The following is a 68,887-nucleotide window of genomic DNA, read 5'->3' as shown; positions in this document are numbered from 1 at the left end:
TCAAATTAACTTCTGATTTATGTAACTTAGTTATGGTGCCATATTCGGAGCCTTTCTAACCACTTCTAACAAGCTTAGTTTGCGTGCAAGTCAGCTAATTAATTCAAATAAAGGGATGCTAAGAACATGTTTCATATGATCACAAGGAGTATTAATGGATCGGTTTTGGGTTGGACTCTATCTAAATCAAAATTAATTTAAATGGATTAAACAAATCAATAATGCTAATCTAGACTTAATAATCCAAATATTTATTGGATTGGATTGGATTAAAACTGCTCCATTCATAATAGATTTATTTATATATTGGATTGGGTCGGATTGAACCGATAGTACGTAGAAGACAAGACAAGTGTCAATGGACTGAATTTGGGTTATAACCAATCTATTAAATTATATGTTTGGAATCATTGGCGTTTTTTCATTCAATGGTTATACTTTATTTATTTGCAAAACCGAGAAAGATAATAATTGTAACCATTTATGATGGTGCCACTAGGTGCCACTAGGCACTACATTAACATAACAGTGAAAAGACACCTAACTGTTAGGGGAAGCTTTAAAAACTAATTTCCCCAAACGGTAAATGTGCACAAAAACCGAAGCCAGCTTTTACTATTCTTGATGTGTATGAAAGAACAAGGGGAAATACTGAAGTGGCATCTATAGGACATGAGTAGAGAGATATTCACAATGCAAGGCTGTAAAAATTGCTCGAACGAGCGTTGCCCTAATGGAAGCCAAAGGCAGCCCAGTGCACAAGACCCACCAATGCGGGATCTGGGAGGGATATATGTTCGCAGCCTTATCCCTGCATATGCTGTTTTCAAATTTTGAACCCTGGTCACCCAGATCTGAATCAAATCAGGATTTGCTCTTTACATAGTGCTCCTTACATCAACTTCACCGCAATTGGAACTGCATATCTCGAACATCTCTATGCTTGTAAACTGTCATGCATGGGGAGATGTGAGGAACAAATCCATACATGGTTGCAAGGTGCTATGAGGCCCACCTTCATACAAATGAATTCAGACACTCCCCAACTGGCCATTACGACCGCACATTGAGAACATCTCCCCATAATTAACCATAATGACAAGGGAGATGCTCCCAATGTATGGTTGTAATGGATTGTTGAGACGGTATTAGGAGCATTTTGTTGGTAACAGATCCCTACGGCATACAAATACCAGAACTCAACTCATTAAAAGGTTCAAGTACAATTGGGCTTTGTATTTATAGTTGCCAAGAGGCTATTGGGACGGTGTGAGCCCGGGTTTGCCATGACGGAAGCCGATCTCCTATTTCTTTTATTTGTATAATTAATTTATGTTTATATTTTTCTGGTGGATAGGTTGGGATCAAACCCATGATCTCTCTTGGCCATATGCCCACATCGCAACCAACCTACATTTGTAAATCAAAGCTATCCTTTGATTTGATGTCATGGCCCCACCTTGAATTAGATTAGATGAAGTGACTTATTATAGTACCGGAAAAAAAATAATATCAAATTATCAAATATAGAGAAGCAGATTTCATATAATCAGAAAAACAATGCCAATAGGCAAGAGATAGAAATTAATCTGAATTTCTTCTACAAACCATAACTAATAAACTGGTTTTTTCTTTATTGGGTTGTTACTTAAGCATATGTCTACAAAGATGAAAGATAATCTAATTAATCTTCACAAAGACCCATCTGAAGTCTGAAGTCTGAACACTTTACAGTCTCAGAGAACAAAATACGTTTAAGCTAGGGATCAGCAGAGAAGGGGCCAGCTTTTGTACTTGTTCTTTCAATGCCGGCTTTCATTTTTGTTTTCATCATTGGTGGGTGAGAGACCTCTAGTTCTTGGGACAGGAGGTTGGACTCGCAGTCACAGATTCCATAACCTAAACAAAAATGAAATCGAAGGCTAAAAAGTAGTCCTAAAAGTGAAGCACTGATTCTGCTTTTTCTATCGTCTTGTCTGTGTGCTTGAGGGGCGAAGGCAGTCTGTTACGGTGTTACCCTTGTGGACCTGTGGGTGTGCATATTAGAGCTTCTCACCATTCTCTAACGCGTTCATGTCCATGGCTAAGTCGTCAAAATAACCGAAACCAAACTCCTCCACCCCGAAATCCTGGCAATCCAATAACCATGCACAATTATCCTCCCAGGACGGCAGTCCAACGTCGACGTTGTTATATGTTTCTCCGGTCACCGGAGACTTATTCCAAGAGGCTTCCTGAGGCGGTTCGTCATCACCCCACAGGCAACTCATCAATGAGCCATCGACCCAGTTGTTATCCGACAACCGAGATTCATCTCCGGAACAATTCTCAGCTGTTGATGAGCTCGAATTGTCTTCCGATATGACACGGCCACCGGCTTCTGACGACGATGATGATCCATGATTATTAGATTCTGTAAGTTCATGATGATCAGCAGGAGAGGATGGTAGTTCTGTAGTAGTAGCAGCGGCTTGTTTATGAAGTGGTTCATGGGTCACTGGATCAATTCCCATCTTAATGAGCTTTTTCTTGATGTGGGTGTTCCAATGATTCTTAATCTCATTATCAGTTCTTCCGGGCAACCCCGATGCAATCTTCGACCACCTGAGACAACACACGACGCCGATGGCCCCCATAATGTCAAGCTTAGACTAATTAAGATGGATGTTCTCCCACTTTCATCAATATATATATCAAGAGAATATTTGAATTGCTGAAGTTGGATAAAGAACATACAACTTAGAATGGTAAAAAGGAAAAAATAAACAAGTGAGAGATAGACCGACCTGTTTCCCAGACGGGCATGAAGGTCGATGACCAGTTGTTCTTCAGCTTCACTAAGAAGGCCTCTCTTCAGGTCGGGCCGAAGGTAGTTAGTCCAACGAAGGCGGCAGCTCTTGCCGCAGCGGCGGAGTCCGGCGAGCTTGGGGACGGCGCGCCAACAATAGTGGCCATTGGTGAGGATGAAGTTGATGAGTTTCTTGTCCTCCTCGGCCGTCCATGGCCCCTTCTTCACTCCGAGCTTGTCACAGCAAGGCTGTCTACCCATGACTACTACTGAACCCAGAATACATACACTAAAGGGTCTAAACTCAAAAGCCCCACACCCACCTTTAAATAAAGGCTCTACTTTTCTTTGGTGCAATCAGTAATCAGTGCTCATGGAGAAAGATGGTAATTCTCAATTCTGTGAAATAAAGAATTTGGTCCCGCCATCTGTCGTTGAAAGCTGCCCTGTAACTGCAACAAACCTGTTCCCGTGTCTTTTGCTTCATATGATTGCAATGGTGGACGAAGGACGACCCAACGACGACGCTACATCTAAGCATATTCCGAATCAAATTTCCATTTCCCAGCGCAATCCAGAGAATTAATGCATTCCTCCTGGTTGCACTCTTACTCAAACATTCCATCACCCATTTCGTCATCACCACGTTTGGGTGTCCGTGTCTTGAGAGATTCAATGAAATTTAGATCCTTAACCAAGGTAAAAAGTTTGGACTGCCAATGGGTCGGGTGGACGTGGATCTCTCTGTCATGCCCAATCCAATCCTATTCTTTTATCTTATTATGATTTATGATTTATGAACATGCTCTCTCTGGATCTGGATTTTTTAGCCCCCATTAGTTCATTATTAATTGGGTCGGTTCTGCTCCTGCATTTTGAATCCCGACTATGTTATTAGAGTCGGGGATGGACTGGTTTTACTTTTACCGGTCTGACTTTATTTAAGACCCGAACCAATTATGTAAACTAATACCCACATATCATAATTAGAAAATAGAGAGAGAGAAGTAGAAACTAAAGGCCTTCCTTATTATACTACGATCTTACTGGATCAGACCCGAAACCCACTCCCCAGTCGGGGTGTTTTTTTCCAACTGTTGATCGGAGTCGGGTGGGCTTCAGGGAAGCCCAAAATTTAAGTGATCAGTAAGACGGGGGTGGTATTTGTCCATCCCGTCCCGGATGGTATTTGCCCAAATTTTGATTTGATAAACTAAATCACCACTTGCCCTTTTAACACATAAATATAACAAGGCTTTTAGAAGAATTTATAAGAGAAAAAACTTGGTCCTTGGTCAAGTTTCAATATTGCAACTTATTAAAAAAAATAGAAGAAAGCCAACCCAAAATGAATGAATGAAACCATAATCTCTGCAGGGATGGGGCCATCAGGATACATGTGTTCCAAGAATTCACATCTGTGCCCCAAAGAGCGAGACCACAGTACATCCCAATCATGTATTGGGAACATCTCCCAATAACAAGTATAAGTACAGAAAATGTTCCCAAGGCATGCTGAGATGTACATGTGGGGCGTGCTCTGTGGGGTGCAGATGTGAACTCATGTTCGATGTTGGGAATAGGATATGCAAAATTTGGCCCTACCCCACCTTATATATATACTATTAATAAAAGAGAAAATAGCCCCATTTTCTGAACTTTTCATTAGACATTTTTACCCTTTATCTAATCAACATACAATGGGCATAAAAAGGGCATATATGTCCTTTATTCTCACTCCAAAAGCTGCCCACTTATAACTGTTCAAAAACTATCCATTAATTGTAAATAGTTTTTTCTTGGAGATACTGTCACATGCAAATGCACATAGATGTTTAATAGTATATAAATATATATATATATATATATTATCCTTAATTCCAACTTACCCTATCCCCCAGTTTTCATCTATATCTATCTAAAGAAAGTCTCAGTTAAAACATTTAATTATAATTTTATGGATTATTCAATTTAATAAATAAATAATAATTTAAAAATACAAATAAAAAATTATTTACATAACACAATATTAAAGTATCAAAATAATTATATAACAAAATATTTAAAATTACATAATAACTTTAAAAAGTTAAATTTAAATAACAAAAATATTAATTAAATGTTTTACATATTATTTAAATATTTATATAATGAAATAATTAGCGTAACTAAATTTTAAATACTTAAAATAACGAAATTATGTAATAAATTTTAAAAAAATTTCTAAAAGGTAGAATAATAATTATAATAGATTTCATAACTTTTGACTTAATAATAATTTTATATTTTACAAAATCAATAACGAAATTATTTAAATATAGCATAAACTATAATTTCAATAATTAAATAATTAATATTTTAAATAATGGTATTATTCAATAATTAAATAATATTATAAATAAATAACTTTTAAATACTTTAAATATCAAAATATTAATAACTAAATATCAAACTGCTCTCGCTGGGTTTTGGAGTTGGTCACACAAAACCGACCAACCATAAGTAAAAACTTACCATTGGTTAATTAATAGATGTTCAAATTTTTAATGTTTAGCATAATTTACATAAATCATTGTAATTTAATAAATTTTTACAATAATGGTTTATTCATAAAAAATATTACTAATTAGCATACTTTACTAATTTCTATAAAATCAATAATTATAGATAACATTTATCAAATCATTTAGGGAACTCTTTAACTAATAATCCATCATTTTTTAAATAAATAATAATTAAAAATTAGGAAATTAACCTACGAAAAAAATATTCTCCAAAACTATTTAAATAATAGTCCATTATTATTAATCAACTAAATAATTCTTAAAAATTTTAGAAAAAATAAATTAAGAAACTAATCTATTAGAAAGTGTTTCATATTTATTAAGTAACAATCCATTATTATCATTTTAATAAATATTTTTTAATAATTTAATAAAATTATTAAATCTATCCACACTAGTCTAGGCCACTTGATTGACTTCAATAATACTTGGTTTTATATTAATTAACAACAAATGATTTACTTTTAATTAAAATTAATGTAATTTACCATAATTACATTAATTTAATATAATTACATTATTTTGATTAATAGTAAATAATTTAGGCTTAAAAAGAAAATAATTTACATTAATTTATTGTTATTGTAAACAATTATTTTACTATACATTTTTGCTAAGCAACAACGCTTTCAATAATTTTTGGAAATTATCATAAAATATTATAATTTATTAATTTACTATTAGTTAATTAGTTATAAAAAATTGTTAGAATTGTAGAGATGACAATTTTCCATATAAAACTAGGGCCATACCTTGCCCCACCTTGAACGGGGCAAGTTTTCTCGAATTTTAAATAGGGACGGGGAAGAGACATGGTGGGGATGGTGAATATTTTTGCTTCAAATCAAGGATAGGAAAGGGACAAGGATTGCATATAATTCCCCAAACCCGATGGTAAATTAGTAAAATATCAATAGATTTAATATTGGATTTTAAAATATTTTTAAAATTTTCACATATTCTTATAATTCTAAGATCCAACAATTCCATTTATAAAATACCCCTAAATTGTCATAATCTAATTCATAAAATACCCCCAAATTCCCATAATCCTATTTTTAAATATCCATAAATTAGATTACTTTTAGGTGGTTGCATGAGGTGGGGAAAATTTGGGGATTCCTCATCCTTGACAGGGAATGGTTGCCTTGCCTTGAATCCACTCCACCACCAGGGACAGGGTGAGGATGGGGTAGATGTTTTGACTATAGGGGCAAGGGACAAGGAGTGCCCCATCCCATGCACCACACGGGCTCCACGAGTATATACTAAGAAGAATGATGCCATGTCATGGCCTCAGCTTTCTCCAATACCCCAATTGAGAACTCTCAACCCTTCACTTTAGCCTTCCCAGCTCCCTCATGAAGCCACCCCATCACTCCCTTCTCCCTCTCTCATTTTGACATGTCAACATGCCTGACCCATTCCTCTTTCCTTTATGTTTATCCCTTTGGATATCCCTTCCTAAAACTATTCTTAAAATTTCTCCCTCCTAAAATCTAATCTAATCTAGCCAAGTGCACCACTATCCCTCAGTTTCTCCTAAATTATTTATAATTCTCATTTATCTTTTAAATTATATATAACTCATAATTATCACTAATTTAGTAGAGAGTTTATCTCCTAAATTGCCTTTAATTCCTATTTATCCTATCCCCCAATTTTCATCTATATCTAACAAAAGAAAGTTTTGAATTAAAAAAATTTAAATATTATAATGAAATTATTTAATAAATTTAAAATATTTATTAAAAACATAAAAAAGTTATCATAGATTTTACAATTTTATTAATAATTTTATATTCTTATAAAAATACTAACAATAATTTTAATAATTAATCAGTTTAAATATTATTCAAATAACAAAAACTAAAATTAAAAAATATTATTTAAAATTTTAAATAACTAAATATTATAAATAACAAAATATTAAAAATAGATAAATATTATATAACAAAATATTTAATATTAAGTAATCACTTTAAAATTAATAAAATTTAATTAATGAAGATATATAAAAATTTTAAATTGTATTTAAATAATTAATAACTAAATATTTTAAATAACAAAATATTTAACATAACTAAATTTTAAATAGTTAAATAACGAACTATGTAATAAAATTAACTTTTTTAAAGTAGAAAATTTCTACAATAGATTTCATAATATTTGAACTAATATTAATTTTTTATTTTACAAAATTAATATCGAAATTATGTAATAATAGTATAACTTATAATTTTATGGATTAGGAAACACGATAAATAAGTAATAGTGAAATAAATAAATAATGATATTATTTAAATAGATAAATAATATTGTAAATAACTAATTTTAAATATTTTAAATATCAATATAATTATAACTAAATTATATTTTAAATATTATTCAAAAAATAAAATAGATTAAATAAATAAATTATGTAATAACCTTAAAAAATTTATCAAAAATACAAAAATAATTATAATAGATTTAATAATATTTGATAATAAGAATGTAAAATATCAATAATTTAAAATTTTTTAAATATTATTGAAATAATGAAAAATAGATTAAATAATTTAGAGGTATTGAAGCTTTCAAATAACTAAAATTGGTAATAACTTTCAAAAATATTTTTAATAGGTATTAAAAAATACAATAATAATTTCAATAATTAATGTACTAATAATAAAAGAATTATTTCACTTATATCAATTAATAATTCCAGAAAATAACTTTCATAAAATTGATATTTATTAATAATAAATTTAAAATCTTAATCTATATTTACATATACTAAAATTTATATTTATTGTATTTTTGTGATAAACATATTTTCAATAGTTATGTGTATAAATATATTTTTGTTTTGTTATTTAATAGAAAATTTTCAATAATTATTGAAGATTACACTATTGTTATTCATTAGAGATTAAAATATTATTTTAGCTAAAATTATGAATGTTCATGCGTTGGTTCAGTTCAGTTGTATGTTGTATGGCTAACCAAATTGACCTGGCCAGGTTGGGGAGTTGATCACCCAAAACCAACCAACCATTAGTGAAAACCAACTTGTGTTATATTGGTTTGGGTCAATTTTCGATTTGGTTGATTGGTTCAATGGATTTAAACTTAAAAATTAAATTTAAAAACTATAGTCGTATTATTAAAAAATAAATTTACAATATAAAATTTTTCAGACTAAGGAATATAGAAATCTTCCCACTTTTACATATTAAAAATTATATTATATATATGGTCGGGTCAGTTTGTTTTTTATCGATTTACAAATGGCCAAACTAAAATTTACCCGGCCTGGTTAGGTTGGGAAATTGTTGAGCCAAAACCCACCAAAAATACTAGAAAACCAATAAACTTGAGTCGAATTGGGTCATGTTGGTCAATTTCACTAATTTGATTAACAACCTCATTGAAATTAATTATTATTATTTTTGTATTGTAAAAAATTATTAAAAGTAGTATATAAAATATAATTAATGATTAATTATTTAAAAGGTTAAAATATAAAACAATTGCCTACTCTTATGTTCTTTTATTGTTTAGCCTTCGCTTTACAAAGCCTATGCATTGCACAGGTCCCTGCTAGGTGCAACTTGGGTCGAGTTGAGGGTCAATCCAATCCCAAGTCTCAAACCTCAAGTTCAAGTTTGGTCCAATTCAAAGTTAAGCCTAAGTTTACCAATTTAGGCCCAACTCAACCTTAACTAAGCATCTTAGGCTTAGGGATGGCAATTTCTACCCTACCCAATGGGTATCCACCCCTACCCACCTCAATCGAGCAGGTTTTTTTTTTTTTTTTTTGAAGGATGGGTTATGGGATTCTACGACCCATATGTTACGGGTAGGGTAGGGTATTAGGATAAACCTAACCCCCTCAACCTGCATATTACTGAAAATGATATAAATTTTATGTACTAGGTGTTGAATTTAATAATATTTTGAATTAGATGTAAAGGATAATTGATAGTTTATTTGTACTTTTACATCTTAATCAAGTAATTGGAAATTTTGTTGTTTATTTATGTTATTTTACTTATTTATTGCTTTTATATAACAAGAAATAATAGGAAATTAGATGTGGGTTTTAAACCCAACCCACTCCTACCCTTGAATACGGAGAGGGTTTTTCATTTTCATGTGCGGGGAGGATTTGGATTCTCAAAATCCAACCTGCTAGGCGGGTAAAGTCTAGAATTTACAAAAGCCTCCCCGAACCCACTTTGTTGTCATCCCTGCTCGGGCTAGGCTTGGGCATATTGAGCTTTGTAGCTTAATTTCCAAATAGAATAGATTGATAATATATATATATATATATATATATATAATGTTGGGCATTGGGCAAACTTAAATTGCATCGGATTAGTACCTATGGCTTCAATGTAAGCCCAATTAATCTGGGCTTAGTTTAGGTCTGAGCTTTTTTGGCTCAATCTCATCTTAAAGTTCAAAAACTCAAACCTAACCTATTCAAAAGCTTTAATTGAATTGGATACACCCAACTTACACCCCTAGCTCTATTGCTTGGAATTGTTTTAATAAATCACGCACATCGCACAAGTCCTTTCTAATAAAGTGTCTGGGTGTTTTCTTAGTGGCAGGCTCTGCGCTAGTCCAGACTAAACCGGATATATTGACAGCTCTAGGTAAGTGGAAAAAAATCTTGAGTGAGCAGCATTATGTGTGGAGATCTACAACATGTGCATAAATCATGACTGTTCATCTAGCCCACCTCTCAGGTGGGTTCTTTCTCAACCGAGTATAGATATTCGCTTGATCAAGAAATATAAATTGCATATTCACTAAAATGATACCATTGTAGTAGGGTCAGTAGTAAAATTGCATATCTTTATATGTTGCCTAATTTCCTAGTTTTATTTAATTTGCTCTTTCATCTCGTGATATAAAGATATATGTCTAATAGATTGGAAAGAGGAGAACTAGTGAAAGATCATCTAATTTCTTATATTTGATCCACAGATACTGTTATTGTTAAACGTTATCACAAACGTACATACATGTCAACTGTAGTGTTTGATTGATAAATCAGCTTGTGGGAGTGAGAGTAATCAAATGGTTTACCCGTTGATTATTGATCATTAATCATATTTTGTTGGATTTCACACTTTGTAATTAACTTTTGGGAGAATGGGGAGAATGACGGTTTAGCCCTAGAATTCTTAGGCCCAAATTACAATTGGGTAGGTATCAATTCGAATTGATGCTAATCCATTGGCAGGTATTGATGTATAAATTAGGGGGTGTTTGTTTTGTGGTTTTGTTCACGTTTCATTCAGGTCATAAATACAACTAACATTTATGGAACAAGCAACCCGTGGTTCAAGGAAACATGATTCACTGATGTAAGTACGACAGGATGATGAAAAAATACATGTACACAATAGATCATACAATCAATGCTCTCATATTATGGTCCAAAAAGATTGAAATCACAAACAGAGCAGCCTTTTATGTGATTCCCCCCGAGAATGATTGATCAGTCAAGCTCAGAATTTTGTAGCCCATGTACAGGGAGTATGAATCCTGACCGAGAATTGATTTCAAATTCATGCACAGGATGCGGTTTATAGGGGGCTACTAGTATACTATGGCTGTCTGGCATTCAGAATTTTGCATTGGGTTGCAGAGTAATTAACCCTTGTCATTTCCCAAGAAGCATAGATTGTTATGGTCTTGAAACCATACCACCCTTTTCTAAAAGCCCCAAAAAAATTTGTCATTTCCAATGGTCTCGGAATCATACCACCCTTTTCTAAATGTCCCAAAAACAATTGTCATTTCCAAAAAAGCATAGATTGTTATGGTCTTGGAACCATACCACCCTTTTCTAAATGTCTCGTAACTGTTTGATCAATATTGGGTTTATGGCATAGTTTGTACTTTGTAGTCATCTAATGTTTTATCAATATTTTATTTGAACTAGAGTTGTATATAGTATTTACCATGAACCAACCAACCCAGCCACATATCTTGGCGATGTGTGACTACCATGGTTTTGATGAAAACACGATCGGACCGGAAAACTTGGGAACCGGTCAGGTTATTAATTCTATTTCATCCTAAAATTGTTTTTTAGGCAAAAACTGTTGATTTGATTAGCGATCCACTGACCTGGATGGTTAAATTGTTGGCTCAAACAATAATTTTAGCCATTTTTTATTTTTTATCTTTTTAAGTCACAATAAAACACCCATTCAAATCAAACAGTCAGATTGTTCAACTCAAGAATGGGTCAATCCGATTTTAAAAACCTTGGTGACTTCAAGTGAAGCCATGTAAAGTGTGGGTAATGTAAGAGCAGTGGGGTTTGCTTTTTTTTAACACACCCTTTAATAATCCTCCCATAAACGAGTGGATTTGTTACCAACTGGTGTATCTCAACCAGTGATGGATGGTGAGTATTGAACTGAGTGGTCATTTAATGGAGTCCAAAACATAGAAAACAATGAAAAACATCCATATGGTATTCATAACAAATCAACCCATATTCAAAATTTCATCATGCAAGTTCCTGATTTGTCAAGGTTTCTCAGGTACCATACACCTTTCAACACATGGCCAATCATTTTATCTTATGGATGAACGTACGGTCTTCATTGACTACAAAAATCTTCATTTGGTGGCTAAATAAAGTAGGTCATATAGGGATCCCGTAAGACAAACTAATGTTACCATAGACAAGGCCTGCCTAAAAGCCCCTGGAGAGAGTTTCGTGGAAGTCGTTTATTTGAAAAATTCTACTTTAAAAGTTTTATGTTTGTATTGATTGGTTGAGTTTTACTTCAAGACCTTGTTCGCTTTTGGGTATGTTATTTATTCAGGTAATTACAGTTATTTGGGTAAGTTTTTTTTGGAAAACACTTATTCGGGCAAGTGCATTTACCCATATATTTTTATTTCTCATATAAATAAGGCAATGACTATTTTGGCCATTAAAATACATTATTAAAATGAGCATTTTTGTCCCATTCAAGTGTGAGCAAATTTCCCCCTAGGTGGGAAAGTTATTTATCCACCTAAGATATGGGTGGTGATACTAAGAAAATAAACTTTCCCTAGTCCCCACATAAATATGAAAAAAGAATATAGAATTTTTGGTCAATGGGAACCAAAATCCCATTGACCAACTTCCTTCCCCCACTCCCTTTCAAAATCCAAAAAAAGAAACATCCCCTAAGCATTTCGTTTCAAGAAATATTGGGCATTGAGAAAAACTAGAATTTGGCGTTTCCCCAAATTATTTACACATAAATCTAAACATTTATGCTTTTTAGTGTTTATTTGATAAATATTAAAACCAAACAATAATTTTAGGTACAATAAACACCAATTCCTATGTAGCACTGATGTGGGGACATTTTTTCAATAAATGCCCACGAAAACAAACATAACCATTGTTGGATTTTAATCTCATAAGAGATTAAATCCAATGGGTTTGATTGGTCAATTACATGAGAAATTGCACTTGCACACTTGATTGAAAAATCAGTTTTTTTTCTTATAAAACCCAATTTTGAACTTGTCTCACATTGGAAAATTATAAGTTTGTTTTCAGTATTTCAATAGGAGTTGATTTACACTCTTTAGAATTAGTAGAGAGTATGGGGATTCGATATCGCGCAACGCGCGCGCACGCGTGTGTGCAGCGCAATGAGGCGCTTTAGAGGCGCACTTCGCGCGCACCCGCGTGGCTCGCGATGGACGGCTCTGGTTTTGGTGCATTGATTACCGTTGATGAGATCAACGGTCACGATACGATCGAGTGTGATCAATAGGCACAATTCAAAGTTAACAGTCACTAACTGTTAACTATTTTTTAAACAGTCACAATGTTTGAAATTGTGACTGTTCAAGGTGCTTTCTCTAAACCAACACCTACATTTTCCTCATACCTCTTTACAAATTATTTAAGGAGCATGAATCAGACTCCAAAACATACAATTTCAAAATTCACTCTCTCTCTCTCTCTCAGTCCGGTCTATTACAGTCTCACAGAAGGTTTCTTTGGAGACTCTTCAACTTTGCTAGTTGCAGACTCTTGCCCAAGGCTCTATTGTATCCTGGGAACGAATTTGCCTGTAACCCAAGAGCAAACTCAGTAAAACTGAGTGGGGGCAAATAACGTTCTAAAAACAATGTCTTCAAACGCGCCTCAGAGTTTCTCCTCCAAGGTTACAGTGACCCCATCTTATCCAACAATTTTAGAACATTATTATGCAATGGAGGCGGAAGCAAGCATGACTTCGATCAAGATGATGAACCAAGATCTTGATCGACTAGACCAGATCGATGGAGCAAATTTCAGCCGATGGCAAGACAAGATGATCTTCTTTCTGACCACACTGAAGCTATACTATCTATTGGACCCGAATCTGCAATCACTTCCTGAACCCACTGACAAAGACTCAGAGAAACTAAAGAAGGAAAGAGCAAAATGGGAAGAGGACTCATTGATGTGCCGAGGACACATACTGAATGCCTTATCAGACCGGCTGTACAACTTCTACAAGGAACTTACATCTCCAAAAGAAATCTGGAAGGCCCTGGAATTCAAATACAAGGTGCAAGAAGCAGGTACGAATAAGTATCTTATTGCAGAATACTTTGACTTCACCATGAACGACCATAAACCTATACTGGAGCAAGTTCATGAACTACAAGTGATAGTCAACAAAATTCGATCCCTTAACATCATCCTTCCTGAATCTTTCCAAGTGGGAGCAATCATTGCCAAACTTCCACCCTCTTGGAAGGATTACAGGAAGAAGCTTTTGCACAAGGCTGAAGAACTTACCTTGTAGCAAATTCAGCAACACCTTCGTATTGAAGAAGAGTCTCAAATTAGAGACAGTAGGGATAAGACCCTGATCGGTATGTTGAACTCTAAGGTCAATTTTGTGGAAAACGGATCGAAAAAGACTAACCCTGCATTACAAGTAAAGAAGAATGATGGAAATTTCAAGAAGAGCAACAATAAGAAAGGATCCTGCTATGTTTGTGGAGAGAAGGGGCATTATGCCCGAGTCTGCCGACATCGGAAAGGCAGAATCAAGTCTGCAAACATGGTAGAAGACAATCTCGTGGCCATGATTACTGAAGTCAACATGGCAGAATCGTCTTCTGGATGGTGGTTTGATTCAGGCACCACAGTCCATGTTTGCAAGGACAAATCCTTGTTCAAGACATATGAAGAAGTGACTGATGGCCAGGAGGTACAGATGGGAAACCAAACATGTGCCAAAGTTGCTAGAAGAGGCAGCGTAAAGTTGAACTTCACCTCCGGAAAGACACTCACTCTCTTGAATGTTCTCCATGTTCCTGACATTCGAAAAAACTTGGTCTCAGTAATTCTTGTTTGTAAGAGGGGATTCAAAGTTGTATTTGAATCCGACAAACTAATCATATCCAAGAATGGGATGTTTGTTGGAAGGGATATGGTTGTAATGGTATGTTGCACTTGCACTTGCACACTTGATTGAAAATTCAGTTTTTTCTCTTATAAAACCCAGTTTTGAACTTGTCCCACATTGAAAAATTATAAGTTTTGTTTTCAGTATTTCAATAGGAGCTGATTTACACTCCTTAGAATTAGTAGAGGAGAGTATGGGGATTCGATACCGCACAACGCGCGCGCACGCGTGTGTGCGGCGCAATGAGGCGCTTTAGAGGCGCACTTCGCGCGCACCCGCATGGCTCGCGATGGACGGCTCTAGTTTTGGTGCGTTGATTACCGTTGATCACCGTTGATGAGATCAATGGTCACGATACGATCGGGTGTGATCAAGAGGCACAATTCAAAGTTAACAGTCACTAACTGTTAACTAATTTTTAAACAGTCACAATGTTTGAAATTGTGATTGTTCAAGGTGTCTTCTCTAAACCAGCACCTACCTTTTCCTCATACCTCTTCACAAATTATTTAAGGAGCATAAATTAGACTCCAAAACATACAATTTCGAAATTCACTCTCTTTTTCTCTCTAAGTCCGGTCTGCTACAGTCTCACAAAAGGTTTCTTTGGAGATTCTTCAACTTTGTTAGTTGTAGATTCTCGCCCAAGGCTCTGTTGTATTCTGGGAACGAATTTGCCTATAACCCAACAACAAACTCAGTAAAACTAAGTGGGGACAAATAATGTTCTAAAGACAGTGTCTTCAAACACGCCTCAGAGCTTCTCCTTCAAGATTACAATGACCCCATCTTATCCAACAACCATAACTATGTAAATGGCCAAAAAAATGTCAGCTGCAATTTAATAATTATTAATCATATGGAAGTGGAACAAATTAAGGATTGATACATGGAGTGGTGGAAAGATATCGCTGATAGAAGTGAGAATGCATGTTTGAATTAAAAAGAGAATTCTAGAGGCAGGGTCAGTGGTTGAGTTTTGTGGTACCCAACCCTATAGGGTTAGGATTAATCAAAGGTTGATATGGCATTGTACATTGTAAATATATATTTATAGATATAATCGGTTTTGTAAATCCAATTTGATCGGATTTAAAAATTTGATTGAATTTTATAAATATTGATTCGAATTTAAATATCTTAAATCTGATGTGATCAGATTTAATTTTTAAAAATTTTAATAAATTATTAAAAAAACATACATATATAAAATATTAATACAATTTTCAATCGAATTCTGTTAAGATAGAGGATATTCGACTATCCACAAAATAAGATCGGAGTTAGGATCTTCCGTCTTGCCATAAATTGACACGTCTTAGCATATGTGGATTAAGGTGGGGTCCAGTTCTTTATGAATCGTCGTAGTGGCTATATGTGTCAAGTTCAAGTAGTACGTTTTTAAGATGGCCAAGCGGCGTTTTAGCTTTAGCTCGACTTGCTTCTTTGAGACCGAATCAGCCCCTCCCCCCATCCACCACCACCACATCTCAATACACGGCGGAGATGTACTGTGGGACTGATTTGAACTCTTTTTCTAGCTATTCCCAATACACGGTGGGGATATGCTGTGGGTTGATTTGAATTATTTTTCTATAACCCAACAGAGATATATTAAGTGATCAAGGTAATCTCTAATACTTCATCTGGTAAATTGTAATGACTTCACCTTGTCAGTTAATGTCAAAATTCAATGCTACGTGTCAAGGTCTGATAAATGAACTATTCTGACTACATCAAAACCCAATTCCCTTTTCCAGATTGGAATTCTTTCTCCCAAACAAGTGGATATGGATATTATTTAAACTAATGTGTCATGCCATGAACATATGATGTATAGATTTGAGTTAGATAATCTCTATGAGCTTCAGTCGGATATTAGCAATAATTCAATTAAATCTTAGACAAAGACGTGAAAATTGTTAAAGGATAGAAGACATTAATTAATTAAGAGGGTGAAGACTAATGAATCTCACTCAAACACGCCAACCAAGGTTGTAGAACGTGGTGACAAGAGTAATTAGATCATGCAAGTTATTAGTTTCCAAGCTAAGTTTCATTAATTTTGTTTACTTGTAAGAAATTTGTTCAATATCCCTGGATAACTTAGATGTAATGAGCTTTCAGAGTCTTATTATTAAAGATCTAAACCACTTAGTAAGTATATTAATCTATCATAATCTATACAACTATTAAATAAAAGATTTTGGTCATTTTTATGAGCTTTTTAGAGCATAAATCTTTCTAATTTCTTGTTTCGTTGTTAAACAAAAGAAAGACCAAATTTTGATAGAGAACTTTGAAAAGCCCGAAAGAGCACCAAACTTGTTGATTAATTTGGAGCTAGCCTAACCATTTGTGATCTTACATTTCTATCAAAATTGGTTGGGTTAGGTATTCTGCAGCCTGGACTGAGTCAACAAGGACGAAGTGGATCCATGAAGAAGGAAACATGCATGATAACATGACTTCATCAATGGTGACCCAATGATGACCCAGTGACCCGGTTAATTAGGAGCAATATGGACCGACCCAGTGATGGACCATCTTAAATGCAGCGTACGGCAGAGTGGAACAATACCATCAAAAACCCCACTTGAGAAAGCGACTGGCGAGCTACCAAAATCAGAAAATATCAAAATAATATAAACGTTTTCAGCCATGAAACTTGAAGAGTGTGTAGTGCTTTGGCTTTTTTTAATAACAAAAAACCTGCACAAGATATTCCTTAGACTTAAGAGGACCCAATGACGTAACGTCTGAGTAATGGTATCGTCATTCCTCATATGCTAAGTAAGAAAACATATATAACAAGAGAGAAGAGGACGAAGGAGAAGATCAGGGAGATGCTAAGCGGAAACAAAAAGTGACTTGTGGATTTGAAAGTCCAACCTACGCCAGTCTTTCATTTGAGTGTCATGTCAGCAATCAGCGTTGTTTCTCGTTGCGGTTTTAATTTGCCACCTGGCAAAGTACACACCCCATTGCATGGTTCCCATGCGCCCACGAGTCTATTTTTGCCGAGTCGGCGAACCCTTGCAAATACAGAAGTCCAAGAGTCTTTGTACGATAACAAAGACATCTTTCCGAAGATGGATCGGATTTTCTTAATTGGTTTGGTGTGAGAAAGATTGGGTCGTTATGTCTCTCAACTCAAGTCGTAAGCTATCAATAGAAAAATTCAAATCGTAAGCATGGCGCATTGGCCAAAGACGTTGATGATTCATCAGATTATTGGCCATGTAGCTGCAGCGGGGGACAATTACGATGTTTCGTCTCTTTCTCTATTAAAATTAAAAGGTGGTTGTGTTTCATAATTAACCACATCATATCACCCTGAGAACCACAACCACCGTTTTGATCGTAGTTTTTTTTTTTGAAACTTAATACATTATCAGCTTCTTTGAATAATGTGATATTATTAACATTTAATATTAATATAGTCTGAGACACATAGAATCACTTGGATACATCAGCTTTCTTTTTTGAATCATGTGTAGCAACGGAGCATATCCGAGGCAGGAGTAATGGAAACGAATTAAGCTTTCACGAGTTATTTGTGCTTCATTCATTAAAAACTTAATTCGGTTTGGTCTAAAACATGCATATTAATAAATAATTTTGATTATATGTATAATATTTATATACGATAATAAATAATTGGAAAAATTCTAGATTGGTACCCTGTATTTTGCCATGAGAGACAATCTGGTCCTCAAACTTTAAAACGTGACAATACAGAATGCAAACTTTCGAAATGCAACAATCTAGTACTTTTCGTTAACTAGTCATTAAGTGGTATATGAAAAGACAAATGTTTGTTAGATAGTGTATGCCCTTAGCTCCAATCAAATTAATGTATATATACATCTATTGTAAATGAATAAAAGTACATTATTGTTTCATATTGATATTGGTATATTTCTATGAAATTATCCCTTAAACTAGACACTTATGAAACTCATGTTAATTTAGAATGTTCTCAGCCATTGTATAGACTTGAAGAGTTTATCCTACCAAGACTGACACTGATGTGCTATCAAAGAAGTTGGGGAAATTTATCTTAAATACCAGGGTTAGATTCAAAGCACATGCCCTTCCAACAATGCCCTTCAAGTGTCATCTAATTTTCTTTATCAACCATCCGCTAAAATTAGAACCAACCGTCAAAATTTTTTATCCCTGCAACAACACTTTTGTCTTTCTTCTCCTCTAAATATTCTGTCTTCTTCAAACCAAAACCAAAGAAATTTCTAGGAGAAAAATTTTCCTTTAACTACTGTAATTATCTTATATGAAAAATGGAAAAAGAGAAAAGTCTTTGGCCACCATCACTGATCTCTCTCTCTCTCTCTCAAGTATCGAGACAAAGCTTCCAGTTCTTCTCCTCTCTTTTACCTATAGGAATAAAATATTATTGTGTTAAGTTAAAAAAATAAAAATAAGTTATCGAGAACCTGAAATTTTTCATTCTTGGCAAAGACTTGCAACAACTTTGCGAGAAAGGCAAAGTCGTTGCAAGTGTTTGTGAGAGAGAGCTTGGGCTCTATTGCAAGGGTTTTGGTGTTTGTGACAGAGGGCTTGAGCTCTGTTTCATCCTTTTGAGGAAGAAGATGATGAACAATGTGTTTTATTTCCAAGGATAATTTTGATATTTTTAAAAGTTTTGAATCGCACATGAGGTCACATGATATATATAACTGGCAGTCCATTAACGACAGGTACTAGATTGTCGTGTTTCAAAAGTTTGGGTACTGGATTACTCGAGCCAAAATATAGGGTACTGATCGGGAATTTTCCCTAAATAATTTTTAAAATTCTTAAATATTTGTATTTAAAATAAAAAATAATTTTTCATGTGCATATTTTTTTATTTTTTATAAGAAGCTTAACTCACATTTGAGCTCAAGCCAAGCTAAGACAAATTCGAGCTCAAGACTCTAGCTCAAATCGAGCTCAAGCCTCTTGGATTTTTGGTGAGCCAAAATAAATAGCCAAATATTTAGCTCAGGTTGACTCAAATCCACCCCTGGTTCAGGGAGGGTTTTGTAAATTCTAGACCTTACCAACCTCCTTAAACCTAACTCGTACCCTCCCCAGAACCTGAAGTTTGTTGGATTTTCAAAATCCTAACGCTCCTTGCACATGAAAATGCAAAACCCTCTATGACCCTATTCTCCCCACATTTGACGGTGGGGTGGATCAGGTTGGCAAGTTGGTTCTAGAACCTACATTTAATTTTTTATTATTTCTTGTTGCATATAAGCAATAAACAAGTAAAATAACATGAACAAGCATCAAGGTTTCTAATTATTTGATTAAAATATGTAGAAAATGCATAAAGTATCAATTATCCATCACATAAAGTTCAAAATATTATTAATTCAACACCTAATACATAAGTTCACATGCCTCCAACAATATATGGGTTGGGGAGGATCAAGTTTAGTCTATACCACACCTTACCAATAACCATATGGGTTGTAAAATCCCAAAATCTGTTTTTCAAGCAAAAGAATCCACCCCATTGAGGCGGATAGGGGCAAATATTAAGTAGGGTAGAAATTGTCATCCCTAACCATGTGATTGAGTTTAAAAAGCTATCTTCCATGTCGTCTTTAGAAAATTGGAGCATACTATCCAGATGAACTGGTTGAATCATGACTGGGGCACTAGCTAATATATGAATTTCAAAATGACAATGGAAAGATTTAAACTCATGTCCTCTTATTTATGGGTAGTTTAATTAGTATTAATATATTCTTTTATTTATATTAATTAATGACTCTTAATGGTTATTATTTTATTATCCACGTATTATAAGGAAAATGTGAATTAAGAGACTTGAACCCTACTCATTTGGATTGTGCAGTATACATAGTATTTATACAATCCACAATTTATACACATATATGCCACTTCATCACGATTCAACCTCCGATTTGATCCAGGTTAAACCTCTAACTCGTGAATCTCTCCATTTTCAGGTTCTATGCTCGATTCAATTCTCTAGTTTTAGAATCAACAACAAAATAAAGATGCCTTCCGGGAAATTAAACATTGGTTGTGTGACGTAGCGGCTAAGCGGAGGTGAGATTAATTAATCCGATTGTTCTCCGATGATGAACGGATGAAGAAGAGAGAAACTGGAGTAAAAAAAAAGGTTATAGTTGTATTTGATCAAAATTTTTGTGTCGAATACAATTCCTTTGGACCTATTTATAAAGAAAATCTGGAAAGAAAAGAACTATAACTAAATTTGAATTCAGGTTGAATTAGGAATCATGGGATGAGAGTTATTATCAATTTAGTAGAGTTCTGGGTGGACTCGTACTCCTTCACGGGATTCCATGTTATGCCTTTCGTGGGTGATCTCCTCTACATCATTGTGTTTGTGAACGTATGAACCCAATGGGGGAGATCGGCTTCTACCAGGGCAAAGCTGTGCCTATACCGTTCTAACAGTCTTTTTCACCCTTGCATTGGGAATATTTCCCCATGAAATAAAGAACATAAGTACGAAGATATTCTTAATACAAGGCAGTAGAGGATGCTCGAACCAGTTTTGCCTTGACTGAAGCCGAACTCATGAAATACATTCACAATTACGTAAAAGAACAGGTGTTTCAAAAACATGTAATTTTGGTTTTCAAAAGAAAAAAAAAATAACATATCAGCAAAAACAATATAATTTTGTCTATCTAATAGTAATAGTAACTTTTGTTTTCAAAAACAAAACCAACATTGTTGAACACACATACACCCCCAAATTGGTGAGTGTTGAACCTATTGGTAAAAAAGGGTTAGAATGTGTTCGACGTGATATTTGGACTAAATTCTCATTAATAGTGGATGAAAACGACAGGGATTTGGAAAAAAAAGAAAAACAAGGGTTAGAAAGAACGTGTTCAATATGACATTTGGATTAAATTGAAAGCCATAAGTTATTGACCCACCATTCTCTCTCTCTCTGTTTTCTTTTTTTTTTTTGAAAATACCCGGGTTGATTCATTCAACAATAACTCAGTTACATCAGATTCCAAAGAAGAAATCAAAAAAGTAGGTGCTACAGACCAAGTGTACGCTGAATAACAAGATAAATCACGCATAGAGAGTTTATTATGAACAACTCAATTACAAAGCCGGAGAATAAGAATCTCTCTCGATCACTTTTTAATTAAGCAAACCACCATATTCCTCATAGTCACATAACAGAATAACAACGAATTGAATTAAACACTAAAACGTGCCACCATTTTCCTCGTCACTTGTGGGGTGAAATGGTCAAAGAACGGCAAACCTGGCTCCATGGATGTAGGATCAGCTTGTTTATAGTTTTTTTATGTATTGGTCGTGCCTCATCTCTGACTCGCCTGTTTACTTAAATCAATCAAATAATGTGGCGTATTAAACATCAATTGATTTGTTTTTCAAGGCACGACTACTTGATTTCTAATGTTAATTCTTACTTGTTTAACTCATTTTCTAGTTCTGCTTAGATCATGCAGAAATAGACACACACAACCAACCGACCAGCATTTTCTGTCTTCCGACTCTCGATCATGTATAGGCACAACACAATTATACAATGAAGGACTAATAGGTTGGGGTTTTCTGACCTCCCGTTGTCTCAATGACCAGAATATAATGAATTAATCCATTTCACCCCAAATAAGTTTGACCAAATCAAGTAGGGATGTCAGTCTTAATCGGGTTCGGGTTGATGTAAATCCTTATTAAACCTGATCCAATGATTTTACCATACCTGATTCATTGAACATTAAAACATATATACATACATTTACATATATATATATATATATATATATATATAAAATGATATTTTAAAATTTAAATCATATTAGATTGAATCAAAGTGCCAACCTTTGCATCCCAAAAGTCAACATTTATAAGAACTGGGTAACAAAAAAAAGAAAACTAGAGACAAAAAAATGCAACCACTCGTCTTGTAACAAAGAAAATAATCATCTGCAGTTGCATTTTTATTTTACCTTTTCCTTCTCTGCTAAGAAGAGAGGTCTGAGGAAACTTTGTCGTTCAGCAAGTCTTCAAGAAAATGTTCAATGAGGACCACGTGATTCTGATACCATGTTTTCTTGCAATTCAAACATAAGGTAAAAGATACTAGCTTATGCGTCAAATCTTGGAGAGGAGCATCGAGCATTGACTGCTGCAAAACACCACCACCTAACCCTTTTCACAAGAATTTTATGATTCAAAAATTGGTGTCACCGTCTTGTATTTAAAGCTTTTCCCTCAACGTGGGCTTCTATTTTGACAAGTGCTGCAAATGGATCGATTGGATTATACATAAGGTTCAAAATATCGATACGTCCGATATGCCATATGGGCGTATCGAGCAAATCGATTCTCCTTTTGATGGTTTTTCTTTTTTGCCACTGGTTCAGACCCTTCAGGGGAGCCGGTTTAGGTCTTCGCCACACCCTGAATCGATTAGACCAATAGGGGTGTATCGGAGGGGTGTCGGAACAATACGTATCGGCCAATACGGGCCGATACTTTGAACCTTGTATATAAGCAGATCCTAACTTGATTCATTTATACTCAAATTTGAATGATAATTAATCCATTCGAAAGGAATGTAAATGGATTGTATCGGATTTGAATCAGGGTATATCTAAATCTGAATCAATGTTAAGAGCCAATTCGATCTAATCCGATTGGATCTCATAAGTATGGATTTGAATTTGAATCCGATGAAGATGTTGGATTTTTATATCTGATCCGATCCGATTTAAATTTCTTAAAAAATTAATAAATTATTAAAAGAAAAATAAAATATAATGATTTAGAAAAACAAAAACAAAAATACAAGCATCTTTTCAACTATTTTTCGTCATATATATACATGTCTTTTATAAAAAATAATTAATATAACAAATCTACAAAAATGTAATATAAATAAATAAATAACATATATGTGTTATATATATTTATATAAATAAATAAATAACATATATATCGGATCGGATTTTCTCAAATCAGATAGGGGTGATCCGATATGATCCAAAGATCCAAACATGAGAGATCCGAATCTAACAAAATAGGATTGGGTCTCGGATCGGATCAGATCAAAATCCGATCCCATTGCACCCCTACCATCCGGGTTACGGTGGGTTTGAATTGAATTCAAATTACAATAGGATATTGAATAGTTAAATAGTATAACTAAATTAAATTAAAAAATATCAAAATATTATATTTTATATAAAACTTAAAACTATGAAAATTTAATAAAAACGCACCATTTTTTTTTTTTTTGAAAAGCATTCAAACACAACATCAAGTCAACATTACCAGTAGATATATTTAAGTAGTATGCAATAAGATTATATCAAGTCGGATGGGGTGGATCTATGTTTGATCCAATTATAAACGGATCAAATTTGTATCACCTTAATATTGCCGATGTTATGATGTCGAGGGCCTCATACATTGTCCAGGGCTCCAGGCTTAATTATAAATTGGGCTTTACCTCGGGCGGAAGCTTGGGCTGCCTGGAAAGCCCATAATTTAGCTTTGAACTTCTCAACTTTCCTATCACAATTGAGAGTGATTCTAAGATTGTGATTTCTTGTCTTAACAAATTCAATTCGTGCGTGTGGAATCTGAGTACAATTCAAGACTGCTGGGAGCTCATGGAGAGGTGCGGAAAGGGGATCATCTACAAGCATGTATATCGAGAAGCAAATTAGGCCGCTTATTGGCTCGCTCACCATGCTCATGAAGCCCACTTGCCGGGTGATATTGTGGGGACGTGCTACTCCCCATCTTGTGTAGCCCCCTTACTTTTATTATAAAAAAAAAAAAAGAATTGAGTTTTCTGTGGGGGGGGCATACAAGAATTGAGTTATATAGTCTCAAAGTGGGGGTTTTATCTACGGGTATTCATTAAACGGTTCAAACCACAAAACTGAACCGAATAATTTGTAATTCAGTTTGATCTACATTTAGAACGATTTAGTTCAGTTTCCTGAATTTTAAAAACCAAACCAAATTGTAGACTGAAAAACGATTACATAGCATACCAATTACAATTACTCAATGCTTTTATAGTGATTAATAGATAATATTTGTTATTTATGCAAGAATATATGTTATTTTGGGCTTTCTGGGTTAAGCCCAATAGAATGACGAATTGCACAAAACCGTAATAAAATAATTTGGTTTGACCTGAGAAATTTTACCGATTTGGACTACGATTTACTCTAAACCTTACCAAACTGAACCATAAACACCCCTAGTTTTACCCATTTCAGACCCCTTCCTCTTAAAGCACCACTCTATTACTTGGTAAACATGAAGTATTTGTTTGGGCATCATATGTTGTTAGGGCTTTCTAATTGGGTTAAACCGAATAGAATGGCCAATTGCACAAAACCGTAATAAAATAATTTGGTTTGATCTAAGAAATTCTCAGGCCATATTTTACCAAGTCTAAGATTTACTCTAAACCACACCAAATTGTGTTGGGGTTGTGCCTTACTTTTCAACCGTTGGATTATTTTTAATCTACCAACGTCCCTCTTTAAGTTAAAGAGGATTTTACATATAAGGCCCTGTTTGCTTACTAGTAAATATGCATAGGAAAGTTGGTCAGTGGGTATCGATCGTTTTACCATTGATCAACTTTACCATGTTCTATTTACATTAAGCAACGGGCCCCATGGTAAAATCATATTTACTTTCCTGGCTAAAACTTAACCATCTCCTAGGTGGATAAGCAATTTTCCTACATGGGAAAAACTTTTATAAAACATAATGAGACCATTTTGCCTATTTTAATACTAACTTTTTATGGGTAAAAATGTCATTCTGTTATCTACCGGAGAATCCTATAAATCAAAAGAAAATGGGTAAGTGCACTTCCAAGTAAATATTCTTACCCAGGTAAGTTGGACTATTGTAATCAAATAAGGGTTAAGGGTTGGTTGTTCTTGGGATAAAAGAGAGAATGCACGCTCTTGATGTAACAATAGAGTTTTTCTCTTGTTTTTTTCTTTGGAATGAAAAAAGGAAAGAGAGAATGAGTGTATAAGGGTTAAGAGTTGGTTTGAGCCGCAAACCACAAGGCACCTATATTGTTTCACATTTTCTTTTATAGTGAGTATAATTTTCATCTCCCATGGACATAGGCAGCAAGGCCAAATCACCTAAATTCGATGCTCTTGATGGTGCTTATTCTTATTTGTCTTTGCTTAGATTTCGTTATTTTCGTTGCTATTAGATTCTCTTGGTAGGGATGCAAACAAATCTGATCGAATTCAAATCAGGGTATATTTGAATCCAATTCGACAATGTTCATGTCGGATCCGATCGAATCAAATCTTATAGGACTCGATCTGAATTCGAATCCTATTGGATTTTCGGATCTGATTTGATCCGATTTGCTTTCTTTAAAAATTAATAAATTATTAAGAATAAAATAAAATATACCAATTTAAATAAAGAAAAAACAAAAAATACAAGTATTTTTAATGATTTTCATCATATATACATGTTTTTTATAAACAAAAATAAATAATATAACAAATTTATAAAAATATAATATTTATAAATAAACAAATATATATTTATACCTTCTCATATCGGATAAGGGGTGATCTGAATCCAATCAGATCATAGGATCCGATCTGATCCGAAAACCCAAGCAAGAGCGATCCGAATTCGACCAAATTGGATCGAGTTTCAAATCGGATCAGATCATGATCCAATCCATTTGCACCCCTATCAATTGGTTGTTATTTCAAATACTTGTCGTTTTTTATTGTGGGTGATTGTTGTGAGACCCCAACAAATCGAACCATAAATACCCCTAGTTTTATCCATTTCAGAGCCCCTTCCTCTTAAAAAGCCACTATCTACATGCAGCAGCACTCTATTACTCGTATCAAAATGAGAGTAAAACCAAGGATTAAAGTATCGGTATCAAGTATCATATCAGATAACTTGGATTCAAATACGGATACGGATACGGATATAAATACGCTTTGAAAACACATGGATATCGACAAAAAATATGGAAACACTTGGCTACACTAGGGAAACACATGCAAATTTCATAAATACATCAATAACACCAAATTTATGATCAAATAACCATAAATAATGTATAAATATACAAGAAATATATACTTAATGCTATACATAAAAAGATATTATAATTAATATAGCAGAATGCACAGATATCATACAATGCATTAATTAAAAGCCCAAGATGGACCTATCATATTTATCCTAATTATTATATCAATTATTCTCTATTTTATTATTTTTACTTTGTAATATTAACAAAAAAAAGTTAGATAAATATAAAATTCCCAAATATAAATTAAATTATCATTTAATAATTTATAAAAATACATAATTTTAACTTTAAGTATATCAAATCAGTTAAAATTTCTAAAATACATATCGTATGCAAATTCATAATTTTTAATTATTAAAACAGTTATTTCATTATTAAAATTTTTATTTTTTTAATTAAAAATCATTTTTATATAAATGTAAATTTGTGGATTTGATAGATTCAAATTAATATTATATTCTTGAATATCTTATAAACATTTTTTTATTTTTTGTAAATAATAAACATATTATCATTTAATGTAAATTAAAATATTAATTAATAATTATAAAAATATATAAAATTTGTGAAATATATATCATGTGCAAATTAATAAATTTTAAGTAGTAAGGTAACTATTCTACTATTAATATTTTATTTGTATAAATTTATTAAGATTAAAATCATCTTTTGATGTAAATATAAAATTGCTAGATTATTTATTCCATTTGTTTATAAAATACTAATTTTAAATCTTATTCATTTTAGTTTTTAGTTGGATTTGATAAACGTAAATATTAATTGGGTTCAACTATGATATAGAAAAGATATGATATCTAAAAAACCAATAAACCAGAATCACAAACGTGATAATGAACATGGTGTTATTTATCAAAATTCATGAGCTAGTTTTAATTGGTTAAAATTATTTCCATACCATATCGTCGCATCATAGATTTTCCCATATTGATTATTTATTTAGATAGACATTAATAAAAATTATGTTATTTCCTTAAATATCACAACACATGACATGGCTTAGTGGTTTGAAGGTGGGTTTAAGACTTTCGATGCCATGGGCACGGTATTTCGAGTTCAAATCACACCATTGGTATTAGTGCATATTAACCGATACAATACAATACAGGCTGAAACGCACCCATATCATTCCAATACACGTGGGGAAGTAACTGAGACAGTTCAGATTCCCCACCCTACCTCGGTCAGTAAATTTACTTGTAGTCCAAATTACCTAGTCATTCGGAAAATGGCCTAGTTAGCGAATTTACTCAGATGCCCACTGACCGCAGTTCAAACTTCAGACCTTCCCGCGGTCTGAATAACGCCATGCACCTCGAAAAATATACACCAATCAAAAAGGGGGAAAAAAGGCAGTAGCAAATGAATCTAAAAATTAAGCCAGGGAGGAAAAGGAAAATAAAGGAGGATGTCTCTTGCCTTGTCTTCTTGAGTTCTTTTTTTAACGGAAGGAATGTACTTCCGGTCTTCCCTGATCCTTTTCCCCCAAAACACAAAGAGCTAAACCAGTACAAAGAGCAAGTAAAATGAAAGCAAAACTGGAATTCAAGGTCCTGCAAGGAGCATTCCTTTATCAAGTAAAATAAAGGGATTTTTGGACTGCAATCCCCCTCAGAAATGGGATTTGCAGTCCCCTCCTAGTCTACTAGTAGCCCCTCCCCTATAAACCGCATCCTATCCGTGAATCCGGCATCAATCCACGTGCAGGATTCCAGTCCACCCCTAGAAATCCTAGCTCCAGCTAGGGGTGGACTGAATGGTAAAAACCCCTAAAATAAAACCACAAGCACAGATAGACACTTCAATCATTACATCAGAAATATATAAATATATTATTCAGTTAAATGTCAAAATTGGGGTTCTGCTATTCTTACATGAAAATAAGGTTTTTTCCCAATCTATAACAAAAACATGTGAGATGGAGTTATGCACAGGATTATAATCAGGTGATGGCTCAAAGACCCCATGGCTATGGATATTACCTCACCCTCCAACATTGACTATTTGGGTCCTGCAAATCCGCTCATCATCTTTGCTATGATCGGAGCCACCTTGGGGTTTGCCTGGTGCTTTGCCAAATTAGCTGGGTTTTTCATCACTGTAAAGCCATCAACATAAAAAGACAAAACTATCATCATTACAAGATACAGAAGATGTCAAGATCCTTCAAAAGCATAAAAATAAATGTGAATTAGCCATTTAATTTTGTCCATGCACCAAAATGAGAGAATAAACTGTAATAAGCCCTGGACGGGAAAAAAACTTTTGGGAAGTTTGAATTAGAACCCAAGAGTTGTGCTAGAGGCTTATATTTCACTCTTTTATTCTGTTTCATTTTTCCTTATTTTTACTTTTATTACTTATCGATTTATTTATTTAATTTTTTACTCATTTATTTTGCAAAGGGAGTCGGGGGTCACTTGCACAGAGCTCTATAGTTAGAAGACTACAAGACACCTCCCTTAGTTGGAGAGTTGGGCATCTTCACTTTCTTTCCATTTTTTATTATATCTTTCCCAAGTAGGATTCGGAACGCAACTGAATATTTATGATTATTGAACAACCCTATGTCAAAACCTTTGTACATCAGGCATCAACTAGATACATACTATAATAACAAGGGCTAAATAACAAGATATTACAATGAAAAAATAATAATAATCATTTGAAGTTACTTAAAAATGATAAGTTGTAACTTTCAGTGTTCTAAAAATGCAATGCGCAAAAAAAAGTGCAAAGGCAATTTTTTGCACCAAAAGTGCAAGGCGCAAGGTGAGGCACGCACATTTCTGAAGCAAGGCACAAATTTTACAAAAATAAAAAATGTAAAAATTCAAAATAAATTTAAAAATATTAAAAATAGTATTAATTAATAAATCAAATCTTCATTTTAAAATAATTTTTGAAAAGCCTATTAGCTCAAATTAAAATAGGGATCCCTAACATGAACTTGTTTGGGCTTGGCCTTGGTTGGGAGTTAGGGGGCAGAGCCCCCACAGCCCAGCTGCTAGGCATTAACAAAAAATAAGAAAACAAGAAAACGAGAAAGCTAAATGTGCAAATTTCAAAAAGATGCATGCATGGGCTGAAGCACAAGGGCACACCAAGCGCACGCCTTTTGAACGTGCAGTGCTTGGGGCCTAGGCAAAGACAAACCTTTGAGCAGTTTAAAGTTTCCTATTGTCAACCACACATTGTGAAATCTACCCTGATATTTATTTGTTTTTTCTTTAGAACTTCAATAATTCAATAGGGTATCTATGTGAGAAATGTGAGGCGGGAAATATTGACACTTCCATGTACACTCGTGCAACATAAGATTAGCGAAGAAATATAAGACAGAAAAGTTAGAACATAAGTGTGGAAAAATATCTCCAATGCCATTAATGTTAGTTTGGGACTCATAAGGACCAACAATTATGACCCTACGTTGTGGTCATTGAGGGTCCCTCATAGTTAGGACTCCCATTCTGTTGAGTCAAGGATGACAGGCCTTAAAATCTCTCTCATCTCTCCTAGTTGTTCTCTAACTCCAATTTGAATTTTAAATTAGAGATATGGATAAGAGAAAATAGGGGAGTGATTGAAGTAAGGTGGGGAGGGGTGTGATTCTCTTTGATTAATACTTGTGTAGGGCGGATAGGGCCCCTCCCTTTTAATGTCTTGGAGTAGAGAAACCCCATTTACTCTACTACTATCATACTCACTCTTGAAAGAAGAAAGAAAGAAAGAAAACTGTCCAGAGAGGGAGACTAAATTCTAGCTATCTAATCAAATACTAGAGAAAGAAAATTAATAAAGAGGAGATAAAGAGGAGAATTGAACAAGTCTTGAGTGAGATTTCATGATAGAAATTTAAAGCTAAGGAGGACCAATCAAGGTTGTTGGTCGATCCATTCTAAGTATATTTGGTAAAGAATAAAGCTACAAATCAATCAATGGCAATGGCTGTTATAGGTATGATTAGAAAAATAATCATTTTATTGGATTTTTGTAAATGAGTTGGCATTCAATCAACCCAATAATGGTATCAAAGAAAGTACTAGCAGGCCATTTCTTGGATGATGATTGGATTGAATAGAAAGAGATTTCCTTTTTATATTCATTATTGGTTTGAGTGTATCATTAGTTCTATTTTTAATAGAGATTAATGGTTTGGTGATGTCTATTCCAAAACAAGGCCTGATTTGGAGATGTATTTACAAGTGATTGTTTCTCTGTATTGTTCTTGATTTGATGTTAATTAATTTGTTTATTCTATTCACTATTTCTAGATGTCAAAATTTCTTAGGCATCTTTGATGTAGGAGGCTATGTTGAGGATAGACAAAGTCCATTAATATAAAGTTTTAGTTATGCATTTTTTATTTATTTAGATCGGAAATGATACATCAATAGGATTTCAGATTTATTATTCAATTTGCTTTCAACCAATGCTTTCTTTCTATTATTATTTTAGTTTAAATTGTTGTACCTGGACTCGCTCACTAAGCTCATTTGAGGCCACAAGTAGCGAATGTATAGGGCTAGCCGAATTGCTAGGACAATTTGGTGGGCCCATTGATGTTTTAATGCATAGCTTTTGGGCTGAAATGGGTGTTACAGCCCTTTGCAACTTCTCTTACAAATGGTTTTGGGGCTACAGTTCATATAATAATAGCAGAAAAATTAAGGAAATTTGTTCACAGGGGTGTAGTTTCTAGTGTAGTTTTTCTAACAAGTTCAAGGATGCTTGAACTACAATATTGATTGATTTACATACATCACTGATAACGGCACAGCTAGGCCCATTACCACTGATCGGCCCAGCAGTATGATACCCATACAACCTTATCCGAAGACCTACGTGAGGGAACCACGTCAAACAGTTAGTTACAAATGAAAGCATACCCCATGTGATGTAATGGGCTATAAATAACAGAATAGCAATAAAGGGGATTACCTTTTTGAGCACCAAAAACCATCTTCTTTTGTCTTTTCTTCTGTAGGAGGTCAGAGCTCCCTCGAAGAAGCTCCTGAGGTAGGCAGAACCCTACCAAGTGGTATCAGAGCCCAATCTTGGGTTGACACCACGGTGGGGACGAGAGCATCCGTAAGTGATGATCGTATTGAGAAACTGGGAGATATCACTGAGATCAAGGTGGCTCTATCAGCGGTCTTGGCTAGGGGTGTCCATAAGAAACCGAAAAACCGATCCGAACCGAAGAAACCAATCCAAAAAATCTCGTTAACCGAACCAGTTGATTCGGTTTCGGTTTGGTTTTTTAAAAAACCGAAGGATCGGTTCAGTTTTCAGCTAACCTATCAAAAAACCAGCAATTAACTGAACCGACCGATTTTTATATATTATATATATTTTTTATATTTCCCCACCCCAACGGCCCAGCCCAGCCCAGCCCAACCCCCAACGCCCCTCTAACCCTCTCTCTCGGCCCAAGCCCAAAAAAATGAATTTTTTTCATTCATTCAAACCCCAAAACAAAACCCCTCTTTCTTTTTCTTCTTGTTTGAACAGAAGCCACTCGCCAAAAACCCTAGCAAGTAAGTCGTCGTTCCTCTTCCATCGCCTCTTCTTTCTTCTCCACCGTCGTCATCGCCATCGCCATCGTCCGGTCCGGCGGTTTTCTATTTCTCCCCCGTCGTTGTCGCCTGTGGGTTGTGGCCTCTTTTAGTCTTCTTTCTTCTCCTCAGACAGAATCACAAAACCGAACTATTTCTCCTCTCCAGTCATCGTCGCCATCACCCGTCACCGGTTCTATTTCTTCGTCATCGTCGTCGCCAATTCTACTTCGACAGTGTGAGACTTGCATGTAAATGATTTTTTAGTTAAAATAGTTAAATAATTGATATAAAATTTGTTTAAAATATGAATGTCTCATGTCTCAAACTCTGAATGTCGAATGATACCACTGAAAGGTTCCTTCTTTTGGTTAAACATTTTTTTAATAAAAATGAAAAAAATAAAAAAACGAAAACAGAAGACCGGTTAACCAATTACCCACTTGTTTCGGTTCAATTTCGGTTCGGACTGATGCAAAAACCGATGGTACTGGTTCGGTTTGTCAAATATGCCCATGGTTCAGTTAACCGAACCGAGGACACCCCTAGTCTTGGCCAAGCTGGAGAAGGCGACTATGAACGAGAACACGAAAGGTGAAAGAGAAGGTAGCAGCCAACCCAGCAAGCGATCTGGAGGAAATGGAGTGTTGCGGCAGACCAAAATCACCTTCCCAAACTTTTCAAGTGAGGACCCTATACCGTGGATTTATAGGGCTGAGAGGTACTTCGAGTACCGTGGAAGGAGAAGCAATTCTCTAGTTCCAGTGGTTTTGCCGGTCACATCCCCAAGTGACCTGAGCAGATTTCACCGATGCTCTGTGTGCGATTTGGACCCACTGGATTCGAAAACTATGATGAACAACTTTGTAAGTTAAGACAGACTGGTACAATAAGAGAACATCATGTGGAATTTGAGTGTTTATCCTCAAGGTACAAGGGTGGCCGGAAAATGCCCTGTTGGGCAGTTTTATTGGAGGGTTGAGGGAGGATATTCAAGTGGAGGTGAAACCCATGCAACCTCCGATGGTCATGGTTGTTGTAGGCCTGGCCAGGATTTACAAAGAAACATTCGGCAGACTCTGAAGACCACTAAGTCGACCTCAAGGACCCCTTTTGAAGACACCTATGATGGGGTGTGGCCCTGAAGACAGAAGCGGCCCAGACCCAATCATTACCGGGCCCACTAAACTAGAGAACCAAGGCTTCAAGCCCAACGTCCCATACAAAAGGATGACATGGGCCGAGATGCAGGCTCGTAGGTACAAGGGCCTATGTTACAACTATGACGAATGGTTCGGCCCAGGTCACCAATGTAAGGCCCAACAAGCTTTCTTGCTATAGACAGATGGATCGGAAGAGGGAGAGCAAGCTGTGGAAGGTCTTGGAGAAGACAGCCCAACTAGCCTTGATATGATATTCGGGCTTGGCCTGCCCAAGAATTCCTTACAGGCCCTCACCGAACTCACGTCACCCCAAACCATGCGTGTCATGGGTAGATTTAAGGGTTGGGAGGTATCTATTTTGGTGGATAGTGGGAGTACCATGAATTTCATTTCTAATGACTTGGCCATCCAGATGGGGGTGACCATTAGACCTACCTCTAAATTCAATGTCCAAGTTGCCAACGGAAGTCAGATACCGTGTGAAGGGGTCTGTAAAGAGATGGAGCTAATCATCCATGGGGAGGTCTTTTGCGTTGATCTGTACACATTGGCTTTCAGTGGGGCCGACATCGTGCTTGGGGTACAATGGTTGCAACAATTGGGCCGGGTGGTTTGTGATTGGTCCAAACTGACCATGGAATTTCAAAGGGGAGACCGAACCATAACTCTAAGCGGCTCTAGGATGTTGGTTCCACAACGCTACCCTCAGCTCTATAACCTAAACCAATTGGGACCTAAACCAGCCCACCTTAGGGGCCTGCACTCTTGGCCCACATCTGAAGCCCACATTCAATGAAGGTAGGATGGGTAGCCCAAATCCACGGCTACAAGCAGTATTGGCCAAGTACCCTGACGTCTTCCAAGAACCACAAGGGCTCCCTCAAGAGAGAGTTCATGGCCATCGGATTCCCATTGTATTGGGGGCAGCACCAACAAATGTACGGCTCTACCGGTACCCAGACTATCAACGCCAAGAAATCGAGCACTTAGTCCAAGACCTCCTACAAAAGGGCTTCATAAAACCCAGCAACAGCCCATATTCCTCCCCAATTATACTAGTGAAGGACGGTTCTTGGCGGTTTTGCACGGATTGTCGGGCATTGAATTCCATTACCGTTAAGGACTGGTTCCCAATTCCCTTGATCTACGAGCTACTAGACAAACTACGGAAGGCTTGGGTTTTCTCAAAATTGGATCTCAGGTCCGGGTATCATCAGATCCGAGTCCACAGTGACGATGTGCATAAGACGGCTTTCAGGACTCACAATGGCCACTACAAGTTCTTAGTCATGTCGTTTGGTTTGTCCAATGCACTGTCAACTTTCCAATCACTCATGAATGACATATTCAGGCCCTATCTTCGTAGGTTCATTTTAGTATTTTTTATGACATTCTTATCTATAGCTCTGATCGGAAGTAGCATCTTCTACATTTGAAGCTAACCCTAGATGTGCCAAGGCAAAATCAACTTTCGGCCAAGCCCTCCAAATGTGTTTTTGGGCAAGGTCGAGTACATTATCTTAGTCATGTGGTGGAGGAAGGGGAGGCAAAGCCTGATCCCGAGAAGGTAGCTAGTATAAGGCATTGGGCCAGGCCCACTTTAGTTAGGCAGCTGCAGGCCTTCCTAGGCCTAACCGGGTATTACAGAAGATCTATCAGGAACTATGTGCTGATAGCAGCACCAATGACCCAACTCCTCCAGAAGGAAGCCTTCCACTGGACAGGGGAGGCCCAACAAGCCTTCAGCTCCTTGAAGACAGCAGTCTCCACTCCGCCGACATTGGTCCTACCAGATTTTGAGCAGCCTTTCGTAGTAAAATGCGACGCATCTGGCGCTGACATCGAAGCTGTTTTCAATAAAGTTCTCTCCCCTCACACCAAGGCCCAATCTACCTATGTTGAGGAACTGATGGTTGTCATTCTATCAGTCCTTAAATGGCGCCACTACCTTCTGGGACAACACTTCATCAGAACCGATCAACAGAGCCTCGAATATCTATTCGAGCAGCATCCCCTTACGGAAGAACAGCAAAAATGGGTGTCCAAGTTGCTGGAGTTTGATTATTTGATAGAATACAAAACTGGAGCTTCTAATTGGGTAGCAGATGCCCTGTCAATACAAAATGAAATTACAGTTGATGGCAGAATCTAGACCCGTGTACCCACTATTGGAGGTACTCAAACAGAAGATATTAAACAACGAAGAGCTGGCGGCTATCAAAAGAAGGTGGGCCAAGGACCCAACCAAAACATCGGGCTACATCGTGAGGGACTCCCTCTTGTACTATAAGGGAAGACTGGTCCTACCTTCTGTTAGACAGTTTTGTATGCCCTTAGCTTCAATCCAATTTGATGTACTTTTGTTATTTAGTGGAAATAAATAAAGTGCATGTTTGCTCCATGTTGTTTGGTACAATTCTGTGTAAGACCCTAAAACTGGACACTTATAGAGACTCGTGTTAGTTTTAAATGTTCACAGCCATTGGATAAGTCTGGGGAGATTTATCCTACCAAGGCTGATACTGGTGTACCACCAAGTGTTGGGATGGCCTGTCTCGGCCACCAAGGTAAGACCCAAGGCACATGCAGTATGGGATTACTCGAATCCTTGAACTGGACCAGATTTCTAGTATTGCCCTGGACCTTGGAGATAGATGGGCAAAATTGGAAAGTTACACCTGACCCCTAGACTCGATTATGACACTTCACTAGGTGTCGGATCGGGCTGTCTTTAATATGCCAATCAGTGAGATCCTTAGATGGGGATCAAAACCTGGGTATGTTGGGACAGTCTGAGAATTCATCTGAGTGGGTGATCATAGTGACAGGATCAGCCCCTTTGTCGGACAAGGGTAATGATCGGGAATGCACTCTCTCTGATGGAAACCAAACTACGGGCAGTTGATTTCAATCGTTGGAATTTTGTTTTGCAAAATTAATATATATATATATATATATGTACGGTTTCGAAATGTTTGCAAATGGTTTTAATTCCCGAGATCCATGTGAGTAGAGAGTGCGGTATTGTTCCTTGCAGCCGAGGGAGAGGTCCTCTCTTGTCGGGCAGTGCTTGATCATTAAGGGCTGAGAGGTTAAGTGTAAGACCATTTAGGATAATACCTGATGGGCTAATCTTGCACCTACCCACAGTCCCTGGGTTTTTATAAGATGGCTTGGCCCAGGGACCACTTAATGTAAGTGTTGGGCCCATAGGGTTCATGTGATGGACTCAGGGGTTCACTGAGTTTTTCAGTGAATTCGGCTGGGCCTTGTAATAAAGGCTGGGCCGAACCCATGTGGCTGGTGTGTAGATCAATGCTTGGGTCCCACGCCATACAAAGAAGCCCAACTGGGCAGCAGATTGGAAACTAGTTAAACACTGAACACTTAATGGGCCAAAAGCCCATTTCGAGCTGGGCTGATATGATTACCCATCTATGGGGCGAACCTGAGATTAATGTTAGTAAAAGGATAGGGCCTTTAACCTTATCCACTCTGGGAGACCAAATTCAAAACAGATTTGAATCTGGTAACCTCCTGATAAGATTAGGAGTAAGCTAACTTAATCTGCAGATAGGATTAAGATAATCCCCTATCCAAATACAGACTTGGATTGGGATAACTCCTAATTAGGAGGTTTCTTAATCAAGAAGAAAGGAGGAGAAACCCAAGAGAAAGATATCAGATTTCGAACCAAGGGTTTTAGTCAAGAAAACTCCTTGCAAATTGAGATAAGATCTCATACAAAACTCTAGAGAGAAGAGAAGCAGTTCAGCCATCTTCGTCCCAGGAGTTCTCCTCCAGCTGCCACCATTCCCTCTTGCAAGATTTGATCTTTGCAGCAATAGGGAGTCAAGAAATCAGTTCTTGACATTAGTCTTGCGAAAAAGACTAAGAAAGATTCAGTGTTCAGAGTTTCTAGAGGATTCTTGCGAAGGATCCAGTGTGTAGGACGCACCCTGCTGGTTCCGTTCCATCCACAGCTGTGTCATCTTCAGCAGGAGCGGATCTTGGTTTCTTCTTTGGGCGTGAACACCAACTTTGGAAGATACTGCTTCTCCAGATCAGGTATATTCCTCCCTTTTGCTTTTTGGTTCAGGTCTGGTTCGATTATGGTTCAAGTAAGATCCTTGAATATAGTATTCTAAATTTAGGGAATATGATTCCCAGTTGGGAGAATGTAGGAAAATTTTTGAAATTCGCCCACCCATTCCGCAACCTTTTGGCGTCCATTAGATGGATCCTACCATTCTTTCACCTTCATCGTCCTCACACATAACGGAGCTTCTACAGTTGTTTCATTCCTCCATTGAAGGCGATCACTCAGGGGTACTAAGGACTTATTGGCGCATTGCAGCACACTATTATTGGAGGGGAATTAGGAAGCATGTGAAGGCCTTTGTGGCCAACTTCCAACCTGTCAACAGCAGAAATATGATACTCAACAACCAGCTGGGCTCCTTCAACCCCTTAAGATACCAAATCAGGTCTGGGACGATGTCACCATGGATTTCGTCACCGGTTTACCACCCTCTCAAGGCAAGACAGTGATCATGGTGGTAGTAGACAGACTTAGCAAATATGCCCACTTTTCAGCCTTGTCACACCCATTCACAGCAGCACAGGTAGAAGATCTGTTCATGAGATACATCACAAAACTACATGGAACACCATCCTCCATCGTCTCTGACCGGGATCCTCAATTTATGGGAAGATTTTGGCAGGAGTACTTTAAAATCCAAGGGAAACACCTAGCTCATTCCACGAGCTATCACTCCCAGTCCGATGGGCAGACAAAGGTAGTTAACAGATGCATGGAGACCTACTTGAGGTGCTTCGCGGAGCAAAGGTCAAAACAATGGTTGAAGTGGTTATCTTGGGCAGAACTATGGTATAACTCCACCTTCCATGTGACTACCGGTATGACACCTTTCAAGGCCGTGTATGGGAGAGGACCCCCCCCCCACCATTCTCCCCTACGAGACAGGCTCCACGACTGTAGCTGCAGTAGACGAATACCTCACCAGCCAAGACTTAATCTTGCAGGAGCTTAAGAACAATTTGCAGCGGGCTCAGCAGGTAATGAAGGATACATATGACCACAAGCACCATCCCTTGGAATTTCAGCCTAATGACATGGTTTACTTGAAGCTTCAACCCTAACGACAAACCTCGGTAGCCAAGCAAGAGTTGATGTAAGAGTTGAAAAGGTCTGGAATTTGAAAGGTCATTTGCCCAAGTAGCCTTAGATGGTGCCAAAATTAATTCAAACTCAGTGGGCCAGGTACAACAAGGAATAGGGGGTATTGTAAATCCATGGGCCATCTTTTGGGGGGATATGAGACATCAGGTCAGGCTGAAGGGTGGGTACCCAAAATCGGACACATGCAAACCCAATGTCACTCAATTGAGCTCCATAAGCCAAATGGGCCACCAACTCTAAATCCAGGTTAGCTTGGAAAGGAGGGAGTGCCAAATGGGCTTTTTGTCGTGGGCCCATGTAGAACAATTTCAAAGAGACGTTACTTCAGGTAAAAAAAAGCTAATAGATGGGAGAGATCGTCTATCTTCTTCCCCATCAAGTCTCCCTTGACAGGTGACATTTCAGTCGTCTAACGCTCAAGCTGGGAGCTCTTTGTAATGGATTCCCGCCAAGAAACTGAATTGCATTTCGCCGGAAAGGCGTAATCCAAGGAGTACAAGGCCTAGCGATTTGGAAACCATCACGGACTCGTTCTCAGATGAAGAGGAAGTTAGTGACACCAACACTGAAGACATTGTAAGCCTTGAAAGTGTTGACCTGAATCATTCGATGGAATTTTTCACTGAAGAAAGCTTTGGTAATTGGTACTGAGATTCTTTTATCTAAGGAGGGGGTAAGTGAAACAAGGGGAGATAGGGGAATTTCTACAGAAATTCATGATTGTTTGGCAGTGGCTGCGGATGTAGTTCAGGGGACACCTCAACCCACAATGAAATCTATTTCAGTAGCTCAGCCAGCGTAGGATTTGTGTATGGAAAGGCAAATCCAAACTAAGAAGCTCTACTTTCGGTGGTATTCAATAACGTGTTTATGTCGTGGACAGGACCAAAATAAGTGGTGTTCTGACGGTTGTGGACGGTCCCCGTCCCAAATAACTTGTGGACAGGGACCGTACCACATCAATTTCTTGTCAACGCTTAGTTTTCTTGGATGGTCCCCATCCACCCGTGCACAAAAAAGATCATGTGATATTATACATCACATTACACCTAGAGGCTATATTTCTTCTCCTCCTTTGTTGCTAACAAAGCAAAGACCCATTGCTGACCAATGGAACCTATAATTTGATGATATATCTTTTAATTCTTTTAGCACAAGTCCTCTTCACCACCTTACTGTTTGTGTATTTTGCATCTTTGCCATCTATTTTTGTGTTTTATTTGCGAGTCCCGTCCAATGTCGGCCTCGGCCTCAGTCCAACAGGCTCCCTCGGCATGGCAAGAGACCTTAGTACCTCGGCTACATTGAGGTGTCAATCATTAACAAGGCTTAATGGACCTCAAACATGAGTAGACACCCCAGCCGCATGCAAAAACTAAGCCTAACTAATTAGCACACCTAAGCATTACCATACAACACTTGGCAAAAAACAATACTTTCATTAAAAAGTTGAGCTTTACATTTGTACTAAAAAATGGGCACCTCAGCCCTTAAAACAAGGAAGAGAAAAGTTGTATCATTAAATGGGCATGCAGGTCCAACCACCAACAACTTCGTAAAAGAAGTTTTTAAGACTAAGCCTCCCCAATCTACCCCTCAGTCTCAGCCATTGTGGCATCCTACCCATCGATCTGAGGGAGAGAGCCACCATCTTGGACCCGTATTCGAGCATTGGCCTCAATGTTGCCCACCACTTCGGTTGTCTTCTAGGCTTCATCCTCCTTGGAGAGATGGTGAAAGGGTCCATCTTGTCGACATCAAAGTCTAAAACGACTTTCAGCTTGGACCTTGTAATCCTTGAACCCCTCCAGGTAAGACAAACTGTCGAAGTTGGATAGATCCTTTTTGTACTACGTTAAAGCCTTGTATTCCTTGATAGTCTTAGCAAACACCTCCTCAAGCTTCCTTTCCATGGATCAAATGGTTGCCTTTAGCTCCTTAATAAGGTCCTTCGTGGCAGCATTGGCCACAGCTTTCTTACGATGCTCCTCAACATCCCACGCTTTCTCCTCTGCATCCTGCACTTTGGCCTCGGCCTCTTCTCATGTTGCATGCATCTGCGCCTGGGCCTCAGCAAACTCACACTTGAACTGCTTCTCCACGTTGGCCCATGCCTACTTCAACGTTTGAGTCTGGAGTCTTTGGACCTCTATCTTATCACAAAGGACCACAGAGACTGAAACCATTTGCAACACAAGAAAGTTAAAACTACAGGTCGCACCAAAGGCAATAACCAACGCACAAAAGTACGATGCTCACCTTGGCCACCTTGTCTAGTAACATCTCCCGAACAATAGGAAGTGGCTCCTGGGTCCACAACTGTCAATCACCAAGAAGGACGATCCCCATAGTCAACTAGCAACCAACACCCTCTTTTGACAAGTTGTCACCTTCCTCACATTCCAAGTGGGACGATAGATGCCCCGACAGGTCAACGACTCCTAGTCTTGAGGCAACTCAGTCAACATGGGATGCGACGTGAGCTAGTGGCTAGGGGTGGCAGAAGGCTCTTCACATGCTTGTTGTCCTTTACCCCCTCAACGGGCCGCTTCTGTGTAATGGCCCTCTTCTGAGCAGCCTTGGCCTCTACCTTCTTCCTTGCAGCCTCGTCTTCAACATGTCTTCTATGTGTACCTTCAGCCACGGCCTCTTTCTTTGCAGCTCTCACCTTCTCGACAGTTTGCTACACAAGCATCATCTTCTAGGACATGCCCATCTCTACACAAAGAGAACACTCAATAAAAGTAAAAGCCAAACTCCACATGGCACAAACAATGGGGTTGTCCTTATCAAGGGGGGCAAGATTAAGGCTAGCCGCTAGACTTCACCAAGGCCTCCTCCCTCATGAAGGACCTGGCATGGATCATGCCACCCAACCAAAACTGATTCAACAACACCTTCATCTCATCATTGTAAAGTGGTGTTATCCTCTCAACCACTGCACTAGGGTTTCCCCAACCGAATCTAAAGGACCATCCCTCAGGACACCTCATGAAAAAGAACTTCCTCTTCCAATTGTGTACAAACAATGGGTTATCCACCACTTTACCCAATCGGCCCTAAAGAAGGACCATCCCTCAGGACACCTCGCCCTCGTGGTGCTTCCTCAATTCAAATAGGTTCCTAAAAAGGTTCACCGTTATCAAAACCCCTTGGTTGTGGGCCACGACAAGGACAGCAATGATGACCCTGACGGCATTGGGGGCGAGCTAGCTAAGAGAAATCCTATAGTGGTTCAAAAGGCCAGGGATGAGGGGATGCAACGGAAAGCGGAGTCCAATTTGCAGGTAGTGCTCACAGACGGTGGATGCACACATCACCCTCCTTGCACAACCATGGCATGTCGCCAATCAAAGGTACTACCCCTGTAGTACTTAGGTAATAAAGTACATCTCGACAAGTTTCAAGATATCTTCTCGACCGAGAACACTATCTAAATCAAAACGCATGGACACATAGACCTCACATCTTGTCCTTCCTCACCCTATTCTTCCTCAAGCTCCCCCTCGGCCTCTCTTTTTTCTCCTTCACCAGCCAGATACACCACCAAAGCATCACCTGAAGCCTCACCTCTCAAAGACACCCTTGTGGGTCCACCAAGAGCATCACCCCTCGACCTTGTTGACCCAATGCTCTCGTCTACAGAAGACTCACTCCCTTGGCCATAAGCCTCATGCTCGGAATCAAAAGTAGACATGACGAGGGATGAAATCTTACCTAAGTGAGAAGAAGCAGTGACTTGAAAGGAATGAACGAGAATAGAACCCTAGTCAAGGTGGTCTGAAAGCTCCAAGCAACAACACAATCACCAAATGGTGAGCTTCCCCCCTCCTCTTCTCTCCTTCTAAAGAAAAGCGAACAATCCAGATCTTCTCCATCTAATGGTCACCAACGTACCACCTCAATTGCCTACACCAACAATCATCACATGGCACCAACCTTGGAATACTAAACGATGCCAAGAGGCTTGGTCCCTGTTCGCCCATACACACTGGACCAGGCCCTGCTAAACCGATGCATCCGCCTATCCCGGATTGCAACCGTTGCCAACAGATAAATGCGCCTCCTGAACAGCACCCTTTGCCAATGATCAAAGACTTAGAAAATTGTCAGGCTTCCTTCTACTCCCATCGGCTCACGTCAAGGCCTATGCATCTAAACCAAACCTCGGCCTCGACTTCGACCTCGAGAGTGGGGGGCAAGTGATATGGGTATAATTGACCACTCCATCAAATGATGACACGTGGCATACCCCAAGGGTAATCTCATCAACTCAACCTCAACTAAGGGCAATATTGTAACTTTTAGCGGTCATTACTACGACAACATTTACTACAGGCATTATGATCTCGGTCAAATTCTCTCCTTGCACATTAATGATGGAGTAACGTTCGACTGCTAGGATCTCACCCCAGTAATAGCCGCATTCATCACCTTGATTCACAGGACTGTTACATCTCGCCCACTACTAGGCTCCTGGGCAACCCTAACTATAAAAAGGGCACCATAGCCAAAGGTATACTCTCTTAAGCACACTTAAGCTCTCAACTCTCTTGCTTATTGTAACATCGGCTATCCTACAGCCCTCGGCTAACTTGACCGACGAAATCCTCGCCCGTGGGACCACATCCCGAGGCCTTTGACGTCTTTTGACTCTTGCAAACGGAACCCTCGGCTACGTTACCTTGGAAGTGACCAAGCTGCCCTCAACTCCATATTTGGCAACAACAACGGGTTAAAGATGGAAGGAGTAGATTGGCCAAGACTAAGTGAGGAAAATATGAATCGGCTAGAAAGGAATTTTGAGGAAGAGGAGATTAGACAGACGGTTCTCAATGGATAGATCCAAAGCTCCGAGACCAGATGGTCTTAGCATGGCTTTTTATTAAGATTGTTGGGATGTAGTGAAAGAAGATCTACTTAAAGCATTTAAGGAATTTGTAAATAAGTACATAGTCAGCCCTAGAATCAATGTCGCCTTCTTGGATTTAATCCCTAAGAAGGTAGATGTGAACCACCCTAAAGATTTTAGGCCCATTAGCTTGGTGACTAGTATCTACAAAATCATGGCTAAGGTTTTGGATTTTAAGTTAAGAAAAGGTTGGCCCTCCCTTATTAGTTAAGCCCAAGGAGCCTTTGTGCAAGGGAGACAAATAACTGATCAAATATTGATAGCTAATGAATGTGTGGAGAAAATTAGGAGGTTTGGCCAATCGGGTTTTGTTTGTAAGTTGGATTTAGAAAAGGTTTATGATTTGGTGGATTGGATTTTCCTAACAGATGTATTCAAGAATTGTGGTTTTGGAGAAAAATGGTGCAATTGGGTAAAGGGTTGCATTAATTCTTGTCATTTTTCAATGTTGGTTCAACGGTGTGGTTAGGGATTTCTTTCTAGGTTGTAGAGGCCTAAGGCAATGTGACCCTCTCTCGCCCTTTCTATTCACCCTTGTAGGTGATGTTTTTAGTAGGTTAACCACAAAGGTTGATAGGGAGGATGTAATAAAGGGTTGGAGAATAGGTAAGAATAGAGTTCAAATAACCCACCTCCAACTTGCTAATGACATTATAATTTTCTGTGAAGGGAGCAATCTAAGCAAGGTGAGGAATCTAAAGGCTTGATAAAAACACTTTGAGAATGTGTCAAATGTGAAGATAAATCTGGACAAGAGTTGTGTGGTGGGTATCAAAATTGATGTTAGGGCTATTGATTCTATTGTAGAGTGCTTAGATTGTTCTAGCTCTTGCTAGCCACTATCTTACCTAGGTCTCCTTCTAGATGCTAACCCAAAGGAGAGTTGTTTTTGGACTCCAATCTTGGAAAAGTTTGAAAATAGGTTGGCAACTTGGAAAAATAATTACATCTCTTTAGGGAGTAGAGTAACCTTATTAAGAGCCATTTTAGCTAATATGTTGGTGTATTACCTCTCAGTGCTTAGAATTCCTAGTAGAGAGGCCAAGAAGTTGGAGAGATTGATGAGGAACTTTCTATGGGAACTAGGGGCAAAGAAAAATGATCATTTAATAAAGGTGGGAATTAGTGTGGAGCAAGGAAGAAGGTAGCTTGGGATTGGAAAATTTAAATGTAAAGAATGTAGCTTTGTTGTTGCATTTACCAGGTATGATGCTTGTTCCAATAATTCTATTTTATTTTGGGAAGACATATGGGTGTGTAATTCAGCTCTCAAGGACCTCTTCCCCTCTCTTTAATCCATCTCCTTGTTTAAAAAGAAGGTCGTTTCTCAATAACTCCCCTCTCCTATCCTCCCTCTATCTCTAAGTTGGAACTTTGGGTTTCAGAGGGGTTTAAGGGACAATGAACTTGTGTGTGTTTTAGACCTTCTATGTCTTCTGGGTGATGTCTATCTGGACACTACTCAGTTGGATAGGATTATCTGGATCCCCCATTCAAAAGGCTCCATCTCTTGTGCTTCTTCTTCAAGTCCCTTTGTTCCCCTTCTGGTCAAAGGTTTTTTGGACTAGACATGTTACCCCTGAAATTATGGTATTTTGTTGGGAAGTGTTTCATGGAAAAATCATTACTTTGGATTGTTTGAAAAATAAAAGGAACTGGAATCTGCTCCTCACAGAGGCACTCGCACCGACCTCACATCAAATCCCACCGTGTATTGGGAACAGCTCTAGTACGGCAGATGTTCCTGATGTGCAGATGGTACATGATGTGAGGTCGGTGTGAGGAAAGCCTCTGTGAGGAGCAAATCCAGACTCAAATAAAAGACCATTCATGGGTTTGTCTAATTGGGTTTTTGCTTTGTTTGGGTGCAGGTGGAACTTACCTATAAATATGTTGGGACCCAAATACCTTCCCCTAACCCAACACAGGGAGTGGAGCAGGCCACTACCCATCAGCAGTACTCAAGGAAGCAGAAAGGACAGGCGACAGAGCCTCAGGGACAGGCAACAGAGCCTCAGAATTAGTTACACAGAGAGGGTGATTCTGTCGACAGAAGATATTCCCTCCATGATATTTCCCAGAGTTTGTTATCAGTTAGTTATTCTGCCAATCAGAGGATATTCCCTCTATGATTACACCTGTAGGCCAGATATACAAGTCCCTACTCTTTTAAAGAAGGAATGAATGAATATCCCCTGTTTTTCTCTTTCACTGCATCCCTCTCTTCCTACCTTCCCTTCTCTTCTTCCTCCCCATTTTCTGTTTCAGGAGGTTAAGCCACCCTCGAAGGGGCTTCCAATGTGAGCGGTATCTCACCAAGTTGGTATCAGAGCAAGGTTGTAGACCAGCTATGCCGCAGACAAGATCCTCTACCATGGAAGACAGAGTCGACCAACTTGAGATTGGGTTCCACCAAGTACTGAACGAACTCAGGGATCTCAAGGTGGTCATCTCTAACCTCACCTCCCAACAACAGTCCGACGAGACCAGTCAGCCAACAGGGGCCGACACCTCTGTTTCCGGAAGCCAGGGAACTGGGGGTTTCCCCGCCGGAAAGGTTACTAAAATCAATTTTCCAAACTATTCCGGTGGAGATCCCATTCCTTGGATCTTCAGAGCAGAGAGATTCTTCGAGTATCATGAAACCCCTGCACACCAGCGCGTCGCCATCGCCTCCATTCACCTTGAAGGAGATGCTATTCTCTGGCTTCAGTGGTATCGACAAACCCATCCTCAGGTAGCTTGGGCGGAGTTCACGGAAGCTCTGTGCATCCGTTTTGGGCCGACGGCGTTCGTGGATTAACGGGGACAGTAGCAGACTACCAGCTCGAGTTCGAAAGAATGGCGACCAGAGTACACGGATGGCCGGAGAAGGCCTTGGTTGGGTGTTTTGTGGGAGGTCTCAGAGAAGACATCCGCCTGGAAGTGAGAGCTCTTCGACCAGCGACAGTCATGGCAGCGGTGGGCATGGCTCGCTTGCAAGAAGAGAAGATTGATAGCATGCGCAGGACTAGCAGGCCATCCTATCCGAATGTGAGGGCTCTCCAGCGGGCCGAACAGCAACCCCAAAAACAAGTTGGGGATCCACAGAAGCCCATTTTGCCCAAGCCCATTGTGCCTTTCAAGCGCCTCTCGTGGGCTGAGATGCAAGCCCGACGCGAGAAGGGCCTCTGTTACAACTGTGATGATAAGTTTGGGCCGGGCCATAAGTGCCGGGTCCAGCGAGTATTTCTCCTTCAAACAGAGGGAGAACCGGAGGGGACAGAACCAAAGCACCTCGAAGACTGTGAGCTGATATCAGGCGAACCAGAATCGGTTGGAGCCGAGATCTCTCTACACGCTCTCATGGGCCTCAACCCTCTTCAGTCCATGCGAGTAGAAGGAAGATTGGGTGGCCGATCTGCGATGGTTTTGATTGACAGTGGCTCTACTTTGAATTTCATCACTTGTCGTTTGGCAAAGCAACTAGGTATGACTATACACCCCACTCCTCTCTTTTCAATCCATGTAGCTAATGGGAATCAGATGTTATGTGATGGTGTATGTAAGAAGGAAAGGATCCTCGTACAGGGCCATAATTTCGTGGTAGATCTTCACCCATTGGAATTCTTGGGGGCTGATGTCATTTTGGGAATCCATTGGTTACGTGGCCTAGGTCGTGCACTGTGTGATTGGGCCAGAATGACAATGGATTTTTTCCAAAATGGACAGACCTGCCATTTGCAAGGGGTGCGGCCCCCTAGTCCCCGAGGTGATACCTTAGCCTCTATAATACAGGCCTCCAAGGATACTAGACAGCCCTTGTTTATGCATTTGGGCATTCGGCCCACAGTTCCGATTTTAAACAATCAGGACTGTGACCAACCTACTGAAGCCCAACACCAGAGCCTAAGATCGATCCTCGATCAGTTTGGTGACATATTCATGGAACCGAACCAGTTACTTCCACCCCGGGTCCATGACCATCAGATACCCCTCTTACCCGAATCCAAACCAGCCAATGTGAGGCCATATAGATACCCTTATTTCCAAAAGCTGGAAATTGAGAAGGTAGTAAAAGAGCTACTGGACAAGGGGCATATACAGACCAGCACCAGCCCGTTTTCATCCCCCGTACTAGTGAAGAAGAAAGATGGTAGTTGGAGGTTTTGCGTAGATTACCGGGCCCTGAACCAGATTACAGTGAAGGACAAGTTCCCAATACCTCTCATTGACGAACTGCTGGACGAGTTAGGGGTATCATCAGTTCCGGGTTCACCAGGCTGATATCCACAAGACAACCTTTAGGACCCACGATGGCCACTATGAGTTTCTGGTTATGCCGTTTGGTCTTACCAACGCCCCCTCCACCTTTCAGGCCCTCATGAATGACATCTTCAAGCCTTTCTTAAGGCAATTTATTCTGGTATTTTTCGACGACATCTTGGTTTACAGCAAGGATTGGGGCACCCATATGAAACGTCTCAAACTTACCCTCACAATTCTGAGAGAGCACCAGTTGCATGCCAAATTGGCAAAGTGCTCCTTTGGACAAAGACAGATTCGGTACTTAGGCCATGTGGTTGCTGCAGGCCAGGTCATGGCAGACCCAGAAAAGATAGGTGCCATCCAAAATTGGCCCAAGCCCACCACTGTAAAGGCTCTCAGGGGTTTTCTTGGGCTTACCGGTTATTATAGGCGCTTCATTAAGGGGTATGGGCTTATGGCCACCCCTCTAACACGCCTGTTAAAGAAGGATTCGTTTGGGTGGGTTGATGATGCCCAACGGGCCTTTGAAGACTTAAAGACAGCAGTCTCTAGCCCTCCAGTCCTCACTCTTCCGGATTTCTCTCAACCCTTTGAGATAGAGTGTGATGCATCGAGTGTCGGAGTGGGGGCCGTTCTGATGCAGAAGGGGCAACCCATTGCTTATTTCAGCAAAGCTCTCTCAGCAGCCCACCAAAATCAGTCCACCTATGTCAAGGAAATGATGGCCGTGGTAATGGCAGTGCAGAAATGGCGTGCATACCTATTGGGATGCCAATTTATCATCAGGACAGACCAAAGAAGTTTGAAGCACATAGCAAAACAAAGGGTGCACACCCCGGAGCAGAAAAAATGGCTTAGTAAACTAATGGGATTTGACTACCACATCGAGTATAAACCTGGGCCTGCCAACAAAGTAGTTGATGCCTTATCACAGGTAGAAGAGCTGACCCAACTAATCTGCTCTCAGCCCAGTTTTCCCTTATTTGAAGCTATACGGCAAGAAGCCGGATCTGATCCACAGCTGCAAGACATCAGGGAAAGGTGGAAAAGTGACCCTTCTCAGGTTCCGGGTTACCAAATTGTGGGGCTTGATCTTTTCTTCAAGGGTAGGTTTGTGGTTGCTCCAAATTCCACCCACAAAACTGAACTGCTAAGGTTGTTTCATGATTCCGCTTTGGGAGGACATTCAGGGGTGCTACGGACCCTAAAAAGACTCAGCAGCCACTACCATTGGGTAGGAATGCACAAGGATGTGTTGCACTATGTATCAGAATGCCCAACTTGCCAACAGCAGAAATACTCCTCACAGTCACCCGCGGGCCTTCTACAACCCCTCAAGATTCCAGAGCAAGTGTGGGAAGACCTCTCCATGGATTTCATCACAGGACTCCCTCGTTCTGCAGGAAAAGAGGTCATCATGGTAGTGGTTGACCGCCTAACCAAGTATAGCCATTTCTCTGCTTTGCCTCACCCTTACACTGCAGCGATGGTGGCCGACATTTTCATACGGGACGTGGCGAAACTACATGGAACACCAAGATCCATTGTCTCGGACCGTGACCCTGCCTTCCTAAGTTCATTTTGGAAGGAGTACTTCAGATTGCAAGGAACCCGACTACACCCATCCACCAGCTATCACCCGCAAACTGATGGACAGACTGAAGTCATTAATCGATGCTTAGAAGCCTACCTTAGATGCTTCATAGGGGAGAAGCCTAGACAATGGGCTCATTGGCTTCCGTGGGCAGAATACTGGTACAACTCAACTTATCAGTCAGCTACAGGGATGACACCTTTCAAGGCCCTATATGGCAAAGAACCCCCTCCCATATTACCCTATGAATATGGGTCGTCCAAGGTGGCAGAAGTAGAGACTCGCCTACTGGAAAGAGACGAGATTCTTAGACTACTCAAGGCCAATTTGACAAAGGCCCAGCAACGAATGAAGATCAGCTATGACTCTCACCACCGCCCATTAGAGTTTCAGGTGGGTGATTTTGTCTACCTTAAGCTCCAACCTTACCGCCAGGTCTCAGTGGTAAGACAAGCTTGGCACAAGCTAGCTCCCAGGTATTATGGGCCCTACAAGGTGCTGGAAAGAGTGGGCCTTGTTGCTTACAGATTGGACCTCCCTACTACCTCGAAGCTTCATCCAGTGTTTCGCATCTCTCTTCTCAAGAAGGCTGTGAGAAATCATACTCCTACCTCATCTAGCTTACCCCAATTCACTGAAGAAGGGGACATTTACACAGAGCCCATCAAAATTGTGGATTTTCGATGGGTCCGACGAGGTGGGTAGGTTGTACCAGAAGCCAAGGTAGAATGGGCCGGGCTGCCCCCAGAAGACGCCACTTGGGAACCTTATCTCAGGCTGAATGAGAGGTTCCCGAACCTAGACCTTGAGGGCAAGGTCAAATGCTAAGGAGGGAGGAATTGTTGGGACCCAAATACCTTCCCCTAACCCAACACAGGGAGTGGAGCAGGCCACTACCCATCAGCAGTACTCAAGGAAGCAGAAAGGACAGGCGACAGAGCCTCAGGGACAGGCAACAGAGCCTCAGAATTAGTTACACACAGAGAGGGTGATTCTGTCGACAGAAGATATTCCCTCCATGATATTTCCCAGAGTTTGTTATCAGTTAGTTATTCTGCCAATCAGAGGATATTCCCTCTATGATTACACCTGTAGGCCAGATATATAAGGCCCTACTCTTTTAAAGAAGGAATGAATGAATATCCCCTGCTTTTCTCTTTCACTGCATCCCTCTCTTCCTACCTTCCCTTCTCTTCTTCCTCCCCATTTTCTGTTTCAGGAGGTTAAGCCACCCTCGAAGGGGGTTCCGAGGTGAGCGGTATCTCACCAAAATATGTGTCTACTGTTTGAACCTTTTTTCTTTGTGTGGCCCACTAAAAGGGGGTGGAGCATGTGGAAATGCATTAGAGCACCTACTCTATGGACAATTTGAGAAGAGAGGAATACAAGAATTTTTCAAGAAAAACAAAGAACCTCCTAAATGTCAAGGATTGCATTTTGACAAGAACAATACTTTGGTTGAGAGCTATGGACTCCTTCGAATCCTTTTCCTTTGATGACCTTTGGAGGAGCTGGTCAGCTATAGCATCTTTCTCTTCCAAGAAAGAGTATTTGTAGATTGGGTTATCCTCCTAAAGGAAGTGTAAAGATGGGCTTTGATGGAAACAGTCAAGGCAACCTAGGACCCTCTAGAATAGGAGGGGTCTTGAGAGATAATGACTGTAACACCTTAGCTCTATTCTCTGGCCCAGTGGGTTTGGGAGACACTCTAATATGGCTGAATTGTTAGCGGCCCTACAAGGTATTCAAATTGCACATCAACTTGGTGTGGAAAATCTAATACTTGAAAGAGATTCTAAAATTGCTGTAGGGTGGCAGGTAGATTCAGACTCAGTGGTTTGGTGCTACGGGGACTTTCTAAAGAATGCTAAGTGGCTAACTAGAAACATGAATATTAGCCTACACTCGGTATGAAGGTCAGAAAATGCTTTGGCTAATTGTCTTTCCAAACAAGGGGTTAATAGGGAAAGTTTATACTGAGCTGCTTTGTAATCTTTTCACAACTTTTTTCCGTAATTTTCTTTCAAGAAGAGGTTGTACTTCATGCCTCTCCTTGGGATGCCTGTAATAGCTCTCATTTCTTAATTAATAAAATCACAATTCAATTAAAAAATACATATTTGCCCAGAAAAAGAGAAGATCATTTACGAAAATCTATAATCACCGAAAAAAGAGAAGCATTTACGAAAATCTATATGGTACATGCAAATATAATGTATATGCAATACAGAGTTCCAGATCATCATCCAATCTTTGAAATTCCACTAACCAAGATATTTATCCAATCATGAAACACTCAAGTCTTAACATAAGAAACAAGTAAAATATATTTCTTATATTCTTTTTGATGAATGATAGCAAACATTCAATGATCTTACAGAAAAATCAAATATGAACATTGTTGTCAATTCCGGGTGCAAACCGTTCTTTTCTGAAAGGTTCAGGTCTCCAATAACTGTTTTGTGTTTTCCAACCCTACACTACTTTACCTTTTTCTCACAGAAAAAAAAAAAAAAAAAAAGCTTAAGACCCTTTGCAAAAATGGCATAGTGTGAACAAGAAGATCACAAATCCCTCAAGGAAAGTAGCATAATTTTGAAAATAAATAACCACTTGGAGTTTCAGAGGACTTTGGGAATTTTAAGACTGTTTATTTTCTAGATCATTAAGAAAAATTAATTTTTAACTCCTTTTTTGTTATATAGAGGTTTGTACCTCTTTCTTTTCTTTGCACACTTTATATTTTGAGTAAATATCCATCCTTTAATATAATTCTTCCATTTATTAATAATAAGGGATATAATAACCACTTAAAAATCTAAATCAGAAAAGAACAAGATGAGGAATGAGTAGGAGAAGTCAAAAAGGAAAAAAAAAAGAAAGAAAGAAAAAACTGGGGGAAAAAGAAGAATACCATCTTGAAGAGCAGCCATGACTTCTGGATCCTTAAATGCTGCCATCAATTCTGGATCCTGCTTCAAAAAGAAAATAAAAAGAAAAAAAATCATCAATAAAATCCCAACCAAGTGCATACAAGACTCCCAGATACAAAGAGGAAATGGAAACACCAGCATATGACATCAGAATGCAACACTGTGTAATAATATCCAAGACAGAATACAAAACAACATCCAAATGCCAACATGCACACCTTTTATACCTTGATAAATTTAATGAGGCTTTTAACATGTACACCTTTTATAATTTGAAAAGCATCGAAGAATCTATTAATAAGCAGCAGCAGCAGAAGACATAAATACAGAACTCTCACGCAAAGATTCATAATGATGGAAGGCTGGCAGTGCCATAACAAACCAAAAACAAGCATAAACAAAATCAAAGAACATATGTTATTGGTTTACTACTGCAAAGATTTCTTTACCAGCAAAGCTAAGGAACATGCTAGGGACCATAATACTAAAACCAGAGCAAGTGGCAGGGCATCACAATACCAATAACCAAAAGCATACCCAAGCTTGAGGAATCAGTATAACTCATCAGAACAAGACACTTACATTTAAGATTTTGCTCATATCAATATTTCCAGGCATCCCACCTGGAGTACTTCCTGGGAAACCTCCGGGCATTCCACCTGGAAAACCCCCTGGCATACCCCCAGGGAAACCTCCAGGGAACCCGCCTGGCATGCCTCCAGGCTTTCTACTTGAAGATGACTGTTCCTGCTGTTTGGCCTTCTCATATGCAGCCTACAGTAGAGTTTCACAAAATTATCAAATGAAATGCCAACAAACAATAGACTTCTTCAATAGATGAATATAACAGCAATTACCTGAGATTCAGCCTTACAGCGTTGTCTCTCACGCTCAATCTTCTTCTCTTCTCTCTCTTTGCGCAAACGCTCATACTTCCTGTGGTGTTCTTCAATCTTGTGTGCATTGGGTTCAACCTGTAATCAAATCAAGTAAATTTTAGGTTCAAACACATTCTTATAGATGAACAAAAAGCAAGCAACAATGGAAAAAGAAACACGACCTTCTTAAGAACCGCATTAATCTCCTCATCGTAATCTAATTTTGATGCTAGGTGAAGATCCTTGGCAGCATCCTCCCACTGGCCAAGCATTGACCGGGCAATGCCACGAGACTTGTACCCTTTAGCAGAATCAGGATTGATCTGAAAGGACAATTACAAACTATATTACTATAAAAAACACAAGCATCAAAAATTGTAATCTGTAATAGGGATAAGTACTTGCATGGATGGTATGAAAACATGCCTGCACATTGGTCTATGTTCATACACATACTAGTTACATTAGATCCATGAGAAACATCACTCTAACGCCAACATTTTACATCTGTGCATTTCCAATCATGCATGCAAATTGCAAGTGCCAAGCTTTATGATCAGATTGAGACAATCAAATTAAGGACAACATAATTACCTCTAAAGCTGCATTGGCATCTCGAATTGCAGCATTAGGCTTCTTCATTTTAATATACACACTAGCTGCACAAACAACAAATAAGCAGGGGAAATCAAAGTAAATTAATTCACGTACACCAAATAAAAGTAATAATTAACGGTACAATAAAAGCCCAAAACCAGTCTTACCTCTGGTCGCATACATTATGGCAGATGTTGGGTTTAGTAAAATTGCCTCCGTGAGATGCTCAATTGCTTCCTCCAGCTTACCTGATTAACCAAAAATAAAATAAAATAAAATAAGATTTCGCAAAGAAGTTCATAAAATGTTTTAAGTAAAAACATACCCTCTGAAATTGCTTCCATTGCTTGTGCCTTAGCTGCTTGAGAAGCATCACGGTTCTCTTCCGAGACCTCAATAGATGGGTCTCCCATCTATATAGGAAAAAAAATCAACGGTGAAGAACTAGGCGGTTACACAAACACATGTTCAAAATGTCGATTTATTTGGGATTCACCTTCTGCGGAGGATCATTGTCAGGTTCTACAGTCTCTCCTTCAAGCTCGACATCCGATTCGACTAGTTCACTCTCGTATCCATCATCGTGTGCTGCAGTTGATCCTTGTGGTTGAGAGGTCTTGTCTCCCAAGTCTTCCATCTCCTCGTCACTCTCGTCCACCATCCTAGATTTCTGTGGCTCGATTATCAAATGAATAGTTACAAGAAATTCGACGAATTATATGAAAAAAAAAAAAAACGGAGGGGGGAAGAGATTATAAGACAGAGTTCAAACTTGTACTACTGCAGACACTCAAACCCCAATACAGAAAACGCTATAGAGAGAAAAAGAATGTACCGAGTCGCCAGTACGAGGTGACTCGCCATGTTTATAAGCTGACGAAGGAAGTTTAGCGCCGAGACTGAAATAAAAGTCAGATACAGAAATAGAAGTACTAAATATTTTTCTCCATTTAACCATCTCCAATTGATAGATGGATCAATTCTCACCTCTCGAGGTAATCTTTGAAGAAGGAAATAGAAGGATCGCTTAGAATAGAGGGATTGGACTTGCATTGTTCGATGAAGAGCTTCAACTGCTTGACCTTCGCGGCGTCCATGGCGTCTTCGAATATTCGATTAGGATTTTTCGCGCTAACGTTGTCTTCTGCGTTCACTTTCGTTTCTACAGACTACAAAATGGAAGTAAAAAAGAGGGAATGAGAAACCACCAGTCCACCACCTGCTTAAGCCCCTTCTAGTAGCTTCCAAAAAGGTTCCAAGTGGATAAGCATGAAGCATTAACATTTCGCCCGCGGTTTTACTTATATCGCCGAATCCCGATTTCTGACGTTTTCGAATCTGGACAGGGAACCAAATGAAATCTTAAAAAATTAGGTAGCTTTCTTAATAATTATAATCACCTTTTTCAACTTTTTAACAATTGCAAGTAAATCCTTCGCGTCAGATGGCCTCTCATTACCCCACTGCAATTATAGAAAGAGTCCGAGTTTCCTACCCATGACAATTCTACCCACATAAGATCACAGTCACACATGGAGAACATCTTATCTTCTTACATATTATTATGTATAGGGAGATGTTCCCAATGCATGGAGGTAGAGTTTTTGCGGGTAGCATAGGTAGAGTTTTTGTGGGTAGGAGATCCAAAATCTTGTAGAGGGGTTCAAAATTATCTTTCGAAGCTTATGGAGTTGCCACCTTAGCATAGTTTTATCTCCTTTTTTTCCTTTCTATTTTCTTAGAAAACTAACTATCCCCATTTTCTCCTAAATTATCTCTATCTCGAATTTCTATTTATCTCCTAAATTATCTCTAATTCATATCTTTTCATCTAAATCTATCTAAAGAAAGCTTCAATAAAAAATTAGGTAAAATATAAAAACCTCCCTTGAGTTTTCTAACAATCATCAAAACATCTCCTATGTTTTCATTTTAACAAAAACCTCCCTGTATTTAAAAAAATGCAAATACCTCCCTTCATGGACAGAAAAATTGACCTAGGTCATTTTGACAAGTCTTTCTGTGCGGTCTTTTGTCTGTTTAAAAGCCCATAAGACCGAAAATCGGTCTATTCCCGTTTGGTTTACATCAAATCTCGCTGCCAAAAGACATTGTGCCGAAAAGCCCAGAGAAGCCCAATTTGAACTGATTTCGGGAAGCTAGGATCGTAGCTTCCGGGCTTTTATGCCCTCTCGGAGCTTCCCCATACGTGTGTGATTTCTCATACGCATACACAAATGAACAATAACCCTCGATGCTAAACCCCTCTCATTTGCACACTCGAGACTGCTTCGCTCATACTTCTCACAGGTTCAATTCCTCCATTCCCTTCATCCTCCTCTTCCTCCTCCTTCAATCTTCGTCTTCTTCCACCGTCACCATCCTCCTCTTCGTCTCTCTTCTGTGGTTCCACTAATTTTTCCCCTCTTTTGTAGGAGATTACAAAGCATTTGGTGCTCATGAATCTTGTAGCAGTGGTAGCTTGTTATTTGGTGGTGGTTTGCGCAGGTACAACCCCCATCCCAATATGTACTGTTAGGGTTTTTTTGGAACAACGATTGTCTTTAAACTTCTATGTGTTCACTACCTTTTTTTTTGAATGTAGTTAAAAATTGTTAGGTTTTAAACTTGTAATGTTAGGTTTGTGCATGTCTTATTAGGGTTTTTTTTGAAACATCGATTATTGTTAGGTTTAAGAATACGTGAGTCTCTTGTAATGCTATAGATACCCATGTAATAAGAATTGTGGGCAGACCTGATTTCCACTATTTTTTCCCTTACCTATCTTTCTATTGTTTCTCTCAAAGAGACCTCTGCGGTTGTGTACCTGATTTCCTCATTCTTTTTTTTTTTTTTCTTTTGTGTTTTTCTTCTTAAACAATCTTAGAAATACTACAAAAAGAAATTATGCGAGAAATTTGATGTTTCACGAATGTCTCCTATAAATTTCACAAAAAGGAAATATATAAACAAAAAAGTTGAATGAAAACTTAGGACGAAATGGACCACCAAGTAAAATGAGGTAATCTCAAACTTCTAAATAGTTAAATGTTCAAAAATGGAAATGCATCATACCCAGAATCTTTATTTTCACATAACCACTCAAACTTGCTAGGACCTTCCCTTCCTCCAAAGTATTTCCCAATACCTTTGATTGTACTTCCTTCAACAGCATCTCCAATAACCTTAACATCATTGACTGATGGAGGAGCTGCCACAAGAAAATCAAACTTTAGCATCTGAGGACCATTACTTAAACAAAGTGATGCTGAAAAAAGATACATTAGATATGCAGAGATTTTAGCCTATCTTTTGTATGGTGCTATGGGTTGTATGTTTGTATAGGCTATTGGACAATGGCATGGTTTGCACTATGCTCTCATTTTTCAATCTGTGTAACCCATGTCCACTAGTACAAAGGTTCCAAACCTTTCTGCATGATTGTTACACAGGTTCTTGTTTTTGTTTGCTACTTCTGGGGTGATAATTTTAATTAGTTAAACTTTAAATTTATACTGAAAATTATCCATAATATTACATTTGCTATATAACAAATATTTATGGCACTGCAATAAGGTGGAGGTTGAAAATTGAAATTGAATGTCAAATAACTTGTACTATTGTAGCTTGGAGATAGGCTTAGTACAATCACTATATAGGGAAAAATCCAACTAAGAGAAATCCATTTAATTTTCAGTAATTGTATATTATCGGTGTAAAAAGAACAAGGCAACTATTCATGGTCCTGCAACAAAAGAGAGCTTGAAGTTGAGTGTCAAACAAGCTTATATAATTGATGATTGGAGATAGGCTTGGAACAAATTTAATCAAAAGAAACTTTTCAAATAAAAGTGGTGAAAATCCCAAGTTATGGGTGTAAAGGCCTATAAATAATCTTTTACTTTTATCAAGAGATCCGTAAATAATTTTCTTTAGTCATGAATATAGTTAACAACCTAATTCAATTTAAATCTTTACAATGGTGATTTGATCCCCTAATCTGGATGAATGCAATTTTGTGTACATGGGTTGGATGGGATAACAACAGTCTTTCTCTGAGGCTGCAATTGGTATCCCAATTGTTTGAATTGATGAAACATGGAGCTCTTTTCTGTTTACCAAAATTTCATACCAATTGGTTGTGCTCACCTTGCGTTTATCAAATTTCTGATGATAAGGCACAACAAATAATTAATAATATGGGGTAGTAGCAGATAGCTAATAGAACTATAGAAGCTTTCCCTGTAACTACAAAAAATCAACTCCACACGTAATTTCCTTCTAAATATTATGCAATTAGGTATGTGCAGTTTACAGTATACTTCAGTACTAGAAATCTCGTTGCCCCAGCACACATGGATCAATACTTTTGTTTTTCTACAATATACATATAATTCGACATACAAGGCAATTAAAAGAAATCACCTTATTTGGAAGATTCAAATAATCATCAAAACCATAAATATAAGCAAAAATCATTGATCTAGTTCATAGTCCAACAAGAAAACAATTACATAGAAATTGTCTATCCATCTAACTACTATGTAACTAGAGTATTCGTGACTAGGAGGATCGAGGTTGTTGGGTATGTGGATGTATTGTTCAGATGATCTAAGGGCCAAGAAAATACCTCTATGAAAGTTCCTCAAAAAAAAATAAAAATAAAAATCTCTATGAGAGAGTTGAAATAGGTTGGAAGGAGGCTATTTTGTCTACTGGAAGAAAGGAAGTTATGATTAAGGCAGTGTTCATTGCCATTTCCACATTTGCAATGTCATGCTTTTTATTTTTTAAATGGCTTTGAGATCAATTGGTTAGAATTTAGAGGAAACTTCTTTGGGGAGCAGGAAAGCAGAAGGAAAATAAATTAGATGAGTTGGAAGAATTTGTATAAAAAAAAAAGGTAAGTTTCTTAAACTATCCTTATGGTTTAGCTAATATGTTTGATATTGATGGCACAGCTGAGTTCAATGATATCCTTGATTATTTCATTGATATTCCACCTACATCCTACCCTCTTGTTATAACTTTTTAGAAATTATTGTTAATGCTAGATGGTAGCATGGAAAATTCATACTTTAACAGATTTCATGATATGAGGGAACTTTCTCTTGGTAATGCTGGACCTTCAAGATCAATAGCATTACACACCTTTATAAGAACAAAGGAGGTTAATTATGATAGGTTCAATTTGGGTTAGCCCCATTTTATGCTAACCTGGATCATCAATGGTTGCTTTTCATTCCTTTTGATTGTCAGTGCTATAGGTTTTGTTTCTGAATTTTCCCTCATTAAATTTAGAAAATAACTTATATTTGAATATGATATTGTTTGTGTTTTTAGATGCTTTACATCTAACAAAATGGATTTTTGGTACACTATGGTTGTATAAACAAATAGTTTTTAAGAAAGCACAAGTGATGGGAATCAACTTGAGGCATATCAAAAGAACCAAAGTTGCTCTTAAGATGGTGCAAAGCTTACTGCTTTGTTATTACTTGGAAGAAAACATTCACACAAGCTTCTTTGCTTTGTTATTCGATGCATTGGTTGTACATATTGGTTGATGTGGGTTGTACCGGCAATTTGCTAAAGCTATCATACCCTTGTTCTTGATTGCAGGATACTATCCACTTACGAACATTCAAAGGGAATAGCTACTTTAGGTGACTTATACAACCATCAAACCTTTCTCTGTTTTTTTAGTTGATTGGAAAAAAATATGATTATTCTATAATTTTTCAACAACATTGTGTCACTAACCCAAAGTTTCATGATGATTAGATGGCAACTAGTGTATTTAACACATCTTTTGATAATACCCTCGTCACAAATGCAAACTGGACACCTATACAAGAAACTTTTTTCATAGATTTACTTGCACAACAAGTCAAGAGTGGGGGAATGGTAGCTGGTTGTTTGAAACCAGTTGCTTAGAAAGAGGTGAGACAGAGTTTTTTCACAAAATTTGGCCCGAAATTCAATACGAAATTGTTTAGTAACAAGATACAAGATTTAAAGAGTAGATATAAAGAGTTTACAAAGCTAAGATATGGGCAAACCATATTTGGTTGGGACGAAGAGAAGCAAATAGTTGTAGCCTCACCAGAGACATGGGACAACTATTTGACGGTATTTGCTATAACATATATGATTGTTTATTTAAATTCAATACATTGCATACAAATTGATTGGTGTCCCAATGTCTTTTATTATAAGCTAATCTTAAAGCCAAAATGTTTCGTACTGTGGGTTGCCCGGAATATAACAACCTAGAGGTCATATTTGGGGGAACAACACCCACTATAAGGTTTTCAGCATCATTGGCATGAGGCATAGAGTCCCCACTCCAAGATGAGGGAAACATCTCAACTTGCCCACCTGTTGATGAGACCCAACATCCATCAGTAGGAGTTGATGAACCAATGAATGGTGATACTGACCAGGTCTCAACTACAAGCACCAAAACTCCACATAGGAAGAGACCAGCCGAATTCTGTGATATAGTGGTTGATCAGTCTACATTGGCTGAAAAGAGGTTTGATAGGTTGGTTGAGGCAATAAATGGATTGCGAACAAGAACAGATAATCCTACATCCATGTCTTCTGTGTTGGTAGAGGTGAACACCATTGAAGAACTTGACCTTTCTGACTATGACAGGATATACGAGGTTTTCCATGACCCGACAGCAATAGAGTTTTATTTGAACCTGTCCCCAACCATTAGGAAGAGTTGGTTGATGGGTCGCATAGGTTGTTGAACATGGTGGTTGTCTGACTTTGATTAAAAAGTTGTCTAGTATTTTGCCTTTTGGGGCTTTTTTTTTCTCTGTGAGATGATTAACCTTGAAACACATGACTTGATGGGTTGCTTTTTATTTTTTTTAATGGTGAATGAATGGTTTAATAGATACTTATTGTGATTTGTGAAGACAGGTTTATATATTTTTGCTACTTTTTTATGGTTATAATTACATGTTGGATGGATGTAGATGCTAGTGAATGTAGGTTTTAGTTACTTCCATTTGCTGTTAATGGTGTATAGGTACATGGTGAATGGATGGATTTGGGGATATACGTATGATGAATGCAATTTTATTTGCTCTTATTTGTATGATGTATGTATGAGTTGGGCTTGAGGAAAGTGGGTGATTAATGAATAGCAGGTGGATGATTGTCATGGTGTAGGTGTCAATGTATGCTTATGGGTCACCACCATAAGCATTTGTCATTTGACATTGTGATCCAACTTTGATATGCATCTTGTACTCATTCATTATTCATATGTTAGATCAAAATGGTTGACAACCCTACTAGGATTGTAGTGCTTTCAGCAATTGCACTTGCTGTAGTTGAGGACGATGAGCAACAGATGTTGATAAATATCATCCTTGCGAGAGAAATGAAGAAATAAGGGATGTCAATCTCTAAGACACCGTACCATGATGACATACTGACCGGATCAGAATATTTAAAGAATGTCATCTACAGTGGTGGCAGTAGATGCTTAGATATGTTCAGACTCACACCAACAATGTTTCTTAGATTAATAGCCTCGATGAGAAAGAGGGTTAGTGAAAAATAGTCGGTATGTATCAGTTGATGAGCAAATTGGGATTCTATTGCAAGTGATAGGGCACAACAAATCAAACTGGGATACTGCAAACCGTTTTCAGCATTATAGTGAAACAATTTCAAAAACACTTTAGCACTGCTTTGAAGGTCATCTGTGAGTTTGGGAAAGAAATTGTGTGACTCGGTGATATGATGATTGTGTCACCCCATATTCAAAATAATCCAAAGTATTTTCCATGGTTTGAGGTAAATCATTATATTTGTCAAATGTTTTACTTCTCTTTGAACCATTACATACAAAACTGTTGCGTTTCTCCCTCTCTGTTTTTGCAGAACTGTGTTGATGCTATAGATGGTACACATGTCCATGCATGTATTCCAGTTAGTGAACAAATGCCATTTAGGGGATGCAAGTCAATCACCACCTAGAATGTGATGTGTGCATGTTCATTTGACATGCTATTCACTTTCGTTGTAGCAAAATGGGAAGGGGCTGCTCATGATTCAAGGGTATTTTTGGAAATAGTCCAAAACCCAAATAACATGTTTCCTCTACCACTAGAAGGTCAGCAAAACAACCATAAATAATTATATGATTGTATGAAAGTCATTGATACATTGATAAATATGGTTGCATTTTTTTGTATAAGAAAGTATTATGTTGTTGATTCGGGTTACACAAATATGCTAGGATTTCTATCCCCATACTGATATGAGAGATACCACCTGAGAGACTTTCAAGGGAGAGGTGGTCATCCAAGGAATGGTGAAGAGTACTTTAATTATGTGCATTCTTCACTTAGGAAAGTCATAGAGTGATGTTTTGGAGTTCTGAGGGCACGTTTCCCGATTTTGAAGTTGATGGCTCCTTACCCACTTCACAAGCAAATTAGGATTGTGTTTGCTTGTTGTGTGCTACACAATTTCATCCGGATGTCACAAATAGAGGATCTGTATCGGAATGGATTCCTACAAGAGGATGTTCCTGTTGAAGGAGAGGGAGGGATGTTTCATAATGTAGCACCTACTCCTATTGACATTGGGTCACAGGCCACTAGACGGATGGAACAAGTTAGAGATGAAATTATATTCAAGATGGCTGATCACTACAACTTACGTGTTAATCATAATCAACCAAGACATAGGAGACAATCTACTTAGCTTGTGTGGGTTGTGATTTGATACTTTGACTGTTTATTTTCACTTTGAACTTGTATGTCTATTTCACACTGTTTGCCATAGTTTGAACTTATTTGTGTACTGTTGGTTGTTACTTGTTTGTGTTTCCTAATGTTCGGATGTTATGAGTTAATTGTACTTGTTGAATGGTAGTTATGGCCACTATTTGTAAGGGACCTATGTGTGCATGCAGACAATGATGCATGAGGTTATTCATGGAAAAAATCGAAAAAAAAAATTATGGAAGATGGTTTTATAAGTGCCCCAATGGTGAGGTATGAAACCAAGAAATCAATATTTGTGAGTCATACTACTTAATATGAAAAATGAGTAATGTGTAATCGGTTTTTGTTGTTATTATATTTCAGCCGCATGAATACGACTTCATGTGGGAAAATAATAATACACCGGACGAACCTCAAGTGCAGATCATTGAACAACACAACAATGGTCATGACAATGCGGACTATAAGAAGAAGCATGTTGTTGCTCTTGGAGTATGTGCATGCTACTATGGAATGATGTATTTCATCATTTTCTTGATGTTGTTAATTATCATTTTGTTAGTATGGAAATGACTTATAATAAGGATGCCCTTAGCAAACTCTTATGAACATGTTTATGTTTGCTACACATATTTAGTTGAACCAGTTAAAATTAAACTCGAGTGGACCCCACAAATGGTGTGTAGACAAATTAAAGACATGAGGACCCCAGTTAAAATTAAATTTGATTTTTTGGGCCCCACAAATGGTTTTTGGACCCCACATTAAGGACATGAGGAACCCACTAATGCTAAAGCAATACAGGGACCACAAGGTGTTTATAACCAATGCAAGATAATACTAAGTATATGTGGGGCCCACACATATACCCAAATCATTTCAAGGTAATTGGGACCCAGAATACCCCAATCCACCATCCTGTGACCCAACCATGATGGGTCAGCTATTATATTGTTAGTCAGACCAGCTAAAATTAATCCAAGTGGGCCCCACAAATGGTTTGTGGACCCCACATTAAGGACATGAGGACCCCACTAATGCTAAAGCCGTATGGGATAGTACACAATATATGTGGGACCCAAACATTGTTATTGTAGATGGGTCCCACAAGACCCATGTCCACCATGGTCTTGGGCCACTGTGACCCAATCTTGATGGGTCAAGTGTCAAACATGCACAAATAGCCCAGATCAATAATGTGCAATAACCCACAGTTACCAAACGGTCTTTGGGCTGATAGTGTCTTCCAATAGATCGATGAATATGTGCACTAGCCAAATGGTCTTCGGGCTACCTAAATCTTATGTCAAAAGCTCAATGCGTCTATTGATTGTCAGAACTACAAAAAGATCTTCTCAAAAAGATTTGCCAAATGGGCCTCTAATGTATTTGTTTTTTAAATACCTATTTTTCCCTCGTGCATATCTATTTAAATACTCTCCACAATACTGTTCATTTTCTTCGAAGAACTGAGAACTGAGCCACCGTCTCTCTCTCTCTCTCTCTCTAAGCACATGGCTAGGATGTTAACGAGGGTTAGGAAGATTGATTTCCTTTGACCCGTTTTCCAAACCCACTTTCTGATTCTTCTTCCTTCTACTTCTCTTTCCATCATTTCCAGTTTCAGACATTCCTGCTCCCAGTTCCTTCATTACTCAAACCTTTTTCAAGCAGTCATCATTCTAATATTTTACCATTTTTCTTTTGACTCTGCGTGCTCTTTCATGCACTAGAAGCAAGAAGCCACCTTCCTGTTTCATGAGAGGAGGAGCCACACTCTCTCACGCCATTAGATTGGAAAATATATTTAACTCCAATGGGGGTAATGGCCTACCTTGTAGTGATGTTTTTCCATCCTTTTCTTCTGTTGTGACATGCGAATGACAATAGCTCTGATTCTCACTTTGTTCAATTGTTAGAGTATAGACATAGCAGGGTAGACCTGAGGCCGACTAGCCAGTAGCCATCCTAGGAAGAGCTTGTAGTTCCATGGTGAAGCCCCCACAGGCCAACCCATGGAGAGGCTACAATCTCGTGGGATGATTCCCTTGCTTCTGTCACTCACTGTAGGTGATGTGTTGTAGATTATTGACCTTTTCAAATGGGTGAGAAGGCCGACGACTATGGTTCTCAATTATCCAGAAGAAAATTAATAGCATTTATAAGGGCAAAATAGGCATTTTGAAAAATAAATACATTTGGTTGGCTTTTTTACCTATGAAGGGAGATACTTGCATATTTTCTAAAAAGTATAGGGGAGGTTTATGTTAAAGTGAAAATACAGGGGAGGTTTTTATGAATGTGAGAAAACTTAGGAGAGATTTTTATATTTTACCCTAAAAATTTTAACAATTATTTAAATATTATAAATAAATTATATAATAACTTTAAAATATTTAAAAAAACACAAAAAATAATTATAATAAATTTAATAATATTATAAATAAAAATTATTTAACGGTATTCAAATAATACAATTAAAATTAAAAAATAAAAATATCATTTAAGTATTTCAATAACTAAATATTTTTAATGACAAAACATTAAAAGTATCTAAATAATTCTATGACAAAATATTTAATATTACATAATAACTTTAAAAGAAATAAAATTTAAATAACAAAAATAAATATTTTACATGTTACTAAAATATTTAAATAATGAAATATTTAACATAACTAATAATAAATTTAAAAATTTTCTTAATAATTGAAAAATAATTATAATAAATTTCATAATGTTTGAATTAATAATAATTTTATATTTTACAAGATTATGTAATAAAAGTACAAATTATAATTTTATGGATTATTAAATTCAATAAACAATTAATATATGAAATTTTAAATAATAGTATTACTTATATAATTAAATAATATTGTAAATACTTTAAGTATCAATAAATTAATAACTAAATCATATCTTATATATTATTTCAAATATATATATATATATATTAAATAGCGAAATTGTGTTATAACTTTAAAAAATTATCAAAAACACAAAAAAAAACAATTATAATAGATTTAATATTATTTGATAATAAGAATATAAAACATAATTAATTAAAAAAATAAATAATATTATAAATGACTAATTTTTAAATGTTTTGAATATGAAAAAAAATAGTACTAAATCATATTGTAAGCATTATTTAAAAACAAAAAATAGATTGAATAATGAAATTATGTAATAACTTTAAAAAATTATCAAAGATACAAAATTAATGATAATAGGTTTAATAATATTCGAAAATAATAATATAAAATATAAATAATTAATTTTTTTAAATATTATTGAAATAGTGAAAGTAGATTAAATAACTAAGAGGTATTGAAGTTTATTAGTTATTTATTGTATTTTCGCTATAAATTTTTAATAATTATTGGAGATTAAACTATTACTTTTGTTAGAGATTAGACTATCAATTAAGCTAAATTTAGGAGTGTTCATTAGGTGGTTCAATTTAGTTGTAGATTGTTTGGCCATATGGTTGGGTTGGGGAGTTGGTTACTTGAACCTAACCAACCATTAGTGAAAACCGATCAACTCGAATTGTAGCGGTCAATGTTTTAAAAACCATTATGAAGAGCAACCCGCTTTTGCATATGGGTCACGGTCACCGGTTAACCATCTTGGTCGAATGGGTTAGATTGTTCAATGTCAGCAATCTATATTATATATATATATATGTGTGTGTGTGTGTGTGTGTGTGTGTGTGTGTGTGTGTGTGTGTGTGTGTAGTGTGCAAATACATATTTTATCAATAAATAGAGTATAATTATGTTTTACATATAATATATGAATTATTTTATAGTTCAGTTTTTTTTTAATTTTTAAAAAATGTTAAAAGTTGTGATTTGAGAACAAAAAAGGTTTTTTTTTTCACAAAAATAGCGGGCCAAGCACCCACGATACCTTAGGATGCATAGATCTTGAAAAGTTATCCAAAACAAAAAAAAAAAATGATCACCTCAATTAGACATTAGAGTGCAAAGTTATGATCTTCAAAAGTTTGCACATGCATTAAGTATGCAACCTGCAGCCTAGTGATAGGGTTGAACGACCCTTCAAGTTGGGTTTTTTTCACCAAATCAATGGGTTTTGATAGAAAAGGACGGGTTTAAATAGAACTAGACCCAAAATCAAGGTAAGGTGATAGTTCAAAATAGTTCAACTAGTCCATTCAATGGTGTGTTGAAAGACATTAGTATTGGTTTGGGTCGATTTTCAATTTGGTTGGTCAGTTCAAAAGATTTAAACTTAAAAAAGTAAATCACATTTAAAAAGTACGCATGATATTATTAAAAGAATAAATTTATATAAAATATTTTAGACTAGGAAATATGAGAATTTTCCCAATTTGTTGTATTAAAAATTATACTTGAAATACAAAATATTGTATATTATGATCGGGTCGGTTTACAAATAGCCAAACCGAAACTAACTTGACTTGGTCAAGTTGGAAAATTGTTGAACCGAAGCTGACCGAAAGTACTAGAAAGTAACCAACTCAGGTCAAGTTGGGTCAGTTTCATCAACTTGATGAACATCCCTAGGTGAAATTAATTATTGTTGTTTTTGTACTACAAAAAATATTAAAAATAGTATATAAAATATAAGTAATTATTAATTATTTAAAAATTAAATTATAAAACAATTGTCTACTCTTATGTATTCTTTTATTTAACTTTCGCTTAACAAAGTCTATGCATCACATGGGTCACCCTTAGTTACTTTTATCTAAAATATTTAATTTTCAAATTTTTTCTTTATATCAATTGTTACCCGAATTCCTTTTAAATTTTCCCTCCATGTCAATGGCTCAAAGGTAAAGTTGCAATTTGAATATCCATTATTATTTGAATCCATTTACTATGTGTTCAGAAAAGGGTAAAGCTACAACTTTAAACTCTCTCCCTCTCTCTCTCTCTTTTCTTGCTAATTGCATGTGTATTTTGAACATTTTTATATTTCATGAAAGGATTCTAACAAATGGATCTATTTGTAATTATGTCAAAAAATTCAAGGGAGGTGATTACAATTACCAAACTTGAAAGAAATTTTCGACAATGGTCAAAAACTTCCGGTGAAATTTTACCAATTTATATCCTAAAAATTATAAGAATCCGTGCAACAACTAGCACCTTAGACCAACTCGGCCATCTTGACAGCAATGCTCTTTTGATTCCTCATGACATTTCTTTTCTTTTGTTTAAGCTAACCCTATCGATTATTCAAAAAACGAAGACCTTCCAAGCAAGAATTTAAATCTTGCTTTAGTGATATTTTATTTTTTATCATAAAAATAGAAAAAATAGGACCTTTCAAGCAAGAGGAAAGCTTAGACTCACATGGATCAAGATCAAATAGACTTCCATTTATAATTGATTCTTTAATATTTGAGTTTTAATCATATTCATCAGAAATAAAGAAAACTTGTATTGGATATGGAAATGAATGCCATTAACAAGTTATACTAAAATTAATCAGAATATTTTATATTATTATTAAAATGAACCCAAAAACTTAATATTAAAAGTTATAAATAAAATTACTTGAAAATAACTTTTGACTTGAACTTTGAATTCTTTAACAAATATACAACATAGAAACTAGATTTACCGATAGATGGATGAAAAAAACCTATGTTGATGTGGCACTGATTTATATGTTTCATAGTTCCATCGACCTAACAAATTACCAAGCGAACAAGCCAATAAACCCAAAACCAAAATACTAGCAAAATAGAGGAAAGTAACATAAACAACCAAAGGGTTAGCAATTATCACCAAGCATAGACTGAATCAATGTTTTAAAAACCAATCCAGAGGCTATACTATTTTTGTCTACTGGTCCCACGTTAATGATTCAATAATTTGGCTTGAACAAGCCACGCGATGTATATCCATAGTTTATATGTATGCGTGTATAAATATGCATTATATCAATTAAATAATGTATAATCATATTTTACATTGATGTAGGCGCATGTGGCAGGGCCTAAAATGGCTCCATGTGGCATCAGGTGGATGCAATCCTGGCCGTCCGCTGCCAACCACCTTCAACCACTCCCAAGGCAAAGTCAAGTATAAATAGAGGTGCCCTTCT

The 68,887-nt window shown here is 37.5% G+C and overlaps 2 protein-coding genes across 9 annotated transcripts; both read right to left on the bottom strand.

The window, feature by feature from the left end:
• Positions 1 to 1,580: 1,580 nt before the first annotated feature.
• On the bottom strand, positions 1,581 to 3,116 carry LOC104611576 (MYB-like transcription factor ODO1). Its single transcript, XM_010278703.3, has 2 exons — positions 2,787 to 3,116; positions 1,581 to 2,604 (listed from the first exon to the last, which is right to left on the bottom strand). Exons 1-2 carry the CDS (start codon positions 3,047 to 3,049, stop codon positions 2,043 to 2,045), a joined length of 825 nt encoding a protein of 274 aa, XP_010277005.1. The 5' UTR covers positions 3,050 to 3,116; the 3' UTR covers positions 1,581 to 2,042.
• A 24,819-nt stretch (positions 3,117 to 27,935) lies between these two features.
• LOC104611582 (FAM10 family protein At4g22670-like) lies at positions 27,936 to 55,291 on the bottom strand. 8 transcript variants are annotated; one of them, XR_016085304.1, is made up of 13 exons: positions 55,005 to 55,291; positions 54,853 to 54,916; positions 54,514 to 54,687; positions 54,343 to 54,430; positions 54,185 to 54,265; positions 54,015 to 54,079; positions 53,603 to 53,743; positions 53,400 to 53,516; positions 53,125 to 53,316; positions 52,524 to 52,581; positions 28,914 to 29,029; positions 28,351 to 28,484; positions 27,936 to 28,227 (listed from the first exon to the last, which is right to left on the bottom strand). XR_016085304.1 is itself a non-coding variant. In XM_010278740.3 (12 exons), the coding sequence occupies exons 1-11, from the start codon at positions 55,112 to 55,114 to the stop codon at positions 28,932 to 28,934; spliced, it is 1,188 nt and encodes a 395-aa protein (XP_010277042.1). In that variant the 5' UTR covers positions 55,115 to 55,291; the 3' UTR covers positions 27,936 to 28,227; positions 28,914 to 28,931. The 8 variants fall into 8 exon arrangements, 6 of the variants coding, with proteins under 6 accessions (XP_010277042.1, XP_010277030.1, XP_010277023.1 ...); XR_016085305.1 differs by having other exon boundaries at positions 28,351 to 28,431; XM_010278740.3 differs by lacking the exon at positions 28,351 to 28,484.
• Positions 55,292 to 68,887: the final 13,596 nt, after the last annotated feature.

Source organism: Nelumbo nucifera, chromosome 4 (genome assembly GCF_055504915.1).
Source record: "Nelumbo nucifera cultivar China Antique chromosome 4, China Antique-T2T, whole genome shotgun sequence".
Classification (NCBI taxonomy): Eukaryota; Viridiplantae; Streptophyta; class Magnoliopsida; order Proteales; family Nelumbonaceae; genus Nelumbo; species Nelumbo nucifera.
The sequence above is the reverse complement of the archived record's forward strand: the minus strand, read 5'-3'. Positions and strand labels throughout refer to the sequence as shown.

Excerpts from the sequence above, each read along its gene's own strand:
- LOC104611576 (XM_010278703.3), bottom strand. The coding sequence starts at position 3,049 with ATGGGTAGACAGCCTTGCTGTGACAAGCTCGGAGTGAAGAAGGGGCCA. Across the intron at positions 2,605-2,786 it reads CATGCCCGTCTGGGAAACAG|GTGGTCGAAGATTGCATCGG; the intron begins GTCGGTCTATCT and ends GTGTTGTCTCAG.
- LOC104611582 (XM_010278740.3), bottom strand. The coding sequence starts at position 55,114 with ATGGACGCCGCGAAGGTCAAGCAGTTGAAGCTCTTCATCGAACAATGC. Across the intron at positions 54,688-54,852 it reads CACCTCGTACTGGCGACTCG|AAATCTAGGATGGTGGACGA; the intron begins GTACATTCTTTT and ends ATCGAGCCACAG. Across the intron at positions 53,517-53,602 it reads TTAATGCGGTTCTTAAGAAG|GTTGAACCCAATGCACACAA; the intron begins GTCGTGTTTCTT and ends ATTTGATTACAG.